General features: G+C 36.6%; 1 protein-coding gene across 1 annotated transcript; it reads left to right on the forward strand.

Moving 5' to 3' along the window:
* Positions 1–46642: 46642 nt before the first annotated feature.
* On the forward strand, positions 46643–47034 carry LOC103288752 (signal recognition particle 14 kDa protein-like). Its single transcript, XM_008144518.3, has one exon. It carries the CDS (start codon positions 46671–46673, stop codon positions 47001–47003), a length of 333 nt encoding a protein of 110 aa, XP_008142740.2. The 5' UTR covers positions 46643–46670; the 3' UTR covers positions 47004–47034.
* The last annotated feature ends 25055 nt before the right edge of the window (positions 47035–72089 follow it).

Here is a 72089-nt window from a genome sequence, read left to right on the forward strand (position 1 = left end):
CCAAGAAATCTGTACCCAGATGTGCTCCGAACTACCGTACTATATTGCCGATGATGTGGTTCCTGTTCTAAGAAAGCTTAGAGCCCAGAATCTGAAAGTACATACTTTAATTTAAATAAAATAATTAATGAGGAAATAAAGGTTTGGTGTGTAAATGAAGGATTGGGGGTTGGGATGCAGGGGTCAATGACTTTCCTGGCAATTCTGACCTCTCTGGTTCTGTGTAAGTAGTCAAGGAATTCACTGAGTTTCTTTGAATCCACACTGCACCACCCCCCACCCGCCCTGCCAATTACTTTCTATAGTGGTTCATCATAGGGCCACAATTCATCTCATAGTCAGTGAACAGTAGGCACAGAGCCTAGCTCCAGAATCCATAATGTATACATAGGAAAGCAAAGAGAAAAATTTCCAAGAGTCAGTCAAAAATTGGATCTGAAATCAAAGAAAGGAATAATAAAGAAGAGAATGCCAAAGACAAAATTTAAATTTATCTAGCTTTCCATGAGGCAACTTTTATCACACCATCCAGGTATTCATTTCAGTCTCTGCAGAGGGGTATTAATGGTTGAGTACTTATTTATATATATACTAAAGGCCTGGTGCATGAAATTCTGCACTGAGGGAAGGGGGCAGGGGGAGAGGGGTCCCCTCAGCTGGGCCTGTACCCTCTTGAGTCCAGGAGCCCTCGGGAGATGTCTGACTGATGGCTTAGGCTGCTGTGCTCGCCAGCCTTGAACCCAGCTTCTGGCTGAGCGTCGCTCCCTCTGTGGGAGCACAATGACCACCAGGGGGCAGCTCACCATTGAGCATCTGCCCCTGGTGGTCAGTGCACATCATAGTGACTGGCCATTCCGCCGTAGAGCCGAAACTGGCTCTCCGACATCCCCTGAGGGGTCCCAGATTGCGAGAGGGAACAGGCCAGGCCAAGGGACCCCACTGGTGCATAATCGGAGCTGGGGAAGGACGCAGAAGGTTGGCCAGCAGGGGAGGGACCGTGGGAAGGCTCCAGGGTGTGTCCAGCCTGTCTCTCTCAGTCCTGATTGGCCAGACCTCAGCAGCAAGCTAACCTATCAGTCTTAGTATCTGCCCCCTGGTGGGCAGTTCATTTCATAACAAGTGGTTGAGTGTCCTTAGCATATCATTAGTATATTACGCTTTGATTGGCTGAACGGATGAACGGATGACAGAACACTTAGCATATTAGGCTTTTATTATATAGGATTGGCTGAACTTTGCTATCACATTGCTACCTAAAGTTAGTTGTTTTTAACCTTTATGCTTAAAAGATAAAGTATAAGAGATAAAGTGGGAGTTTTCCATAAGAGAAGATCTAATCAACTAGTCTATTCAACAGAATTTTCTCCTTTGAGTTTTCTATTAGCTTGAGTGTGCAAATAAGGGACTGCAGGCCAATCACACTGCTGTCATCTCAACTCACCTAGTCAAAAGGATACATCTTTGCATTATATCCTGAGAGAAAGAAACGAAACCTGATTTAATGCTCTCTGCTTGACAACAATATTCAATGAAGCAATTTGTACGATTCAGAGCTATAATTTCCTCTCACAGAAATTACATATGCTTAACAATAATTTCATGATATAATGTAGTTATTTAAAAATTGGCATAGGTACCATGCTCAAACAAATTATCATTGCTTCCAGAAAGAAAAGGAATAGTTTAAGGATCATAAATATTAAAAAAACAAAATGATATTTTTTAAATCATGGAAAATAGGCTTGCTTATAAATAGAAAGCCATCTGCATTTTCACGAATATAAAATCAATCTATCCAAATTTAGATTTAAATATTTGAAATGATTATCATGCATATAGTACATAGTATAACTCATATTAATCCATATAACATTTACAATCTACTCATAACATTACAAATCAAATATATATTCATAACACTTAAATTATATATACAAATATTTCAAATAAGAATAAGACTTATTCAATTCATATCCTTCAAATGCCTAGAATTCTAAGGAGCAACCCCAGTGCAGGTGTAAGATCACAGGTAGTATATATATCATGACTGTTTGCCTTCCATGGTCCTTGTCATTTTTCTTTGCATTCATTTTACACTAACTAAAAATGCATGTCTTTCTCATTCTTTATATTTCAAATACTTAAACTTAGTATAATTATCTCTTGAATTTCATATATTATTTTTCAGAACTAAATATTTTAAATGCATAATTTACAAGAAAAATGACACTAAACTTTCAATTAAAGTCTTAATGAATTTTGCATTAGCAGCAAACAAATATACAAATTTCTGAGGCAGAAAATGGCTCTAAAAAAAGAACTTCAAAGCCTCTTCTAGTACCGAGTCTTGTGTGCAAAATACATGTGTCATATTCAAGACTACGTATTATAGGGGCCAAAATAGCAAATGCTTACAGGTTGCAGGCAAATGGTAAAAGAGTCCAGGCCATGTGAGGACTGTGGCATCCCAAAGAGAACAAGCTGTCTAAAAGGAGCAGTGCATATTACCTGGTCATATGATAAAATGGTCTCAGTGTTGCTGGATGGATTGTCTTTAAGAGAGAAATTTAGAATCATTTGTTAAATCATCTGATTATTAAATGTTGGCAACTAATTTTTCTGAATGACTAATGTTCAAGACAAATCTTGGCCGCCAATGCTTTCTGATCACTGTCTGATCCTTAAATAACTTTTACTTTCAGTGTAATCACTATGTGATCGTTGGTTAATGTGATTCCATATCAATTGATCTAAAATATTCTATGATACAAAACACTGAGATAATTTCCAAGATTCATCAGAAAAAGAAAAGAAACCTATGTGTCAGTCTTTTTAAATATGTCAGTTCAAAAACTGTTCACAGATTCTTCACAACCTGTTTCATAATTATATGTTTATTAGGTCTGGGTGTAGATGCACAAAAAGTAAGGAAATAAGAAGTTCCACGGTGAAACTGTGGGGTAAATCAACATTTCAGACTCAAAAGGCAGGAGAAGGTAGTCAAAGGTGAGAGGAAGAGGAAACAAATCCATGTAAAGAAAATAGAAGTTTGGGGGAGAGTGTCAAAAGTGTTTTGATTCCAAATTGACTCAGGTGAAGACTGTGAATAAGATATGATATAAGAAGGGAAGTAGGAGACCAGGTCAACTTTGAGAGTTGAGGTAGTGGGGTGCACACCAGACAAGGGTTTGTAGCAGCATTGAATGGGCCTTACACTCAGCCCTTGGTCTTCCATTCCATCTATGCTTTTCTCCTGGTGTAGGCGATCTCATCTATTCACATATTACATCTGGGAGCAAACCCATAAACTAAGCTTTGCTTTTTCCTTAGACCAGCTGCATTTCCGGTCCTCCCCTGGCATCTCTATCCTCCTAGACACTTATGCCAGAAACCCAGAGTGATCCTCAAAGCTGCAACTTCATCACCCCCCCATATCCAATTAGTCACCAATTCTTGTGGATTCTACCCACAAGGGGCAATTCAAATCCATCCATTTCTCCATCCCTCTGCTATCACTCTTCTCTGACTAACTTATTAGGGAGCCCATCTCGGTAGTGACATCTCCCACTGTCATCCCCAGCTTACAGAGGGCCTTACTGCAGAATTTTTAAGGATGCTGATGGTCACTTTCACTGGTCTGTTTCTTGATGTCTTAGTAAAGGAAGGGTCTTCATAGCTTTCTTGGTGGATGGGGTTAGATGTGGAGGCTGTATCTGGTAAATCCATTTTAAGATTTTTAAAAATGTGATAATACATTTTTTCCAGATACTTTTGCCAGCAGACTTCCCATTAGGTTATCTGAATAAAAGGCTATGGTGTAAGGCAGATGGGGGAGGGGGATGTTAAGTGTGAAATTCATACATTTACATAAATCATCATTCAGGATAGAAAAATATTGTGGAATGCAATTGTAACTCAAAGTTTGGGTTCACAAAATTTACTCTTTTGGCAATGGCCCCAAGAGTATATAGGGCGAAGCAAACATTTGTGAATACACAATACAGAGTTTATTCTTATATTATTATTTATTAATTATTGTATTATTTTCCATATGAACTACAAGCCTACTTTTGCTTTACCCTGTACATTGGAAGACAATTTATAATATTTTATAGTGAAATGACATTAAATCAAAATTAAGCTTAATTTAAATATTTTCAATCTAGATATGTATGTTGTGCTGTCATGCTAGCATAAGTGTGTGCTCAAAAAATAAGCCAGTATTATGGGATCTACATATTTTAAATGTAAATATTATTTGTCTCACCAATATAAAACTTCAAAAGATTTGTAATATTAATAATTTAGTTCAGCCCATATTGAATTGAGGACCTACTAGATTCTAGACTACTAAAATATGTGCCACATAAATACATACCACACAGTGTTTTATAACTGAATTTAAAAGCATAAACTTGAATTTTAAAGTCAACCAAGGTACTGAGTGTCAAAATAAGCAAATCGCTGTAGCATTCCTCCAGAGACTGATTACATACCCTCACATGATTTATCACTGCAGCATTTGGAGGGAAGCTGCAGGGTCGGCTTGTGGGACCTCTGTCCTGGGGCTAGAATGAGGCTTGGTGTTTGCCTTGTGGCGTGCAGGTGTCTGTGCAACCTACTCGGTCAGGTCCCAAGGGCACTTTTGTGAAAAACAAAGGTTAGGAAAAGATATCGTAAACACTAAGAAATAAAAGGAAGTTAATTATGCCAGGTGAAAGGCCACCGAATTCTATTTTAGCACCTCCAAAAGCATGCCAATATTTATACAACAATCTCCTGAGATTTATGGGAGATGTCAGTTTTTAAGACACTCCACCTTTCTTTTATTCTTTTCCAGCCATCTGTGGGTAATAAGTGTGGGGAGGGGATGATCTGACAAAGGATGAAACACAACAAACTGTAAGACTTTGAGCCTTGTATAACAAAATAGAAAAACAAAGATCAAAGCCACAAGCACACTGGATGATTATTTGGTTTTTTTTAAAAGAACAGCCCGAAGCAAGGAAAAACTTCCCCAACTTCTAAACAACCAGAGTATCAGCAAAACATAAACAAGAGCATGTTTATCTTATACCTCCCACAGAATCTGCTCGTGGACCTTTCTTGCTGAAACCTTTAGCCAGCTGGACATACAGTAAACTGGGCAGCCTGCTTTCATTTACTAAGGATGAGAGATTATTTTGAAGATCTGGTGGTACTTTTTATGAAGTCAAATCCAAAAACCAAACTCATGTGTGTAAATGTAGAAAAACTAGATATACAAAATGATGAAAATGAATTCCATGATCCCCACCACTGCCCCCTCCCACGAAAATTCCAAGCACTATAGATCCTAATGCTGATAAATGACTTTCAGTCTGTGAAGAGAGAAACTTCTCTCTGTTTAAAGACACTTTTATGTTGTTGGGCCTTTTTCTTCCATAAGTTAAATGTATACCAGAAATAACATATTTTTTTCTGAGTAGGAAGGTAGGATCCTCACTTCTACTTAAGACAGTTTTTCTACACTATCCTATATAGGTAAAAGAAGATAGTATTTTTGTCCTATATTCTTAGATCAAATTTACATATCTAGCTTGATAAATCCTCTTTTCTATCAATTCTATAGCAGGAGTTATTAAAGGTTGTCTTCGTATGCAGAAAAATTAGCCCAAAGTGAATAATGTAGTAAATTTATCATATTAACTATAGTGCTTAATACTGTTTCATATTGATTAATACAAAGAAAATTGAAATGAAATATACAATAAGTGACTTAAGGACAGAAAAGTAAACTAAATTTAATATATTGCTTTTAAACTCCATAATCATTGTTTTCATTGCTGGCCATGAACAAAGGGTACTTTGGAAGCCCAACTTCATCTTTAAACAAATCTGAGATGGCTTAAAATTCAGTGGTTCCCAATGTGGAGCATGTGGCAATTTGATTTTTAAGGGGGACAATTCAAGAATGAGCTATTAACAGTGAATTTTTTGCATTTCTTATGGTTCTAGGGGATTCATATACAGTATGTAAATATATATTATGTCATATTTATGCATTTCAGTTCTCTATTATGTTTGAAACTTTATTTGCTATTTTTTCATATCACTTCATATTATTATTATTTTTTAACAATTTCTTAGTGATTTCTTCCTCAGTACTTCAACTATCTTTTCGTTCTTTTATTTTTCTCTTTCATGGATGCCATGTTCTTTGGAAGCTTGTTTAGACGAAGTTAATGGCCTTTAAGGCTTCCTCCACATGAATAGGAGTTTACTTTTTGAATAATAAGAATTATATGTCACAGGCGGGCTTCAGGATTTTAAAGATGCTTAGGTGGGGCATGGCCAAAAAAAATAAAGGTTGGAAATCACTGATTAAATCATCTTACAAAGTACCTTTTAGATTCTTTTCCTTTCCATTTCAATTGCTATAATCTAACCTGGGCTTATGTCACCACAGAAATCTTAATTTTACTAGGTTTGCTCCTAACATTTGTGGGGCCTGAACCAAGAATACAAATCAAAACCCATATATCATTTGTCAAAAAATTTGAGTCACAAGTCAAGGTAACAAACTATTAAATAAAATGTGTGCTACTTACCTGCCTTGAAAAATATATTTCATATTTGTCAGATAAACAAAAGTGAATTTAGAATTTTGGGATTCCCCAAAGTTCTGCATTAGAATGTGATAGCATTAGAAGACCTTGTTCCCAACCCCTGGTCTCTAACACACAGCCTCATCCTATGGCCTACTCTCCTTCTCCACCTGTTAGCTCCAACCTGCACCATGAGGTACCTGGTGTGGACACTTCATCTTCCATGTCCCAGTTCTACGCTTTCATGCCCACAGCAAACACCTATCCATTAGCCACTCCTTGGGCATAGGTATGTGTAACAAGCCAACATGGTCCATCCTTGAGACGTGGGTTAGAATTCTTCTGAATTCCCTAACATGGCAATGAAAGAATCACAATCCAAATACTTGTTTAAACTGGAAACTTTAGATTCCGCTCAGAACTTTTTTCCAATCCTCTTTATTCTTTGGCTGAAACACATCTAACATCAGTAAACTTTTTTCCATTCAAATTGCCATTGTACTAGATAAAGCCTCATGGTTTTTCTGCATTATAGCAATAGCCTCTTAAATTGTTTTTCTGCTCATGTTATGTCCTAGCCCAGTGGTCAGCAAACTCATTAGTCAACAGAGCCAAATATCAACAGTACAACGATTGAAATTTCTTTTGAGAGCCAAATTTTTTTAAACTTAAACTTCTTCTAACGCCACTTCTTCAAAATAGACTCACCCAGGCCGTGGTATTTTGTGGAAGAGCCACATTCAAGGGGCCAAAGAGCTGCATGTGGCTCGCTAGCCGCAGTTTGCCGACCACAGTTAGCCCAATTAATTCCTTGCTCTTTTTAAAGCATAATTGTAGTCAGGTCATTGTTATCTTTAAAGAGATTTTGTTCCTGCCCACTGTCAAATGGATAAAACTAACATTTGAGTTTAGTTAGCACAGACAGCTTTCTTCAGGGTGGCCTAGCCTCGTCAGGAGCCATTCCTCCTGAGGCCCATCTTGCCTTTCTCTGTCCACATTGCTCATCATTCTCATAATATTCCATACTTTTTTCATTTCTTATTCTTTGTTCATGCTATTCCTTTGGCTGTGGATGCCGACCTCTAATTATGATGCTATGAACTCTTTCTCGTTCTCCAAACACCCTCTCCCTACAGATGTCTTTGACCCCCAAATTAATTCTTCCCTCATCTGTGTCCTGACTAAATTTTATGTCTAACTTTCTTACGGCATTTATCAAATTAGCATAATTCATATTGAGTTTAGCTGAGTGGCAGACATGATTGTTCAATTGACACTAATTTACTCTTAATTTGGATTTCTTCAGAAGCACACCCTGAAACAAGGATTTGTGTGCAGTTTATTTGAGAAGTCCAGGAATCACTGATACAAAGGAGGGAAGGAAGACAAGGTAAGGAAAACAGCCAATAAAGTTTACATCATGGAACCAGATAACACTGTGGCAACTCGAGCTTAAGATGTTTGTCCTCCCAAAGGAGAGGCAACTGAGGCAACAATGTTTAAGGGCTGAGCCTAGAAATGTCAATTCCCTGGTGCTTCTGTTCAGCTTCATACAGAGGGTGGCTTTCCCCACTTGGAGAAAAACTTTCAGGCACAGAAACAGACACTAGCACTGGAAGTGAGCTGGAGAGCACGGTGTTGAGCCCTTATCACGTATACAGAAAGTACTAGTCTAGAAGAATCCTATTGTCTCTATGGCATGGTAGCAATAAGTAAGGAGTGGAGGCTTATAGTCCTTCCATTATTACCAATCCTTTCTTACTCTCTAGCTACACTGTCTGAAGGTCAATGACACATCAATCACTGTAAAAGTTCTACTTTATTCAATCTTTACAGCATTAAGAGGTAACCTGTTGCAGTCATTTTACAGAGAAAGAAACTGATGCTCAGAGAATTTAATTCATACAATTTAAGTCAAAAAACTTGGGGCATACAGCTAAAGAGGTCCATAAAAGGCATTTGAATCCAGGTGCTTTTTAAAGAAAATTCAAATGTTTAATATAAAGATCCTAGAAGAATTAATCTGACTTTTCCAGCCTTAGTATGTCATCTATTTATATCTAATTTTAGAGTCAACATGTTTATTAAAATGAATACATTACTATTATTTTCAAAAATCAGATTAAAAGTATGATAGTGCCAAATTTAGTAAGCCAAGATACTTTATAAATTTCTTTATAAAATACTAGAAACATTTTCTAAGTGCCTAAACATATGTCAATATTAGAAATATCTCTAAAAATTTTAACTAGATTTGTGATTAATATTTTAAGAAAACATTTTTTAAATAAATGAATATATATCATGTGAAGTTTATCTATAAAAAACTATTCAAAAATTTGAAATATGTGTTTTTTCACCTATAATAAAAATTCCGGTGACTGTACATTTTAGTAGTATTTTTCATTCCTATACATTTATAATTTGCTTCCAACCTTTTAGAAGAAGGTGGATATAAAACATTAAAATAATGGTTTCAATATATACAGTACAAACGCAGTTAGTACTACCATATTATACCCCCACAAACAATCATTAGGCTAGCCTCGCTGATCAACACCCCCCAAAAAAGTGAAGGGAATTTTTCAAAGTACTTGGATATAGTATTTTGCCAATTAAATAAAATGTTTGTAAAACATTATCAAGATCTTATAGATGTTGGGAAAAATGGAAAATCACCCCAATGATATAAAAGAGCAGTAATTATTTTCTAAAAAGCTCAGTAGAAAATTAGTGTCAATATTCTTTAGATTTAAAATCATGCAAAGAGGTGAGCGTTGTATTTCTTGATGATTCCTGGGCAAGAGTTTACATTAAATTATTTTTTTTCAAAGAACTGTGTAAGATTTAACAACCTATCACTTAGTTCAACATTTGTTCATAGTTGTATATGTGTGTAATTTATATTGAGTGACTCTTCATGAATCTCAATGAAGATCTTAACCCTGATTTTTCTTAAAAAATGACTTCCTAACCAAGCAAAGATCACCAACACAGAATATTAAAGCAAAAGGTCTAGATGTTTAGAACTATCTGAAAAAGGTTAATTTGTGTTATCTTTCAAAAAAAGTAAAACACATAATTATTCTGGCCATATTCCAAACCTGGAGTTATCTATCAGAGTGCTAGCATGTTTAATGAATATATCTTAAAAACAATAAATTTTTTAAAGAAACAATGAGAGAGAGATCATATATTTGTATTTTAAAAACTTTCCCATTTTATAGCCATATAAAGCTGTGGCACGTTCTAAAACATCCATAAAATTCCTTCTACCCCATTTGTATTCTGCATTTGTAAATTCTTGTCTCAAGTAAAATAAGCAATTGAGTGCAACATTTGAAAACTTTTATAAATACTGTTTTAATTACTCTGCACTCCTGAATCCATCTGTTTGGATGGATTGAGGCAGTGATGTCAAACATTATCAGAGTGTTTATTGCTTTGGAGTGGGAAGGAACACTTACATGGCACATCTGTATAATTTAGAAGACAGCACTATGTAAGTCACACACACACAATATTATAGGTAATATCTTTTTACAGAAGATTAATAAAAAATAATTATCAATTTCTAAAAGTCTAATTCTCACAAAATTTCAGTTTAAACAAAAATAATATTTTATAATTCCAATTGGCTTCTGCATTCATTGTATTTCCAACCATGATAACAAAGCAAAAAGAAATATTAGCAATATAAATCAACCTTTTAAGAGGGAGAATTCTTAGAAGATCATAAATTGGTATTGATTAGTTTTAGTACCAGCTTTTATTTTACTCACTAATTTATTCACTTATTCAACAAATATTTATTAAGCTTCTTTTATTGGCAATCCTTGGGCTGGACACTAATAACACAAAATACAGTAGAAAATAAGTACTTCCCTTAAGAAATGGCACCTGGTGAATTTATCCTCCTTTCCTTTAAAGGAGGTCCCCTATCTAACTTGAAAAAAAAAAAGACTTAATGGATAGTCCAAGTCTTGCAAATATATTCTCTTTTAACTTTCATGGGGCCCTTCCCATTAGAAATTACAATTAATGACAATTTACAGAACTTTGACTTTATTCCATATCAGCAACCCTCCTGAATATTACATCTAGAACAGTTCCAGTTCTGGAATCATAAATTTAATTATTGTTTTCTAGCCTAAACATCCTATTAGTTCACTCTCTGGCTACCTTATTTTCATTACAAGTGTCCTTCTATATATATCATCAAAATCCTCCAGTCCCTCAATCTCCTACTATCATTTTGCCTTTTTTCATTTCCTTCCCTGAACAGCATGTAGTCCATGACCCATAATCTCCCCTTACTAACTTCTACTCTACCCTAACCCTAAATAAATTCAAAGATTTGTGTTTTCACTCCCATAGCCAGGCTCTGGGGTACTGCAGAACAAAATCACAATTTTATCAGTTTGCTTCACAACTATGTCAGGGTCTCCAAATCATCTCAGTCATGATTCAGGGATAACAAATTTTATAACTGTCCCTGATCAGACACCTCTCCCATTTTTCCTCAGATTAAAATATTTATGACTGTATTTAAGTACTGTAATGCAAGGTCTTTACCACTTATCACTTTACCATTTAAATGTTTTTTCTTAATCCCTACAGCAAGAGTGTCTTTTGCTTGTACCTCTTGTCCAACACATCTTTCTTGCTCAAGACCAAGTAAATCTTTACCATCCTCCACACAGATTATACTTCACTTAACACTTTAAGCGCCCAGTCACCAGTGACTGACACTATACTTTCCATCCAGAAGACAAAACAGGCTGGGCACTTAACATGTTAATTTCATACTCTCTCCTCCATCTTTTACTTTTTTTATTCCTTGTCTCATGTCAGATTTCTACCATATTACAAAACTTTTTCTTGACTTGATAGCTGACTCTCTTCCTCTTACTTTCTATATAGTCAAGATTTTCAGATCATTCTACCAGTAGTTTTCTCTATTTTTCCATTCTCAACCTGTGACCATCTGCTTCCAATCAATTTTCAATGGCAGTGCTTACTAATGGCCTCCTCCTTTCCAAATTAAATTGAAATCTTTTTGTCAGTACACAATTTGACAAAATATGTCAGTACATATCTGACATTGGTAATCACTGTTTGAAATTCTCTTCTTCCTTGGTTTTCATGAACACAGCTATTTACTGGGGGTTTTTTATCCTTCCTTCAGGCCACTCTTTGTAGAGTCCTTCTAGGGTCCATTTCCTTCACCCATACCTCTATAAGTTTGTGCTCACTCTGGCTCTGACATTTCTACTCTTCTTATACTAGACATTCCCATGTTGTTGATTTCAGTCATATCCTTATTCAGTCATATAAATGCTGATGATCCCCAAACTATATAACCATCTTAGATCTCTCTCTTATGCAACAGACTCATGTGATACTACTATCTGACAGCCAACCGAGCTTCAAATAGCAAATAATATTTACTAAGTACTCATCATGCTAATGCTGCTTAGAATAGTTCTAAACATTTAAATATATGGATTCATTTATTAATCACCATAATCCTAAGAGGCAACTACCACTATTCCGTCTTTATAGATGAAGAAACTGAGGCTAAGAATGTTCATTCAAGGATATACAGCTTATAAATAAAAAAGAAATCTGAACTAAGATGCTAAATTGTCATTTTAAAGGTCCTGCAAGTACTCAAATCTAAAAACACTAAGAACCCTTCCTTACTTAGCTCCACTAAGTTTGATAACCTGCTTTTACAAGGTTCCCTAGTTAGTACTCTTCTGTAATTGTTTTTTTCCCCTTTTCTATTCATCTCACTAGATTATTAGCTACTTAAGGCCTAGATAACATATTTTATTTCTGAAAACACAATACCTCATCCATTGCTTCATACATAATAGGAATTTAACTTGAATTGAATAAATTAGTTTTAAAATATTTACCATATTTTTTCTCATCATTTGTTTTGCTGACTTCTATAAGAAATATTATAATAGCCCATCAGTAGATGAGTGGATAAAAAGCTATAGTACATTTACACCATGGAATACTATGCTGTAGTAAAAAGGAAGGATCTCTTACCCTTTGAGACAGCATGAAGGAACTAGAGTATTATGCTAAGTGAAATAAGCCAGTCAGAGAAAGACAAGTGTCACATGATCTCACTCATATGTAGAATCTAATGAACAAAATAGATCTAGAGATATAGAGGCATGGGACAGACTGTGGAATCTCAGAGGGAAGGTGAGGATAGGTGGGAAGATATTAACCAAAAAACTTGTATGCATATGTGCATAACCCATGAACAGATAATAGTGTGGTGAAGACCGAGAGGCAGGGGCAGGCTAGAAGGAGTCAATGGGGGGGGGGGGGGGGCATCTATAATACTTTCAACAATACTTTCCATATGTGTTAGTACCAAAATAGTTCTTCCCTCTTTTTCCTTCTTAAGACAAATCCTTAGAAATTAATATAGATTTCATTTGTTTCTTTTGGCCATAGATTGAAAGCTAGCTTTCAGTTTAACTGATTTAAAACTTTTAATATGCCAAATTTCAAAACAATATTCTAACACTGCTATATTTCAGTAAGAAAAAATAATGCATATGTAAATACACACATATTGCATGTATAGAAACAGGTGAATGGTTAATCATCTAACTGATGATAGTAATGATTTCTGGGGAATGGGATTAAAGTAAGTCCATTTCCTACATTATAAAAATGTATGTTATTTGTATTTTCTATAAGGGACATGTATTCCTTTTATTTCAAATTTTGTATTTTTATATTAAAAAATGAATTTTAATGAAAAGCAAAACTTCCGTATGTAAAGAAAAGTATTTCGTAATGAGATTATCCTCCTAAATAAACAATTAAAATCCCTTATAGAGGGTCCAAGATGAGCCTACTTTATGTCACATTCTGAGAAAATACCACAGGTTCCAAATGCATTTATTGAATTTCTGAAGAGGTTCCTTATTTTTACCTGTTGCTTACACACACACACTAACACTCAGTAACTTCAACTAATGTATTATAATTCTTCTCTTCTTTTTCTTTTTCTTTTTTTTTTTTTTTTGGTTCATTTAAAAATTGCTAGTGAAAGGCTTCCTGAGTTTTCTTCCCAGCAATTTCCAAAGCACTTATTTTTAAAATCCAAACAGTGGTTTAGAATTCCAAATGAGTAACAATGTGTGTTTAGACTGAAAAATTAGAATACATTTCAAACTAAATATTTCAAAATCAATTTCTTTTATGTTTACTCATCAATTCTTTGGTTCCGGGCTCTCTGTTTTCCCTGAAACAGTTGACAGTTTTGCTTTTGGTATTAAATAACATAGGATTAGTCTGCCTAAGGGACCATCTGTTGTTCTATGCCCTGTCATGACAATTCTGAGGCCTTCAGACTACATCCTGTGGTTTCTCGTTAAGGGGAGAGGGCATTCTCTATCATGAGCCTAAGCCTCAGAAATGCTGTCCGTTCCAAATGAATCAACATACAGCTGTGATATGTGTCAAGCAAGACAGGATATTTTTGTTTTGTTGATGTTTTAGCAGATGGGAATGTAAGGGTTTTTTGTTTGTTTTTATTTCATTAGGCTGTGCTTTGCAATGTGGATATGTTATTAAACACCTTAAGGGGTTTTCTCCAATTTACTATATGAATTACTGCTGATATTTTTGATTGAGCTAAATAAAACCAAAATTCATATTTCTTATATGTTAGCTAGTTTTAGACAATCAGCAATATTTATATCCTTTTAAAGTCACAACTGACTAAGGTTGTCCTTTACCTCAACTTCAAGAGCTTTTAACAGAGTCTCAAAAAGCTTAAGATAATATGAATTAAGCACACACAATGAGGGTAAGTAAATTCATGGGGATTCAGTAAAGGCAGGTTAAGGAAACCTTTCCAACAGTCCAGAGTTTTATACTAGATTCCAAAAGAACCTTGTGATATGTGTGGCAGAAAAGAATGTGCTGAAAGCTATTCCTGGGTCTACCCTGGAATTCCATCTCCTTTAAGAAAAGTCAGATAAAGTTACATAGTTGTACACATTTTGTCTTTATACTTAGTTTTACCTTTATATAATTATTTAATTATTTCAAAATATAAACCAAATAGTAGCATTTTATTCATCAGATTCTAAAGTATCCATGGTGTGTAAGACACAACTCCTGGGCACGGGCTATGGGAGTATGGAAAGATAACCATGGTCGAAATACCTCAGAAAGAGTACAGCCAAGAATGACAATCACTTTCTGAACTGCAAGGAAAGACCCTAAATAAAACATATGTCCTCTCCAGAACTAGCAAACTTTAAAGATTCCCTGTAAACATGGTTACAAATGAGACCACAGTGACCCCAGATTTCCAGCAAGAAGCCCAGGCTATCTCCTGGATTCAGCACCATAACAAATATGCCTCTCAACTCCAACTTATGTCAACTGACTAAAGCAACAAGGCAGTTAACCAGCTACCAATTTTACTATAATACTAGGGGCGCTAGTGCACGAATTCATGCACCTTGAAAGGAACTGTGGGCCGCGAGGCTGCTGTGGGCATAGGGGTGGGTCTCGGCCCATCCTCCACGCCCCCGCCCAACCCCTCCCGCCGCGACCCCCAGTCCCGTCTGCGGGAAGCCCCGCTCCCACCGCCCTGCTCCCATGCACTGATGGTCCCATGCGCTGATGGCGCCGCCCTGCTCACACCGCTGATGGCACAGAGCGATTGTAGCTGGCGCCATTAGCGGGTGCAAGCGGGGCTGGGACCGTCAGCGGGTGCAAATGGGGTTGTCACCAGCAGCGGGTGTGAGAGGCAGCTGCTGGTCCCGATGGCCCCTCAGGAGCAGGGGGAGGTGGAGAAGCACTGAGGGGCCATTGGGGTTGGCAGCTGCCACTCGCACCTGCTGACAGCGCCGAGCGATTGGGACCGGCGCCAGGCACCGGCAGCAGGTGCGGGTGCTGGCAGCAGGTGCAAATGCCTGGCAGGACTGCAGTGCATGTAAGCAAAGAATTTTCAGTAACCACCAGAGGCTCACCCCAATGACAGTGACCAGCACCCCGCCTTGGTCTGGCACCCCCACTCACCTGCTCCACCAACCTGCCGCGGCCAATGCCCACCATGTTCCATGCTCTGCCACCTGCTACTGACACCCACCATATTCCGCATGTGCCCCCTGGTGGTCAGCGCACGTCATAGCAACTGGTTGTTTGGTTTTTCCGCCATTTGGTCTATTTGCATATTAGGGTTTTATATATATAGATGTCTGAGATAACTAGATATAATTTTAAAAATATATAAATTTCTTATTTAATTAGAAAAATTAAATTAAAAAGAATTCCAGAATTCAGGAAATAGATGGGAAAAGAGGAAAAGTTTGTGTCTTTCATGGTCCACATACCTGAGAGATACAGACCTTGCTTCTGGCAGAAAATCTGTTCAGATACTAGATAGCTATATTTTATATCACAGCAAATCACTTCAAGATTTCACCGAGGCTGAATGAAATATCTTTCAAAACTATCACAAACCCTTTGTTTCTATTTCATAGAGAAACCTTCTGGTTACTAATATTGTTGTCCAATTTCCTTTACATCTAGAAGGTGATATCCCAGATATATAACATAAGGATATCTCCATAAAAATTAATAAGTTAGCCCTGTAACTTATAAAACCTTCTATGATGAGTTCAGGTAGTATGAATTGACTGATTCAGTGCCATGAGAAAAGAAACAAAATAACTTTCTAAACCTGAAATCTCACATCATGAAAGGTAGTCCCTGCCTCTAACCTGTCTCCACCCAGGAGCTGTGTGTACATACCATCTCTTAATGCCACTGTGCCTTTAAAGGTCAGCCCAGCCTGAGTGCTGGTTGAGTGCTGTCCTGTGCACTGGAAAGTTGCTGGTTTGATTCCAGTCAGAGCACATACCTGGGTTTCAGGTTCAGTCCCAGGTTGGGGCGGCGGGGGCGGGGGAGTTAGGGGGGATCAGGGCATGTACTATCTCACTATCTCTCTCTCTCTCTCTCTCTCTCTCTCTCTCTCTCTCTCTCTCTCTCTCTTTTTCTCTCCCTCTGAATTCCTCAAGTGAGGATTTTTTTAAGTCATCAACACAAAAGTCAGTTCCCAGGAAACTCAAGCCTAGTGGAGGAATTAAATGTGTATAATTAGTCATAATATAACAGAATGATTAGCCTTGAAATCAAAGATATTCAAGCACCATGAAAACACAAATGAGGAAAAGATACACTTTACTGAAGGAATGAGAGAAGCTTTAATATAGGAACCAGCCAGCCAAAAAATACTTTTCAAGTGCTGTGGCACTGAGCTGGGATTTGAATTCTGACAGAGTGGAAGGAAAGGAAATGTAAAGCTAAATTTAAAAGGATACCATGAGTGAAGTGTTGTACATGCTTAAGTAATTCAGAAAATCTAATTTGGCTGATTTAACTACACATAACAGGAGAAGAGTCTGTGAAGGTAACTTGGGTTTGGATTCTTATCCAGACCTAGCTTTCTTTGTATACCAAAGCTAAGGCGTATAAACTTTATTTTATAAGCACCTTGAAGAGGAATGTTTTCGAGCACAGATTCTGTTTGCTGGAGCTTGTCTATGCTCACATTACTCTGGCAATCAAAATGACAGATTTTTGTATGGAAGAGTCAGGAGGAAGTGGAATCAATGGAGGAGCTTTAATGATGGTTGAGGTGAGAGTTAACAAGAACCTGGACTAGCAGAGTGGCAATAGAATAAAAAGAAGGCAGGAGATAGGTTATTATTAAATTTAGTTACCACACAATTATTTTATTGATGTGCCTTTTGTACTCAAATATTGATATTAAACATAGAAGCCTTCAGTTACAATGAACTAAAAGATAATACCAATCTAAACTAATTTGATAATGTATATGTCTATAAACCATTTATTGTGAAACTCAGAAGTAAAAAAAAAAAAAAAAACCTGATATTGTGGGTACAATTATGCACCAGATCAGTAATATTACCTGTTTTATAGAGATATAACTTTAATCAAATTGCTTTGATCCTTTCTCTAAACTGAGAAAGTTACTGACGGATAAAAATTCCTAGTCATTTGGAACTGAGGAATAGAAAAAGATAAATAAGTGTGATTAATATAAAGATGGTGCTTCTGGTCACACTGTTTCACCATCACCCTGAGTAGCTTTTCCAGGATTGTTGACGAATCTTTCTTTTAAAAAAAATATATTTCTACTAGTGACGTGGTGCGCAAAATCACGCGGGCCCGCCTTGACACCCTAACCTCTCCACCCAGAGCTCGAGCGCACCTGGCCCCACCCCTGACCCCTCCAGCCTTCTCTGGCCGCTTCAAGCCCTGCCCTCAGTCCTGCAAGTCACCTCGGGCTGATCCGGCCTCCTTTGGGCACCTCCCCACTTCCACCCCGTCTCCGGAGCAATGCGGCGGCTCTGCCCCATCATGGCACCAGAGGAAAGCGTGGAAGCCTCCCTCCTGCTGTGGAGTTTCGAGCACTGCTTCCTGGCGGCATGCGCATGCACTCTGTTCCCTGGCAGGTGGGTGGCGGATGCGCTGAGTGTGAGCGGTGGGTGGCGAAGGACTGGTGAGGGGGCTGCTACAGACTCTCACCCCTGCTCTCCCCACCACGGGATGATCCCGTCTCCTCCAGGCACCTCCCCACTTCCGTCCCATCTCCGGAGCAACGCAGCGGCTCCACCCCACCGCGCACGTGCACACAGCCTCCTGCTGATTGGTCGTTATGGCGTGAGGGTGTCATGACCATTTGCATATTAGCTCTTTATTATATAGGATTGATTTCAGAGAGGAAGGGAGAGGGAGAGAGAGATGAGAGAGAATCATTGATTGGCTGCCTCCTGCATGCCACACACCAGGGATAGAGCCCACAACCCAGGTATGTGCCCTGACCAAGAACTGAATTGTGACCTCCTGGTTTATAGGTCAATGATCAACCACTGAGCCATACCAGCCGGGCAAAGAATCTTTCTTTACCAAAGAAGGCAATATGAGGACATATTAAGATCCATTCATTCACTCAGTTGGCCAAGATTTATTGAGCACTCACTGAGTGTCAGATAGAATATTAGGCTCTGAGTAAATAGAGATAAAAGAAGACAAAGTTGCTTCCTACAAGGAATTCATATTCTACTAAGGGCAGTGGCCAAGCAAGCCCAAAGCACCTGGGTATTCTGTTACAACATAATATAGGGCACATTAAGGTAGTGGGCCTGGATATCAAAAATGGAAGGAAGGGATAGGATGGCCAGAAAGTCTGCCTAGTAAAAGGAATGCATAAGTACTAATGAGTGAAAAATAATAGTTATTCAAACCAAGAAGGGAGAGAAGAAGGGTGTTCAGGGAAAGAAAGTAGCATATGCAGAAGCAAGGGGGAAGAAGGTCTAGCCAGGAAACTGTGTTTCAGAAAGGCTAGTGTAGGTGGCAGATGTTAGGAAAGAAAAGGAAAATAAAACTATCGAGGTACAAAGGGATGGCTGAAGTGAGAGACCTCTCATATGGCACAGGGTTAGAACTTTAGTACTAGATGAAGAGCCTTTAAGCAAGAGGTGATGCAATTTTAGCAACTTCAAAATTTAAAAAACACTATCAAACTTTATGCTCCCCAAATTTGGCTCCACTTCAATAGTATATATGTCTTACCAAAATTTACAAAGGAAATCCTCACATTCCAAAAGCCTTCAAGTTTTATTAAAGAACAGTAAAATATATTCATATTTAAGTATTAGTACTTTATATTTATGCTAACACTTTGCACTGATTTCTCTAAGAGTTTAATACAGATATGTATTTAACGGTATTTTAATTTTTCTTTTAATGTTATTGTAAGAAATTTGTCTAGTTATCATATCTAGATTTTTAAAGTTATTGTTTTAATTAAAATTTGGTAAAATTAAGCATTATCAAAACATTGCATTCTTAAAGGATAAATATGAAACCATCATAATTCTCTACAGTATATTGATAAGTTAAAAATTGTGCTTTAACCCAGTAAAAGAAAAGGCTACCCTACAGAGAGCCATATAGTGCTTTGCCCTCTCGTCTTAGTTCCTAAAATTTAACATTGGTCATTGTTTTCTGAATGATTATTTAGGCGCAAAGATATATTTTACTGAGACAATTGATGTGGGAATTTTCTGTAATCAAAATTCTAGAGTTAAAATATTTCTATTGATCATGTAGTTCAACCTCCTATCTTTGGCAGTTAAAGGTAAATTGAGGCCCAAAGCATTTAAATGGCTTACAGTCCTGTGCATTCAGCTGTTTTGAGAAGTAGGGATAAAATCTGGGTCTCCTCAAATACGGTGTTTTTTTCCATATTTGTAATTTACTGACGAGTTAGTTGCTGCTTTATGAATGATACAAGTGCTTGACAAACTTGGCATGGCTCGGCTACTGTCCATCCTTTTGTAGATCCCACCTAGAGTAAGACTACTATCTACTTTGTAAAATACCTGTAAATCATTCCACAATCCTCTACTCCACAAATCCAATTGGTCACCAGATCCTGTTGGCTCTACTTCCAGGTAAGTTTCAAATCTATGTGCTCCTCATTATCTTTCCCACTATTGATCTAATTTGGGCAATTTTCATATCCAACTTTGATTGCTTTAATAATTTTCCTACCTTCAGTCTCTCCTCCAGTCTAACCTCCCACTTGCTCTAGAACGAACTTTTAAGACTACAATTCTGATCATTGTCCACCAGATTACAATGCTCAATGGCAGACCACTACCTTAAGGACAAGGGTCCACGAGTACCAGATACTACATTATTTGGCCCCTGATCATTTCTCCCATCATAACTCCACTGGCAGCATGCAAGCAGTTTCCTGAACATGACATGCTGTTTCTTGCCTCTCTGCAAGTTGTTATCTCTCCTTAGAATATCCTTCTCCTCCTTATCTTCTAGCTAACTTATTATCACCTTTCAAGATACCCTCCAGTGAAACTGTCTCTGGAGAGTTTTCACTGGCATGCCTCCAACACCTGAAGGTGTTAGGTGCCTCGCTTTTAAGTTCCCAAAACACGTTGGAAACAAATCAATCACAGCACTTACCCAACTACAATCTAATTAAATTTACAGGACTATCTCTTCCAATAATCTTGAACATCTTAAAGGTAGGGGACCATTTTCATATCTGCATTACTAGGACCAAGCACAATAACTAAAACATAATTTGTACACAATAAATATTTGTAGAATAAGTGAATGAACAATTAAAGATGAATAAAAGAATGAGTAAATTAATGAACATCTATAATGCAAATAAAACAGAAGTGCATATATAAAAGCACAACTACTACAAGAACAGGCACCAGATAAATGATTTTGTTACACAAGCCTAATAGAGAAATATGTAAAGTTTTGAGTCTATGTATTACCCACTGCAAAATGGAAATGTACTTATGTATGATAATTTTACAGGAGTATATTTGGTAGTAGAACCTCATTTTAGCTGCTTTGCTCTTTAAACTACGAGGCAGTTTGAGGGTGCATAAATTGTTCAGTTTTTAAACTCCTGGCCATAAGATCCCACTTCAGCTTTTTAAATTAACTAATGAGCTACCCACTAGAGTCAGGCAGCTCATGAATAGACATTGTGGGAGCCTATCTTTTGTAATGGCTGCTGTAAGCTATCATCAGTGCAAGTGCTGTAAAACTTGGTTGCAGAGATATGAACTAATTCTAAATAATATTAAGAGTAAAAATGCTATGGACAAGAGTATCAACAACAACAAAAAATGTTGTGTCCCTCACCATTTCATCCTCTGACTAAATGCCACAAGTCTTCCTCTGATCTATGCTGTGGCCTTTTCAAGTACTAATCATTTTTAAGTGTTCTATGGATACAAATCTATGTTTGTCATTGCCCTTCCTATGATGCATTGTAAGACCTTTAACAAAACAAAATGAATCTGACATTGAAGGTTTTAATTGCACAGCTTTTGCATACATTTTGGTAGGCAATGTAAAACCTTCTCAGCAGGTACACCGTGAGATGGAGTAATTTTTCATGAATAATTCATTTAAAAATATACTTCTGCTAAGATACAATTTTCAATAGTTTTTTTTTGAAGAGCCATCAGTGAAAGTCTGAAGCTGTCATTGCCAATTTGTTTTAGTTCAGATTCAAAGGTCACCAACTTGACACAATTAAGACTAGAAGTGGCTTTTCTTTCTCCATGTCAACATGTTGCACTCCATATTTTCTATCTAAAATACTTTTGAGACCTAAAAGAAATGTTGTGCTGTGCAATAAAACTTACTTAGAAAAAGATAAATTTTATTAAAATTCCCAATAAATTAATTTCAATAGAATTCCCTAAGAGAGCAGAAATCATCTCAGAACCCCTTACTGTAAAATGTCTGGGAGAATTTATATTAAAATGCTATCTTATCCTATCATGGACTGGGAAGTCTGCAGTTCAAATCAAGGCCTTGTATAGACTATCATTAAAAATGGCACTTAAAAATATTCTTTCAGAAATAGATATAAAAGCCTCCCATGAGGCTTTTTACTTACATTATATCATTTTACACCTAATGTTACTGTATAAAGAGAGACGATAATAACTTCATCTTAAAGTTAAAAAAACTGAGGTTAAAAGTCATAAAACTAAGAGATAAGCCCGGGATTCTCTAAAAGACCCTTATCAGTGCTACAAACTGCCCAGGACTCTAGAACCATTATTCCCAATGGGACTTTTCTTCATACAAAGCACTCCTAAATTACACATAATAGATATCATGCTGTATGCAATAAGGAATATAGTCTATTGCATTTTAGATTTAAAAGGCAAAATAAGTTAGAATATGACATATTATAAATACATATATTCTGAACTAACCCCTAAAAAATAAAATTTAGATAAATGTTAGTCTTTATCTAATAATATACTATATTTCTTACATAATATAAGAATATTTTTCTTAAAGAATACTTTATATCAGTGTCTTTTACCTATACCATTACTTAAAAATATTTTTTTAAATATCTGAGTCCTCATGGTTTTTGGCTAAGCATAACAGTTATTACAGGTTAGAGACCTACAAAGATGAAGAGTCCTTTCTAGGTTAGAGAGAGAGAAAGAACTGACCTTTATTTTTGTCAGGATTTAAAATAAGTATGTGTTAGCCATAAAAGGAAAACAATCTTACCATTTGCAACAACATGGTGGACTTTGATAGCATTATGCTGAGTGAAATAAGACAGAGAAAAACAAATACCATATGATCTTACTTACATGGGAATCAAGAGAAAAGCAGCTCACAGATTCATAGAACAGATTGGTGGTTGCTAGAGTCAGGGGGCAGGGAGAGGGGAGGAGGTGGATCAAGTGAAAGGGGTTAAAAAAGTACAAACTTCCAGCTATAAAATAAATATGTCATGGGGATGTATGCTATATTAATAATACTGTATTTTACATTTAAAAGTTGCTACGAGGGTAGATCTTAAAAGATTTCATCACAAAAAAAATTATAACTACAATAGTGATGGATGTTAACTAGAGTTATTGTGGTGATCATTTCACAATATATACAAATATGGAATCATTATGTTGTACATCTGAAACTAATAAAATGTTATTTGTCAATTATATCTAAATTTAGAAAAAGCTAAACATAATATTACTGTACAATCCAGCAAATTACACTCCTGGGTATTTATCCAACTGATTTAAAAACACTTGCATATAAAAATGTGCACACAAATGTTTATACCAGTTTAATTCATAATCACCAACCAAGATGTACGTGACCAAGATGTTTTTCAGTAAGTGAATAAAACTCTGAAACATATCTATAATGGAATATTATTGAGTGATTAAAAAAAGATTAGCTAAGCCTGGCCAGGTGGCTCAGATGGTTGGAACATCATCCCTTACATCAAAAAGTTGTAGGTTCACTTGCCAATCAGGGCACTTGCCTAGGTTTCGGGTTCGATCCCCAGTTGGGACATGTATGGGAGGCAACTGATCAAGGATTCTCTCTCACATTGATGTTTCTCTTTCTCTTTATCTCTCTCTCCCTTCCTCTCCTAAAAATCAATAAAAACATGCTCTCGGGTGAGGATTTAAAAACAAAAGATGAGTTAATAATCCATGGAAAGTCATAGATGAATCTTAGATGTGTAATGCTATTTGAGAAAAGCTAGTTTGAAAAGGCTGCCTACATTATGTTTCTATTCATATAACAACCTGGAAAAGACAACACTACAGAGATAATAATCATATCAGTGGTTTCCAGAGGTTCAAGTAGATGAAAAGGTTTAAATAGGTGAAATTATTATGTATACTATTATAATGGTGAATGCAAAACCCATTTGAACTTTTCATCACAAATAGTGAACTTTAATATGTGCAAATATTTTGAAAAATCATTTAGGAAGTCAGGTGATTCCCAAGATATAATGTAGATTGTGACAAAATAACTATACTACAAGGTGTGCAACAACCTCACTGAAGAATGTGTGTGTGGGGGAGGAGGGTGTGAAGGTACTGAGCTAAGTAACTTTGGAAATAAGTGCAGTCTGTAAAATTAAAGGCAAAAGAAACTGTATATAACCATTTGTTCTCTGGTTAATAAAGTGATAGCCCAATAGGGTTTTGGATAATATCTCTACTACTACTATGCATGTGAACTGGAAAATAATAATTAAGTGAACGGACAGTGGATAGCAGGGGCCAGGCTTCTTGTTAAGAGTGATAGGTTATGGATAAGCAAGAAGAGTCTATGCTTTCATGTGGAAATGGATTACAGTCTGAGACATCAGCATGAACTGGTGTTAAGCTAAATATAGATATAGATGGTTATACAAAGAAACATTTTATAGATATATGTACATACACAGGTTGTTATACACACATATATATCCTTACTCTGTCAGTTGAGAGTGCTTACAAGAAGTGACACTCCAGTCACAATGGTATTCCACACCCCAGACCTTGTTTTCTAATACCATCCTATATAATAAAGAGGTAATATGCAAATTGACCCTTGTGCCATCACAAGATGGCTGCACCCACAGCAGAGGCAGGGTTCCCATAATACAAGATGGCTGCGCCCACAGCAGAGTCGGGGTTCCCATAACAAGCAATCAGCAGGGACCTCAGGCCGTGTCCCCCGCCCAGTAGGGCTTGACAGGGGACCTCAGGCCGTGCCCCCTGCCCCGGCGCCAGGCCAGGGGACCTGAGGGTGTGCCGGGGGACCTGAGGCTGTGTCCCTCACCCATCAAGGCTTGACGGGGGCCCTGAGGCTGCACGCCCCACCCGGCGGGGCTTGACGGGGGACCTGAGGCTACACCCCCTGCCCGGCACCAGGCCAGGGGACCGAAGCTATGCCCCCTGCCCAGTGGGGCTTGGTGGGGTAGGGCCAACTGGGTCTGGATCGCGCCCAATGGGGGTGGAGCCGGCCAGGTCTGGGTCTCGTGCAATTTCGAGGTGCAAGCGGATGGATGGGAACTTGACTCTGGGTCCCACAGCATGCCCCAGACTCTGACAGGAGGAAAATTTTCAGATACATTTTACTAATTTTCTTTCATCTCTGACACTTCCATTATAAAGAAAGGGCAAATAGCAATATTAAAATATTTCCTCTAATTAATTCCCTTAATGTACACAAATTTCATGCCCCGGGCCATTAGTTCTCCAATAAAAAGAAGCAGGACTCCTAGAAGTCATGGCTGGTTCTAGGATTGGGGTGGACTATCCAAGATGAGTCTGCAGTATCTTGTACTTCCAGAAGGTAAGTAAGTACCCACCCCCACCCCCACCACACACACACACAAACACTTACAAGAACACACAAAATTATGTAACTACATCAAAAGACACAGGAATCAACTTGAAGAGCTCCCAATGACCAAAGCTGGAACAATTTGAGTGATAAAATAAAGTAGTATTGCATTACAACCAAAGCACGGATCTATGTAAATTAGTGAATAAATAAATAAGTGGGGATGTATAGACAAATCAGCCATTCAGAATTCCAACTTTTTTTTATGTAGCTAACTCCACCTTCCAGGATTATTGTCATCCCAAATCAAAATGGGAGGAGAGAGCCAGTCCCTTAAAGGAAAGGGGTGGTTACCAGAGAAGAAAGAAAAGAGTTGTGTGACAGATTTCCAAAAGCAGAGTTTCATCATAATCTTTCACTTTAAATCTAAATCATTATCAAATTACTATGTAAGCCATACCTAAAAGATATTAAGAAACCAACATTTGGATTTCAGGTAACTTTACCTGAGCCAAGACTTCCTGCTCTTGAAAATTAATAATCTTTATTGTCATTCATTTTCATTATATAGTACATATAAACTTTCAATATGTCAGTATTTAACATCCCACACCTTGAAAAATGTATGTACTTGGTTTTTACCTGAGCAAAGCTTTACAATATATTAGTCTGAGTACATTTGTGCTATACATTAATGTTAAAGTAGTTTTTAGGTATGACTCAATTTAAAAGTTATCCAGTATAACTCTTCTAATAAAAACATGGTACATATATACAAACACAGCATGTTTTAAAAGCAATCTACCTCCTATAAGAAGGTGATACTATTAACACATTGTTGACATGTTATTTGTTTTTAATTTGAATTTTCAACATTTTTATTTTAAAACTAGAGGCGTGTTGCACAAACAGGCCTTCCCCTGGCTGCTGGCACCGGTTTTTCTCCGGCACCTGGGACTCAGGCCTTCGCACCTGCCGCAGTGGAGAAGCCAAGCCTCAAAGGCCTCTCCACTCCAGCCACAGCAAGGCTAGGCTTCTCTGCTTGGCTGCAGCGGAGAAGCCAAGCCTCTTCAGTCTTCAGTCTTCACTCAGGCTGGAGCCTTCAGTCTTTGCTCCACACCTGCATATGCAAATTAACCCATCTTTGTTGGGTTAATTTGCATATTCACTCCTGATTGGCTGGTGGGCGTCACAGAGGTATGGTCAATTTGTATCTTTCTCTTTTATTAGTGTAGATAAAACATAGATTTGAAAAAACTGAGTTATTTTAACGTGAACTCACATATAACTACCACCCATATCATAAAATAGAATTGTGCAAGCTACTCAGAAGCCCTTGCATATAACCCACCACACCTGCCATTTATAGCAAACACTTCCTTCTGTTTCATTACAGTTTTATCGCCTAGTATAATTAAATTAATTAAACATTAGACTAAAGTGACTCTTGTGCTGTGGCTTATATAAGCAAACCAAATCTAAGCTTCTAAATGCCTCAAGGTTACAAAATTGAAACGTAAGAGCAACCAATCACAAATAGCCAGCTAGGCTTTAAGATATAGCCAATCAATAATTTCCTTACTTTGCTTCTGCCGTTTCTCTTTTAAAATCTACCCCCAAGCTCTTGTCAGTGGAGTGCTCTTTACTTTCGATTGGTGCTGGCCAATTGAAGTGTATTTCTGCTCAAATAAACTTAAAATGTGTGACAGGCCTCAGTCCATGTTGTAACAGTACCTAGACACCACAGTTTAATTCTGCCCTTCTTAAAAAAAAAAAAAAATCTGCTGTGTCTTTTAAGTCTCTTTTATCTCTAGGCTCCTTCTCCTTCTCTATATAACTCATCTGTCACAGAGCCAGGGCATTTCACCTATAAATATCCAAGCAGGGTTCCTTAGCAATTTAGTTCTTTGAATCTGTTCCTTCAAATTTCCCAATGATCCTGTGAATACCTTTTCTGTTTAAACCAGTTAAAGTGAATCCCCATGCCTGCAACTAAGAATCCTGATTACAAAATTAAAATAACTTGCTTATTACAAAGCTAATTTCTTATATATGTGTATATATGTATATATATAATTTTATACATATATAATGGATTGTAGGATAAGGATAAAAGTTCTCTGTGATAGAATTCTTATTGAATTTTTATTACCCTGGGCAAAAAACACCAACCCATATCACATAAAATAGCGTTGCAGGCTAGTTTCTTAAAATCATACAGACATTAAGATGAGAAATCTTTCTAAAGGTATTTCTTACTTATTACAGATTCATATAGAGATCACTGCCAACAGGATTACAGTAGGTAAAGACATGGATTGATGTGGATTAAAATCTACATGAAGAGAAACATATAATGAGAGAACTGCGGCAAAATTTCGGTTTATAATATTTCAAAAAGAAACACAAATTAGCTGTAGAATTTGAAAATAAAATATGATTTAGCCTTTAATAAGCATAAGTAATGTACACAACACTGCCATAAAAACAGAGGCAATCATTTATCTTTATATTCAGGTCAAAATTGTCAGACAATTTTTAAGAAACCGAGGACTCAAAACATGGACAACCTCCTTAGCAAAAGGCAAAGTGTGAAGTGAGTTTAAGTGTACTACTGTTAGCTTTAGTGCAGGAAAATCAAAGAAGATGCAGAAATGTTACTCAAAAGAAGCCAGGAAACAGCAAGTTAGATTATTGACAAACAGAAGGTCTTCATTGAAATCTAGTACCTTATTGACTACCTTACTCTGTAGATACAAAAAAAGAAACCTAAGGAAAAGACTGGATAATAATTTAATAAACTTACCACATATATTATGTTTTCCTGTTGGCCAGGCAAAGGTACAAAAGTATAATTACTGTTTTAGTGAAATGTATCCTCGACATCACCCAGAGTGGTTGAAAGCTCTTTGATAATAATAGCACCTAATAAAAAAGATAAGAAAACAGTTCCAAGATTTATAATATAGAATAGGAATGTATAGATCATAATATCATGAAAGCAGAGACATAAACAAAGATAATGCAAAAATATCTACACATCATATATATTATAAGGTATTATAAAGAGTGGCCTATTCCAAAATAGCTTGGTGTTAAAGGGAGGCCTATACTTCTCAATATAGACCTCAAATAGATACCTTCTGAACTCAGCTTTCAATTCTGCATAAAAACATTATCAAAACTGTGTTCATATATCCAGTGATTATATTTCTTACACTGTTCAATGCTGATAGCTATGGGGATTGTTATCTCAGCTATGACAAAAGCTTAGAAGCCAAAGCTTTTTTTAAAAACCATTTGCTTTTGATATTTCTGCCAAAAGTTGACAGATGAAAATGTAGTTTGTGTATCATTACTTTTCTTTCTAAATGATGTCAACAAACAAAAACCCCCTTGCCTCCCAGAAGTATGGGGAGTTCAGTACCCCTGGTGGTTATGCTGATTGTCTGTCTTGCACTCCTAGATATTAGGATCCATGCAGGCAGGTATCATCTTCTCTTCATCCATGTACCAAGAACCGTGCCGGACACATACCAGGCACTCAAAAATTATTTGTTGAATAAATGTGTTAAGTAATAAGTTATCCCCTCACTTTCACATAAGATACATTTCTTCCCTGGATTACTCCCATCTACAAACTAAAATGGCAAGGAATTTGAACTTTTACTCTCTATGTGATGGGACATCATTGAAGTGTTTTAAATAGAGGTGTGACATGAGCTGACCTAAGTTTTAAATAGATTGCTCTTACTCCTTTATGGAAGACGCCTGGAATAGGAATAGAAGATTAAGTTCAGAGACCATTTTTCAAAAAGTATCAGAATTACATTCATAAAACCAAATAATCATGTAGAAATATACTGATATAAGATATGGCACAACAAAGGTAAGTAGTTGCTTTATTGGTACTTAGTACTATACCAAGTCTTTAACCATCTTTAACAATGATAATAATACTTGCAGTTGGCCATTGCTCTTTGTAAATGAACATGTGACCTCATATGCACTCCTCTCTATATTTCTCACCAAAAAGCAAATGATATAACTAAAAATGGGGTACCTGTTACCTCATAGTTACTTATGACAAAATGTTTTCTAATGCTAATATTAGAGGTATATTACATGCTCATATGCCATACTCCATCTCAGCAGAAAAATAATTAGCCATTCAATTAAATCATCACCTAAAATTTTCCAGCTTTTAAAATGCTCAAAATATGGGAAAAAGCCAAATCACATTACACTTTATTTCACAATAATTCATAAATCTACTCCCTTAAAAGGAATGAGTTAATATTTAATACAGTTACTTTAATGCTGCTTTATAAGTCAGTCCTAATACTAAAAATTAAAGCTTTAATGTGAAAATAATATTTTAAAAATATATAGTACCATGTTTTCCAAAAGCTTGTATTTTTAAAAAATATATATTAAAATCTGGAAACAAAAGATTATGAAATTAATGCATTTTTCAGTATTTTCCTTCTTTTAACCTTTGTTCAGACTGCAGGCTTGAACAGGTTATTTTACATTTTTAATTATTTTAGCAAAAAATGATCAGTATAATTTCTTTCACAATTACTAACTGTAAAATGGTGGTAAGGAATACACAGGAAATTTGAATTATTATTCTACTGTTTCAGTATTAAAATATTTCCATGGAGTGAGAGAGAGAGAAGAAGAGTTTTACATGCTATTGTGCATTTTTTCTCATTCATTTACTTCACTGACCTATACTCAAAACTAAAGGCAAGAGAAAACAGAGGTGGAAACTGCTCTAGGGACATATGCAGTCTGAAAATAAAACCCCTGTGTGATCTTCAGATATGCAAGAAACTTTCAAATTGCAAACACAGGAGAATAATAAAGTACTCCCTGTGCCCACTATATCTCTCTCTGGCAGACACACACATGCCTAATTCACCTGAGCAAAGCCAGCAGAGCACTTGGAAGGAGCAGGTGATAGGAACCTATGGTAAAGGAAGCACTCCACAGAAGAGAGAAACATCAATGTGAGAGAGACACATCAATTGGCTGCTTTCTCGACTAGGGATCGAGTCTGCCGCCGAGGTATGTGCCCTTGACCAGAATTGAACCTGAGACCCTTCAGTCAGCAGGTTGACGAACCAAACAGGCTAGGGTAAGAGTCTACTTTCTATTTGATTATTTGCTTTCCAAGTATAGTATGATGTACATTTACCCATGTATATCTAAACTTTACCCAGTAATTACTTCAATATTTATTTCCATTCAGGAAGAAGGACTAAATTACAAATCCCATCTTATCTATGATCCTAAATGAAATGAAATAATTTAATGTGGGTATTTCCCTCTTTCCTGATCATAAAGTCATTTCAAAGATAATGTTGGAGAAAATAAAAATAGTTTATGAGGTACACAAGAAAATTTCAATGTTTTATTCTTGTTAGAATTAATTTATTTATAGTGCTACTAAAGTGTTTTTATAGTCTTTAACCATCAAGCTAAGTAGGCATTTTTCCACCCAAAAAGCAGAGGATTATTTTTTAATGAACTGGTTCTTACTGAATCTGATTCCAATCATTACCTGTCCAAGAAAACTTATGTCTCTTCTCCATTTACTAATGAAGTACCTACATTCAATATTTCTCAGTTGAGATCCTGTAATAACCCCTCAACTCTCTTCATTGAAATCTCTCTCCTTTCTAATACACTTCACCACTGAGGTTTAATTAAAGATCTAGAATGCCTTGTATTAAACATGCTTATTTCAACCATTCCTTCTTCTTCCCTTTTAAAAATGCTTTCAGTAAGGGTAATGTTGTCTGTCCATGAAACTAGAGCAGACCCCTTGAGTTCTCACCTTATTCTTTAGTAAGAACAGTGGCAAACAGTCTCAACGAGTCTCAATTCCACAACAGAAGGTCAATTCCAAAGTTTTAATCAACTGTACCCAAGATCTCCCCTTCCCTGGCCCTGCTCTGTTTCAGAACCAGAAGCCAGAAGGGGATGGTCCTTCTCTCATTTTATTCCTAGTCTGCCTTCTTAGCTGGGCAACGACTTTCGCAGTTCCTCTCTGGCTGGCAGTGGCAGTGGAAACTAACACCGTTTTAGGCTGGCTTTCCACTCCCTGAGACTGGTGGACATTAACCTCTTTGTGTTGCGTGTTACATTCATAAGTTCGTTTGAGGTGTCTTGCAGGACCCCTCTCTCCTATATCACCTGCAACCAGGCAAATGCACCTCTATTCCAGGTGGTCACTTGCCATGCCTTCCTCAGCCTCTAGGTCCAGCTCTTCCCTGTGGAAGTGGTCCTTCTATCCTCCAGAGGCCCTGTTTAATAAGACCCCAGATTGCTGCATGCCTGCTCTCCAACTTGATTCAGGTCAGACCCCTAGGAAGCATTCCTGTATATCTTGACTAGCCAAACTCTCATCATAGGGGCTGATCCCACATAGCAGCATTCTCCAGGCTCAGCTGTCAAAGCAGCTTCTCATCCCAAATCTCATCTTCCCGGTTTCCAGGCAGAGCCAAACCTCAGCATACCAACTATAGGACTGATATCTTGACCTCTCCATCTAGCCCTGCAGAAAGGAACTTTTCTTAGAAGTTAAAGGTGTTCAAAGGTGATTTTGTCTGAAGTAGGTCAATAATCATGAAAACTTTCCTTTAATATTATGTATTGCTTCATCTCATTTTTTAATTTCACATTAATTATAACTTAATATCCAGTTGAAACTTTCGTTTTTATTTTTAAAATTTAAATATTTTGTCATTACATACACACATGCATATAAATACACACACGCACACACATACAAAAATAACTACAAATGGAGTCGTCATTTGCTTACATCATCCAGAGAAGACCATAATTCATTTGGTTGAAGGAAAACTATTGGAGAATGTTAAATTGTGGTATAATTCAGTTACTGATAGAAAGTTCCTTGAAAGATAGAGAATTCCATGATTAACTGAAATGGATTCCAGCCATATTTAGTAATTATTAATGTTTCTGTATAATCTATTATGGCAATTTAAGATAACTTAATGAATAATATTTACATTGGCTGAGTACCATCAGCATATTAGCTTTTAGGGTGAACATACAGAAGACTAAGTCCCAGTGTTGTGTCTATCTAATAAATATTGACTTCTTGTTTAGGCATCTAGCAAGATTTATTGACATGGCAATTCAATATTTTCTGAGAAGGATTACAATTTTTATTAGGCCCCCAAACGAGAAGACAATGTCAATACTACCTTGATTACATGCATTTATCATGAAATTCATTCAAACAGCAGCATTAAGGTTTTCGTAAAACTGTTAGCCTTGTTTCATTTTCATATAAATCGGAGAAACTGAGCCATTCAAACATCCCTTTTCAAGTCAGGAGTGAACAAAGGACTAGTCTCGATGCAATAATAGTGCCCTTGAAACCACCAGACCTCTCAAAAGAGCAAGGGCAAGAAGGGGAAGGCACACCAGCAGCGCAGTCACTGGGCTGGCCAAGGAGAACAGGACCATCACTCTCTGTCACTGTCACACAGTTGAGGAGGAAAACACTAAATTGGTTTGCACACATGAAGATCGTCTCTGGACCTGCATGCAATTATCATCTAAAGGATAATGAAAAACAATATCGGGGGACTTTATTCATTTTTAATCTCCCTCTTAACATACAACAAAAGGAAAAAATATAAGAAGGCTTTAAAGTATAACCTCAAACAATAACCAACAAATAAATTGCTAAGAGACAATAAGGGTCCACAGACGAATGCACCTGAACACATCAGAGCCACCTTGGACTTATGTTTATTTGCTTATTTGTTTGCAATGACAAATGCAAAGCTTTACATGTTGCCCAGCCCATATGAAGGACTTAATAACTATTATTATCATTTATATTGTTATAAAAAAATTTTAGCAAGGAATATCTGCAAAGCAAATACCCTTGATAAAGGCACTACTACGAGCAAGAAGAGCTCTCAAACAAGAAATGACTGTTCCTTACTGAAACACGTGAGAGTGTTCTCTTGCTGAAAGGAGAGGGAAAATGGGAACAGATAGTAAGACTAGAATAATACAATATGTATATATTAAAAAATAGGTTCAAACTAGAAATAATTTGGCAATTTTTACTATTTAATAATTATAGACTTTTACCTAAGCCAGATATCAGATACCAGTTATTAAGTAATATATACATGTAATATATATATAAATTCATATATATGCATATGCATGTAACATATATAAAATTTATTTGGTATGCTCAAGATTTATATATTATTCAACCGATAAACTAAAAATAAAAATATTATGTTCAGCAATTCTGTCAAGGCATTAATCTCAAAAAAAGGTAAGTCTTACAGACATTCTGAAAGCAGCAGTTTGAATTACCAAAGCAATGAGTACTTTTATGTTACTCTAACAAAATAATGACCTGCCTAGGGCAAGTAACTGATAGGTAAATGTTTGTTAAATTAATTAATGAACCAGGAGAAAAACATACAGTATAATTGCATTTCCCAATGTTCAATAAATATATCCTTTTTTGATAGGAATAAATCTATTTAAAAATGACAGTTGTAAAACAAGTCAAATGAAGGTCCTAATATCATTTCTAAGAAGGCACTAACCTTGAGGAATCAGATGGTATTTAGCTCCGATTTCTTTTGTGATATTAGCAGAAGGATCAAAACAGCTTTACAAAACTATATAAGAGAACACCCTTGGCTCACTTCCCTCTCTCACCAAATCAAGTCTTAATTCATGCTGTCACTAAGTTCACTTTTTTGTATTGTGGAAACTTTTACATAAATACTTGCAGGAAAGGTGACATGGTTAAATAATTAATCCTGAAAATTACTTCTCAAACAAGACACCACCCTAAAAAAAAACATAACTAGTGAAAAAGATTGCTTACATTCAGTTCACTAACTCTGTGTTCCCCAAGGAAAATACAGATTTTGCTGTTTGGAGGGAAATAGTATTTGCTTACCAGGTGTTTTTCAGAAGATAAGGTATATGTTAAAATTTAAAGTGTTATTCCAAAGTCTATTATTTACTCACTTGGAAAATCCATTTGAAATCTAGGTTGATGTCTTCTACAAATAAAATAAGGCTTCCATTTGCCTATGTCAGTGTGACATATCAAAGTTTAGTAATCCTCAGAATATGACAGTATAAGTATATATAATTTAACTGCAAAAAATACATTAACAAGTAATTGAGAGCAATTTAAAATCTAAATGGAGGTTTTAGTTTTAGATAAATGGGAAGAATCAAGTTGTTGTTTTTTCAAAAAAATATCTTCAATGTATTTAGTCAAGTCAGATCTATTTCATATCGATAATGTATCAAAATACAGTAAGAATTTTGAAAAATATAAATTTTGAATTTGAAAATTATATCCCTTTTCTGCAACCACTGCTGCTATGTCTATTGCAAGAGAAAGACCAATCAAGATCAGATCATCTCAAGGTCATCATACAACAACCCCCATCCAAAATTATTAACTCTTACTAGTAGGAGAGTTAAAAACTAAGGTACAGAAATAAAATTTATCACACTTAAATTTCACCTAGGAGAAAATGTATCAGAATCTCCAGAGGAGGGAAAGGAGGATGTGTTTAAGATACATTCCATGTGATGCCGGGAACCTTCACTGACTGGAATAACCTCATGATCCTGGAGAGCCCAACACAATACTGACCATAATCTTTTCATAGTTCATCTGGGTGCCACGTATTTCCACATCAGTGTCTTGCCATAGTCTTTAAACCTTAATATATGCATACTAAACTTACTTTCTTCCTTTCTCATCTTTATTCTATTTCTCCTCATCTAATGTCTATCAGAGTTAACTGCAGTCTTCCTCAGACACTTTTCCTCTCAAGCCTCTCATGAATTGGCATGTCTGTTCAAGTATATAAAATTCTCTCAACTCTGGCTGAGCTTCTCACCTCTATATTTACTAAAGATTCTTCATTATCTTTCAACTAGACACATTCAATGGTCTCCTAACTGCTGCCACTGCCCCCACCTATTCCACTCTTGTCCACTCTCTAAAATGCTCCCAGAATTACCTTCATTAGAAAGCATTTATTATATAATCATGTCTCTTATCTTAAAGAGTTCTTTCAGATCACTATCATTTTTAAGAAAAAGCTTCAAAATCTTTAGCATGTCACATATTGTTCTTCAAAATTTGGTCATACACTACAGCATCAATTTCTACATCCCCAAACTGTTATACCTAATAAAGCTATTAAATTTCTCACTGATCCACTTACACATTTTTTTATTTTTGCATCATCAGACATACACTTTTCTCTGCATGGAAAAGTTTTTTTCTGGAAAATTCCTACACAGTCTTCAAATCCAACTCAATTTTCATTTCCTTTGAGAAATCTTCCCCAGTTCATCCAGAGTGGAACACTCTTCACAGAGTTTCCATTGAAACAAGGAAATTCACCATGAAAAAAGAAATATGGGATTCTGGAGACAGGAGATTTAAAGCAAGAAAGGAAATTCCTAGGGAAGATGATGAAAGGAATTTCCTGGAAGACAGCTGTGCAACAAGCCATGAGAACAACCAACAACCTAGACAGCAGGAAGATGGAATTGCCAAAAGGGAAAAGAAAAATCTTAGAAACTGATCAATTTCCACGTGTTGTGACCTAGTGAGGAGAATTTTACTTTTTTTTTTTCCAGAGAATTTGCATGAGAACTAGTGATAGAAATCTATAAATTTCCCCCCCCAAAAAATGAGGCTACAACTATGTCCAGGATAAATTAAAATCTGTGTAAGAAAGGGAATGTGATCAATTTCTTTCTGACTGAGTTCTGAACAATAATTACAAATGACAGTAATATAACCTCTGAATATTGACTAAACCAAACTTTGTGATGTAATTAAATTGGGGCCCTCGCTGGTTTGGCTCAGTGGATAGAGTATAAACATATACTATATTATTCACATTTAGCTAAATAAAGGTGAAGTCCAGATGAAATTGCAAAAGTGATGAAATTGCTTTCTCTGAGGATAAACAACTACTGGGACATCGTTCACATCATACTCTGTGAGTGGTGCCCAAGGCACTGGCAGGGGAAAGAAGCAGGGACTGGACTCCCAATGGTTAAATCCAACTGAAGGTAGTATGAACAAAGTGGAGTGCATAGATCCAGAGATTAGAGATACCATATAGCAAAATTAAATAAATAAATTAGAATCAAAAGATGGAAATAGCTACTTTTTAAATTTTATTCATATTAGCAAGACAGTAGAATGAAAATAACCTGATAGAAAGCTTTTAAACAAAGAACAGAAATTATAAATTAAATTTATTCTAAAATCAATTAAAATGTTTATAATATACACAGGACAGAGTTAATATGACAAAATAAGTTATCCCTCTCTAATGCTTATTTTATTTAGTCATTTTAATACAATGAGGTTAGAAGTTTAAAGTCAGAATTTTAATTTTTATTTTAACAAATATGCTATAATTTAAGGGAATTTCCATAGCATTAAAGAGGAATTTTCAGAAATCCACTACACTATTATCTTGTTCTGAAAGAGAATTTATACATATGAATATTTCTAAATTATAATATGTGGCTAAATATATATAACTATATATATTAACTATGAGTAAACCTTTGATAAATAATACCTAAATTTTAATAAATAATAGTATATAAATGATAAAATAAGCTGGCTTCATACGTTTTAATTTCTTCATATAAAATCCAAGAGAATCAATGGATAAAGTATTATAACTATAATATGAGTTCATCCAAATTGGTACAAAAATCATTTACACTATTATAAAGCAGAAATAATACATTATAAAGTGATGTATTAGTTTATTCAGCACATGTTAAGAGCATACTATGTATCATATTCTATTCTGGGTACTAAGATACAGCACTGCTTCTTGAACCTTACATTCTACTTGAAAAAATAGAAATAATGATAGTAATAGAAAAAAGATCTAATTCACTATAGCAATAAAAGCTATGAAGTATCTAGCTATAAACCAAACAAAAAAATTGTGAAAACTCTATGGAGAAAATTGTAAAACCTTAATGAAAAATATAACATGTAAATATAAGGGGAAAACACCATGTTCGTGGATTGAAACTGCACAATAAAGTTGTAAATTTCTCTGTTGTATAACCCATAGACACAGATAATAGTGTGGTGATGGCTAGAGGGAAGAGGTGGTAGGAGCTGGGTGAAGGTTGGCAAAGTATGGGGGAGCAGGAATGGGGATACCTGTAATAACGGCAACAACAAAAATAAACAAGTAAATAAATGTCATATAACATAATATATAAAATAAATACTATTTCATTCAAAATACAATAATTATTTGGGGGGAGAAGATTTTAAATTTATGTGGAAGATCTGAAATGGCCAAGAATAAACAAAACTATCTTTTAAGTACAAGAGGGGCCTGGTAGGTGTGACTCAGTGGTTGTGCATCTACACATGTACCAAGAGGTCACTGGTTGGATTTGAGTCAGAGCACATGCCCACATTGCAGCTCAGTCCCCAGCAGGGGGCGTGCAGGAGGCAGCTGATAGATGTTTCTCATCGATGTTTCTAACTCTCCCTCTCCCTTCTTCTCTCTCTAAAAAGCAATAAAACATATTTTTTTAAAAGAACAAGAGGGGAGGTCCAGCCTTCACATATCAAAATTTTATAGTCACAAAGATATAAAGTGTTGCATTGGTCCAGGACAGAAAAAAATAAACCAATGTAGAATAGAAAGCCCAGAAATATTTTCATGCATACTTAATATATGACTGAGGGTATATAAAAATCAATGGCAGAATGATTCACTATCTAATAAATGGATCTGGGTGAAACAGATTTACTATATGGGCGGGATGGGGGAAAGAACCTGTAAGGGTCAAATTTTTATGATCTTGGTATAGGAAAGGAATTCTTACACAAGATATGAAATAAGCACAGACAATAAAAGGAAGTGCTTTATGCTTTTCGCTTTGTTAAAATTACAAACTGTGCACAACAACAGACATTATAAAATGGTTTTAAAAAATTACCCACAAGTGTACTTGTTGAAGGAAACCATTTAAAAATCACACAACCTTTAAGTCAATAACATACAGGATACTTAAAGTACTCCCACAAATCAACATAATAAACAATCCTATGGGGAAATGAGCAAATGATATAAACAGGCAATTCCCAGAAGAAACAACATGAATGTCCAATAAACAAAAGAAAAAATGTTCATATCCCCTAATAGTTAGAAGAATACAAAAGGAAACAAAGCAGATTGGCAACAACAACAAAAAACTAAATATCTCTCAATACCAAGTGCTGTTGAAGATATAAAGCAACAGGAACTTCCACAGTCTATTGGTAGGAACCTTTAAATTGGTTACCTAGTCAAGTTAAAAATGCTCATTAACCACAACCCATGAATTCTAATTCAAGGTTTAGAAATTAGGAAAGCTGCCACCGAGGATACAAGGAAACATGTATAAGAATAATCATTTTAGCACTAGAGGCCCAGTGCACAAAATTCATGCATGGGGTGGGGGGTGTCCCTCAACCCATCCTGCACCCTCTCCAATCTGGGACCCCTCGAGGGATGTCCGACTGCCCTCTCACAATCCAGGACTGCTGGCTCCCAACTGCTCACTTGACTGCCTGCCTGATTGCCCCTAACCGCTTCTGCCTGCCAGCCTGACCACCCCCTAACCACTCCCCTGCTAGCATGATCAACGCCTAACTGCTCCCCTACTGGCCTGATTGCCCCTAAATGCCCTCCCCTGCCTGATCCCCCCCCCAACTGCCCTCCCCTGCAGGCCTGGGTCCCCTCCAACTGTCCTCCCTTGAAGGCCTGGTCCCCCACAACTGCCCTCCTCTGCCAGCCTGGTCCCCCCCAACTGACCTCCCCTGCTGGCCTGATCACCCACAATTGCCCTCCCCTGCTGGCCATCTTGTGGCGACCATCTTGTGTCCACATGGGGGCAGCCATCTTTGACCACATGGGGGTGGCCATCTTGTGTGGAGTCAATTTGCATATTACTCTTTTATTAGACAGGATTGTTCATTCAAATTGTATATACAATAGTTCTCTTGAAAACTTTAAATCTAGATATCCCAATCCAATAAATGGCTGATATTCAGTAAGATGAAACTTTCAAACTTCTGTATATGTATGGTTTCCCCTTTGAGATACAGTATGAGATTTTTGTTATGAAATATACAAGATAAAAAATGAATTCTACATATTTTATCATTAGTGAAATTATAATTTAGCTACTACTTCTATCTTAGTGTGTATCTTCCAATAATAATAAATTCTTATAAACTTTTTATATCATAAAATTATTAATGGTGGAAAAATTGAGTAAAGACAATGAAATTTCCAGCTAATTTTTAAAAAATAAATCTTAATTGCATAAAAATATGTTTATCTCTCTTATTTTTAGTTAACAGAGGCATGGCCTTTGTTTTAATTGTTTTTATTGTTAACATATACAGTAAATTTTAGATTAAATGTTATTGAGAACAATAAATCCTGTATCTTTATAATAATCACAATATATATTCCCAGAAAAAGATATGTATTTAACCTTAGCAATTAAAATAAAATTAACTTAGAGCAATATGTAACTATAGAAATATATGCCATGAGAGCAGAAAAATGTGTCACTGAAAATGGCATACGTAATGATAAAGTATGGGGAAGGATTTAAGATTTAGAGTTAAATTGAGAAAGGAATTCATTTTACATTAGATTGACATATTTTCCTTCAGAGTTTATGCTATGAAATTATTTTTGGCTCTCAAGTAAATATGCACTTATCAGAAAGAAACAAGCACAAGAAGTAATATTACAAGTTCTAGGGCACTGAACTGATGTTTTCATACATTTACAATGTTAAAATATTAAGTGGAATATTCTTTTACTCACAAAATTAAATTTGAGCCTGGCTGGCATAGTTCAGTGGTTGAGCATCAGCCTATGAACCAGGAGATCATGGTTCAATTCTAAGTCAGGGCACATGCCTGGGTTTTGGGCTCCATCGCCAGTGTGGGGCCTGCAGGAGACAGCCAAACAATAATTCTCTGTCATCATTGATGTTTCTATCTCTCTCCCTCTCCCTTCCTCTCTGAAATCAATAAAAATATATTTTTAAAAATTAAATTTGAAAATTCATATATTATTTAAAACTAAAATTATAAATTATCTACTTTCAGCAATTTAATTCAACTGTCAAGCTCCATGTAAAGAAACTGTTTCAATATTTTAAAGCCAATATCAAAAAGTTCCCTAAAATGTGGTTCCAAGAATATAAAATAACCTACTTGATGCCAATAGTGATGTTTAGAAAAATATTAACAGTCATAAATAATAAAGAATTTTAACATAGTTCTGATAATTAAATTTTAATTTAAAATAAATGAAGTTCTCAAAATAAAATTGATCTGTACTTTAATCACTGAAGCCACCAAGTGGAAAAAGCTTAGTATTGCATCATAAACACAAAATTACTCTAGTGCTCAATTACTGTATGCATGGCTAAATGATGCATAACTCTTGGAAACTAGATAATTAAATAATATATCCTATGTAATCAATTGATACAGCTTCATTGCAAAATTTTTTTTGCAAATTAGTAGAAAATAGTTACAAATTGTATTCCACTAGGACAGCGGTCGGCAAACTCATTAGTCAACAGAGCCAAATATCAATAGTACAATGAATGAAATTTCTTTTGAGAGCCAAATGTTTTAAACTTAAACTTCTTCTAAAGCCACTTCTTCAAAATAGACTCGCCCAGGCCATGATATTTTGTGGAAGAGCCACACTCAAGGGGCCAAAGAGCCTCATGTGGCTCGCGAGCCGCAGTTTGCTGACCATGGCACTAGGGTTTAGGACCTACATAAATGAATACTATGGCATTATAAAATATACTAGAGGCCCAATGCATGAAATTCGTGCAAAAGTAGGCCTTCCTTAAGCATAAACAATGGACGCAAAACTCTGGGGGGTGAGGGCATGTATGGGGGTGTGGTGGGGGGGGCAATGGTAAGATATGTACACATATAATACCTCAATAAAAAAAATGTCAAAAATAAATAAATAAAAAGTAGGCCTTCCTTGCCCCGGCTGCTGGCACCGGCTTCCCTCTGGCACCCAGGACCCGGGCTTCCCTCGCATCTCCGGCTTTGTCCAGAATGTCGTCTGGAAGGATGTTCGGTCTAATTAGCATATTATGCTTTTATTATTATAGATATACCTTAAAGCAATTGAATAAATATAAAATCAATTTAAATATAAGCACAAATGTCAGGCCTTCCCACATGAAGTCAGTAGCAGTATTCATAAATGTTAAATGGTTAAATATTGAGCTACAATGTCTGAGATGACAAACTTCATGAAGATTAAGAATCCATAAATTAAGGAGAATGCTCAGGCAACAGACTTATATACATACTACTAAAGAGGGTAAATATTTGCTCACTCCTGTTTTACCTATGGCAGCTGGGCTTAATGGGAGTCTTGTTGCCCAAGGGAGCAAGAATCTGTCTATACCATGGATAGTAAAATATGTAGTGGTTCCATGGCCCAAAAAGAATGATAACAACAACAATAATGAAACTCAGTACCTAATAGCATGTTCTAAACACTTACATGTATTCATTAATATTCATAATAATGAGTAAGTTATTGTAGTGAACTGAGTAATGGCACCCAAAAACATCAGGTCCTAATGGGACATGCATATGATACCTTATAAGGAAAAAAGTTTTTACCTTACCTCTAGACTTTTGGAAACATGAGCCATTAAATTTTCTTCATTGTTTAAGTTATGTTTTCTTTAACTTGCAATATAAAAGATCTAACTGATAGAAACACTATTTTAAAATCTTCTCTGATTATATTATATATGTGAGTCTTGGTTACCAAAATAGGTGATATTTTTACAAGTAATTTTTTATTTTTCACTTTATATAACTTCTTTTTCTTTTATTTTTTACATCATCACTTATCCCTGATAACGAGTATTATTATTTTTTAAGTGGGGAAGTATTTTAATTTAAAAAGCCAAATTTCTAATAGTTGCATCAGAGTTACTCTATATCAGGAGTCCTCAAACTTTTTAAACAGGGGGCCAGTTCACTGTCCCTCAGACCATTGGAGGACCAGACTATAGTTTAAAAAAAACTATGAACAAATTCCTATGCACACTGCACATATCTTATTTTGAAGTAAAAAAAAACAAAACGGCAAAAACACCCACATGTGGCCTGCGGGCCGTAGTTTGAGGACGCCTGCTCTATATATCTGGAGTCACAAATGCAGTTGATAAGGGTCCAGGATGGTTCCACAAATAAGTGAAGCTAGCAAAATATAAGAAAACAGAATCAGTCTCACTGTCAGCAAACTAGGTAGGTTGGTAATAGTGGAGCTTATGAACAAAAGAAGAACATACACTCCATTTCAAGAGAGCAATTCATCCATTTGTGGCCAAACAACTAAGTCCAAAATTTAAGACACTATGCAGGCCAAGCAAAATATGTCTGTGGGTAGGATCTGGCCAGTAGGTCCTGAATTCATTACCTCTCTTTAAAAGTCACTTTAGGAATATAAGGCATATTTGTGGATATATTCAAAGTAGTGAAAACACAGTGGAGTCAGGAATTATGAAAATTAGAATTGGGAATCTTGGGTTGTAGTCTCATTAATGTTATTAGGCAAAACTCCAAACATGCCAAGTCCTGGTACTAGCTTCTAATTTCACGAAAAAATATAAATATTCTGATAAGTTTTAATGAGAGCAAGAGTAAGGTGAGCAAGAGTCTACACTATAAAGGACACTAACAAATTAGTGGTGAATGAAAGTCAGAATCCTTGGAAGAGAAGAATACAAACCTCTTCATAGGTGATAAGTTCCTCAAAGACAAAGCCTAGGATGTGTCACCTTTGACTAGCATGCCTCCTTAATTACACATGAAAAGCACACACCAAATATTTATCCAATGAGTAGACAAAAGACAGATAAAAGGTTTTCCAAGAGGAGTATTTCTAAAATGTGTAAAAGAGATCAATTTTTCTTGATATGTCCACTTATGGACAGGCAATGGAAAATGGATTCAAAATAGAGAAGTTTTTATGACATTTTGATGGATTTATTAAGAAAATGAAACAGGTTGGAAAACTCATCTCTATATTAGAGAATGTATTTTGATAATATTTGGAAGATAATATTTAGGAAAACATTACATGAAGAGGAATGGCAGCATGAGAGATCCCTTTGGTCTCTCCCCTTGAAGTTTCAATAATTTGAACAACTGTAATTCAACAAAAGATTCCCTGCTCAATGCACAAACACGTCTGAGAGATCCATGCATTAAAACATCTGAAGGTGGGCAAGTGGGAGCAAACCCAGGAACCAAAATGGGAGAAAAGCTGAGTTGAGCCACAGATGCAGCCCTGTATCTGGGAGTTCACAGAGGGGCTCAGCCTGGAGAAGGGGGAAATCAAGAGTAGCTGGCACTCCCTTTAGCCGAGAGGAGCAGAGAGAATTAGTGAACATTCCTGCAGGAGTGGGAGGTATGAGCTCCAGCTGAGCCCAGGGACCTGAGCAGGGACAAAGCACAGAGGTGCAGCCTCCGTGGTCTGGCAATTGGAAACAAAGCCACAGTGCCTGGCCACACCTTAACCGCCCACAGCTCACCTCCCATCATCCTATTTGTCGGGTTGCAGAGTACTAGTACATTATCTGCAAGCCCTAGAACTGGTACTACAGATTCACTTTTTCCCTAAGCTACAGGCTAATCTCAGTTTCCCGTGAAGGCGCAGGGGAGAACACCACAGAGGTCAACTAGTCACCATTGCTGGGAGGGCAAAGCAACAAAAGCAATAACCCATGACTGGGATCCCCCAGTTCACCCCGCCCGCTGCAATCAAGGCTACACTGTGGTGGTGTCTGACTGTGGAGGACATTACTGGGATTTCATGAATTTGGAACTACATCACCCACTGCATTCCCCTGCGGGGTTGGTCCCCTGAGACCAGAGTGACAGAATCACAGAGGAGGCATCCACCTTTCCATGGAGCACAGGTTATTTCCTACCCCACTATCCCCCATCACCCCCCTCCCTCCCCAGAGATCTACAAAGCCAGAGAAATACAAGAGAGCTAAAAAAACACTTGGGATTCAGCACCACCAACTGGAAAACAATAGAAAGACTTATCAATCTACATGCCACTTGTACATAAATGCCTAGACAGAGAAGGAATCCATCAAATGCCATGAATAACCAAAGTAATTACTATTATTATTTTTTGTAAATCAATAAAATTATGCCTATTTTTTGGTATGCCACAGAATTCAGTAATTAGTTTATGTGTGCCATGAGATTAAAAAGGTTGAAAATTGTTGTCCTATACAATTTAATCATTATGGAATTCAAATGTATTGTCTACAAAACAGGATGATAGAAATTCTCCCATATTTTTGTGAGAATTAAATGAGATAACGCACATAATTCACTTAGCATAGTGTTTAGTAACAGTAAATAGCAATCGGTGTTAGCTCATAATAATTTAAAATATAAGGTGAAGGAATTAAGAAGTACAAATTCGTAGTCACAAAATAGTCACGAGGATGTAGAGTACAGCATAGGGAATATAATGAATAATATTGTAATAACTATGTACAGTGCCAGATGTGTATGTATCTGAAATAGCAAGAGGACCACTTTGTAGAGTATATGATTGTCAAACCACTATGCTGTACACCTGAAACCACTACAAAATAATATTGAATGTAAATTGTAATTTAAAAATGCTAAAACTTAATTATAATTATATCCTTACAATTGAATCCATAATAAAGACCACTTCTTTCATAATTTTATTACGAAAGCATGACACACAAAAAAGCATGACAAACTATACTTCATATTATTAATTACACAATTTATTGATATGTTCACATCCTCACAGCAGCACTTACCCCTCTGGTTGTATCAGTCAGGAAAGGCTTTACAAAGAAAGAATAATTTGATCTGGGAATTGAGAGCTAAGAAGAGAGGAAACCAGCCAAGTAAGATGAATCATGTGAGTAAAGGTAGGAATGAGGCAGGCCCATCACATGGAATAGTGAAAAGACCAATATAACTGGAACAATTGGTATACTGTGGAGTCTGGTGAAAATAATGTTGAATAAGTTGCAATAATAGTAGATATGGTGAAAATAATGTGGGATGCGTGAAAGGAATTTATGGAGGTCCTTGAATCAAATCAAAGAAGTCAGGACTTTCCATTGAACCCAAATGAAAGTAGCCAGAGAGTATTTTCTTCTTCGTGTTTGCAATGATAATTGTGCTGAATGGTAATTGCTTTGATGGTGGGATGCAGATTCCATTGAAAAAAGTAAAAATTTGGAGTCAAGGAAATCAGCTAAGCTTTGCGCTGTCCAATAACTAGCCATTAGTTATATATAGCTATTGAGCACTGGAAATGTGCTAGTCTGACCTGAGATGTGCCCCAAGTATAAAATACAAATTAGATTTCAAAGACAAGAAAGAATATATATCAAATATCACATTAATAATTTTTGTTAATTACATTTTGAAATGCTAATATTTTGGATATATTGGAATAAATAAGATATATATAAATGAATTTCATCTTTAAATGTTGCACCTAGACAATTTAAAATTACATGTGATCACATTACATTTCTATTAGACAAATAGAAGTTTATTGTAAGCATGTATCAATGAAATGATAAAATTGTTGTCTAGTGTAGTAACTACAAATGGAGTAAAATGGAAGGAAATATTACAAAAGAAGAAATCAAACAGTTCAATGGTAAGGAGAGGGATGATAACATCAAGAATCTGAGATTGGCCGAAACCAGTTTGGCTCAGTGGATAGAGCGTCGGCCTGCGGACTGAAAGGTCCCAGGTTCGATTCCGGTCAAGGGCATGTACATTGGTTGCGGGCACATCCCCGGTAGGAGGTGTGCAAGAGGCAACTGGTCGATGTTTCCCTCTCATCAATGTTTCTAACTCTCTATCCCTCTCCCTTCCTCTCTGTAAAAAATCAATAAAATATATTTTTTTAAAAAAAGAATCTGAGATTGGGTGACTAGTTCTACAACTGGTAGAAAGAAGTTCATAGGTTGAGAATTGATGTGAAGTGAATATTAAAATATTTAGTTTTAGACATGCTGAGTTTGAAATGATGGTAGGATATGCAAAAAAAGAGAAGGTAAGGAGAATATAAAAGATAAAGTCACTGATGTGGCCTGAGTGGGGCCAGCGGAGCCGGGATGGTTCTGCTGGAGAGTGAGCAGTTCCTGACGGAGCTGACCAGGCTCTTCCAGAAGTGCCGGTTGTCGGGCAGTGTGTTCATCTCCCTGAAGAAGTATGATGGCCGAACTAAACCCATTCCAAGGAAAGGTTCAGTGGAGGGCTTTGAGCCCTCAGACAATAAATGTCTGTTAAGAGCTACTGATGGGAAAAAGAAGATTAGCACAGTGGTGAGCTCCAAAGAAGTGAGTAAGTTTCAGATGGCTTACTCAAACCTATTGAGAGCAAACATGGATGGGCTGAAGAAGAGGGACAAAAAGAGCAAGAGTAAGAAGAGCAAAGCAGCACAGTGAAGGGCTCCAGATTCCCTGCTTTCACCAACTAACCACCAAAATGCTATCTTTCTTTTGGTTTTTACTTTTGGCCACAAAACTTTTGGCCCTACATTAACTGTTTTCATGTGAGATTATGTTAATTTTGGACAGAAGAAGAGCTGTGATGTTTACAGGGTAGTTATAAGAAGCCAATTTATTTTAGATCTGGCTACATGGTCTACGTTGCCTATTTGCATATTCCTGGATTTTAGTTAAAGATTCCGCAGGCATCTGTGTGAAGAACAATGCATCATTAAACCTGTCTATTTATTAAAAAAAAAAAAGATAAAGTTACTGAACATGGCAAAAGGGATACATGCATATGCTAAGTAATAATATCAGTAAAATTATGAGGACAAAAGCCATATTGTAAAGGGTTAAGGAATAATAGTAAATAAATACACGCATTGGAGTATAGATCATTCTTTTGAGAAGTTGTCACTGAATGAAAAAAAAAAATAGCGTACGGGCAAAGAATAAGCATGAGGAAAGGGTTTTGGTTTTGCTTTTAGTTTTGGTTTCCAAGAGGGAATGAAATCTACATGCTTATCTTTTCATTCATTAATTTAGTAAATCAGTCAGTCTTTCAAAAACCAGGTGATTACATAGTTCCTATGCCTCAGACATCTAAGTCATTCAAGCTCTATATGAAAGTTGGAACAAGCATAAAGAAAAAATAGTAATAAGAAAAAGAGGATCAAATAAGTGGAATGAACATAGACATAGACACACACACACACACACACACACACACACACACACACATCTTTTAAGGGGAAGTGCAAGCACCTGGGGTAGCTGAATAAAGGAGTAAGAGTATATAAGGAGATAGAGAAGCAGGGACCAGACCAAGGAGTGACTCAGCCACAATAAAAACATTTGCACTTCATCCTCAGGATCAAGGTGAGCCATTAAATAGTTTTAAATAAGGACCTGTACTTTTTTAATGGTTTTGCCAACAGACTGTAGGATAGACTGGAGAAGACCAAAGGAGAAATACCAGTTAGGAAACTACTGTAATCATCCTCATGCAGGATAATGAAGGCCAAGCATGTCAAACTCAAACACGGGTCAAATAAATGAGGCATGTGGCCTGCGGGCCGCGAGTTTGACATGCTTGATGAAGGCCTTAATTTGACTTTGGAGGATTTTCTTCCCTGTCAGAGCTTTATCAGTTTTCTGTGGTTCCAGCAAATTATGTTCACTCCATTGCAATCCATGAATCAAAAGGATGCAGAAAAGTTTGGGATACATAAAGAAACTGGAACATGGAACGATCACAGCCATACCAAATCAGCCTCCATGGACCAGTTCTGATGAAACACACAGAGGAATGAACAAACACAAGTCATTTTGGAAACTGTTTTAGGTAGATCTGTAAGCCTATCCATGCATTTCAATTCAATTCAATAATTACATAATATATTATCGAAGGCTGTAACTTAGAGTATAAAATGGGGAAGGGGTAGCAAAAGATGAGTGAGAGATGGAACAGATGTTTGTAATGAATGCCAAGGAGTTTGGACTTCAGCCTTAAGGGAAATGGGAGCCACTAATGGGTTTTAAGAAGGATGACCCAGTCAAATTTTCATTTTACTCTATAGCAAATTGATTGAAACTGGAAAACCTTAAGACAGAGACCAATTGGAATATTTTTGGTATAAACTGGGAGATAGATGGCAGCTCTCTAGCCTAAACTGGTAGCAATGGGGATAAAAGAATATGCATATTCTAGAAAATATTTAAGGTAGAATGATCAGGTCTTTGTGACTGATGGGAAGAGGAGGGAAGGGGAGAAAAGAGGGAGGAAAATAGGAAGAAAGGAGGAAATGAGTAAGTAAGCATAGCAGGCTCAAAAATTCTTTTAAAAAGTAGTACCTTTCTGTGATTAAGTATAGAGATTTTGAATATTAAATAATATTTTAAAACCTTTTCCTTTATAGTACTTTTTAGCCATCTAGCACTTGACTCTCTCAGACAAGCACCTAGCTCACTGCAACAAGAGCTGGAACGCTGGACATGCACTTGCAATGGCATGTGCTTTTAAGCCCAGGAGAGAGGGTCAAAGGCAACATCCAAAATCAGAGAGTTGGGCAAGGGTAAGAAGGGTAGCAGACACAATCTAAGCACACATACAAGTTGACTGAGTGAGCTGGAAAAAGAGCCAAAATGGAAACCAAACCCAAAGCTGGGCTCTCAAGTCAGAATGAGGGCCCACTTAAGAGGAAGGAGGTGTAGACTAAGGACTTATGGATCATATGGGTGGGCCTGGGCTTCCCTCCTCCCTTTCTGAGAAGGAATGATCTTTTCCCCTCTTCATAGACAAGTACAGCTTGGGCGCACATATGGGTTAGTTAGATATTATCAACCTAGAATCTAGTTGCTGGCCAACCTACTTTAGAAAGACAATTCAAATCTTCTACCATAAATTATATAGTTATATTTACGTATATCTTCATTTTAAGGAAAAGATATCAAAACTATTAAAATGCTGAGTTGCTCTCCAAAAGCATAATATGAGTCAAACTTGAACCAGAATATAAGATTCATTTCCTCACTCCTAGCATCATTACATCTGCCCGTTATGCTGCTTCCCATCAAAATGATTTAAAGTTATTCTTTTTTCCCCTAATGCTATGACTCAATGATACCACATAAATCTCAAGGTAATATTAGAGTTATATTTCCTTTCAGAATGCAAAGGGAATTTCTAGTTGATAGCAAAAAGAAAAACAATACTAAATGATGTTTTTTTCTAAATTTAAAGAGTTCAGTTCTACATATTACTCTTATATAAAAAAAATTTTTAATATAAGTTCATTCTTAGCAACAATATAGCCTGTCTCCCTGTATACACACAAACTTAACTATGGGGATCACAGCATAAAGGTTAACACTGTGGGCTTTAAAATCAAACATACTAATGTTTTTCATCACAATTCTGACAAACCATGTGATTTTTGGGCAAGTGACTTAACTTCTTTTTTTTTAATATATTTTATTGATTTTTTTACAGAGAGGAAGAGAGAGGGATAGAGAGCTAGAAACATCGATGAGAGAGAAACATCTATCAGCTGCCTCCTGCACACCCCCCACTGGGGATGTGCCCGCAACCAAGGTACATGCCCCTGACCAGAATCAAACCCGGGACCCTTGAGTCCGCAGGCCGACGCTCTATCCACTGAGCCAAACCAGTTTCGGCTGACTTAACTTCTTAAGTCACAGCTTCTTCATCCATAAAGTGGGGGTAATAATAGCAACTCCTTTCAGGGACCGTGGTGAGGATTAAATGAAAAATGCACTTAAAGGCTTATCACAATTCCTAGCTCTGGAGTTACTGCTCCATTAATGTGCACTATTAACAGTAGTAATAGTCCCCCTCAGATTCATGGCAGAAAGCTCAGAAGATGGAGCTAAGCCTCTCCTGTGGGCCCTTCTGTTTTGCTGGTGCCCGTGACATGGAATTATGTCATATTTGAGAGCATGGCAGGGAGAATGGCAGGCCTCTTCGTGTTTTCCAGGAGCACTGGGGCTACACCACACACACACAGCTCTAAAATCTAAGCAGATTTCAAAGTTGCTTAAATAGTTCTTTTTGGCCAAGAGTCATGTACACTGCCAAATGGCAATGGAATGATTTTCCACTCAAACTTGGCAACAGCAGGATTTAAACAGAAAACTCAGAGGAAGGGAAGGGAAATGATATGCTTCCTTCCTCGGGGCAGTTTTGGACTCTTTAGCACCACAGATAAAAATTATAAAGGAGAGAGAACATTTGGGTATTATAGTATTTATTATAATGTATCAAAAATAAATTGAAAATGAATTGCCAGCTACCATCAGAACCCCCTTTCTGCCACTTTTTCATATTTGTGAAGTCTTTTTCAGAAGAAATTGGAATTTCTTCATTTGGGTGCTCTCACTCGAGTAGTGAAGATAGATATTTTGAGTCAAATGGGAGACATTTGACTTCAGTGATCCTGCAAAAGTTCTTCTATTCTTTTAAAATATAAAATAGAACCCAATAGCAAAATAATTTTTTGCATATTTCCATTATTCTTGAGAGTAAGAGGAATCAGGGGAAATGTCAATGGATGTTTAAATCTTCTCTAAACTGAATTCCAATCCAAAGTATCCTGATGGCATTCTAACTAAATTTAAAAACTTGCAAGGATAAAGGTTCTATATGCTTCCTCAGAAAACCCTACTGCAAAGTACTAACAGGAAATGTGTTCTTATTTATGTATACATGGCTTACTTCCAAAAAAGATTTGAGGCAAGGCATAAAGATATATACAGTACATTGAGATGGAAGGAAAACATAAATGAGGAAACCAGGAGAAAAATAAAAGCAATTGTAAGAAAAAAAAATAAAGATATTAATGCTAAATGTGGGTCACAAACTTGCTCTAAGCATCCTAGCAGTCAGTACAAAGAGGTCAATTATATTACTTACTACCTATAAAAATAACAAAAACAATAATTTGCTCAAGCAAACATTGTTATCTAATACATTCTTCCTGCTAGGGTTTGTAACAACTTTCCTGTAAAAAGCAAGACTGTTATTTAGGCTATAGAGGACAATTTTCACATATTTCAGAGATTTCTACTGTTATATTTAGGTGGAAGATGTCATGACATCAGCAAAAATAAATAAATATTCCTAGTTAAGACAAAGAGAGAACATCTAATAAACATATTCTAAATAATATTCCCCTGTGTAAGATTTAGCAGTTGATGCTCCTTTAAAAAATCTGTAAGAAATATTGTTTGATTTCCAATGATGAAATTAATTTACTATAAAATGCTATAGATTAGAGACTAATAGTTTTATATTTCATGGAACTATATGTCTGTGGTAGACAGAATAATGGCCCTCATAAGATGTTCATGTCCTAATCCTGGAAACCTGTGAATGTTACCTTACATAGCAAAAGGAACTTTGTAGATGTAATTAAGTTAAGAACTTTGAGATGGTGAAATTATTCTGGATTATCTGGATTGGCTCAATCCTATATAATAAAAGCCTAATATGCTAAGTGTCTAGTCGACCAGTTGGCCGTTCAACCAATCAAAGCATAATATGCTAATGATGTGCTAAGGCCACTCAACCACTTGCTATGATATGCACTGACCACCAGGGGCAGATAGTCAACTGGTCGACCAGTCACTATGATGTGCACTGACCACCAGGGGGCAGACGCTCCAACCAGTAGGTTAGCTTGCTGCTGGGGTCTGGCTGATTGGGACTGAGAGAGATGAGCTACACACGCCCTGGAGCCCTCCCATGTCCCCTCCCCAGCTGGCCAACATCCCACGTCCCTCCCCAGACCCCAATCGTGCACTGGTGGGGCCCCTCAGCCTGGCCTGCACCCTTTCGCAATCCAGGACCCCTAGGGGGATGTTGGAGAGCTGGTTTCAGGCCGATCCCGCAGGCCAGGCCGAGGGACCCCACTGGTGCACAAATTCATGCACCGGGCCTCTAGTATAATCATAAGAGTCCTTTTAAGAGGGAGGTAAAAGGGTCAGCATCTGAGAGGAGAAGGACGATGACAGATGCAGAAGTTGGAGTGATATAGGAAGGGGACATGAGCCAAAAATGCAGGTGACATCTAGAAGCTAAAAAAAAAAAAAAAAAATCAAGGAAATGGATTCTTCCCCAGAACTTCTAGAAGGAATGCAGCCCTGGTGACACCTTGATTTTTGGATTTCTGACCTACAGAATTAATAAGATGATAATTTTGTGTTGTTTTAACTACTAAATCTATGATAATTTTTAGAGCAATAGTAGCAAACTAATTCAATGACTATGAATTAAATATATTACTTACTAATCTCATGAATTTCTACTCAGGTTTCAAAAATAAGCAAATATATGTGATTTTTAAAAATAATGTTTAATTGAAAACATATCTCCTATATTTTAGCTAAATCACAAAATGAGCCCCAGGTATATTTAGATACTTTTAATATAACAGTTCTCAAAGCATGCTTGATAGTACACTGGTTCTGTGGGTAATAATAGGTATTAAGCACTAAAAGAATTCTAAGATCAAACAACTTGGCAAAACTGTACTATTTCATTGTAGCATAATTGAAATAATTTTTTTTTCAATTACCCCAGGAGTTTAGATTTACTAAGAAATTTCTGTTATACCAAAGGTCCAAATAAAATCAACTCCACTATAAGTAACAGGTATAAGATGAAGGCACTGTAGTAAAATAAATGAACTAAATGATAGTATGAAAATGTCATGCCAGCCCTATAAAGTCTTGCTTATCAACGCTCATCACAATTTCACACTCCTCAGCCCATACCCATGTAGGCACCCCTGTAGTCCCTGCTCACCAAGCATGAGGCCTGCTCAGCAAATAGACTCTCAGATAACATAGCTGCTCCTTCACATCTCTGCCACTTGCCACTGACCTTGACCAAGGAAGCTTGCCTGGGCTTTTATTTAGAGAAATGGCACCAGGGCTACTCACTAATCAAAGTGAAAAAAGCAAGCCATCTATCTCATTTATTTAACCAGCCTCTTATAATTCACTCACCCAACGTATATCACCATCCCTCATCCAATTTTCTCCAGAGGGAAAGAAATTTGCCAAGAGTATCGGTTTAGTGGACCACAAACTTCAAACATGGACATTGCTGAAGCTTCAGGTCTACTCCTAAAGAAGAGGATTTCAATAGTTTCAAAGTTCCTGGGCACAGAAAAAATGTCTTCAAAGCTTGTCAACAAGAGCCAAAGCTTGGTCTCTCATAAACTTAGTGCTATGCTAAAAATTTTATCAAATGCCTTCATTGTGAAACAAATGAGTACCATGAATCTTTAAGAGAAGAGGAAAATTATATAGTGTTTTTCACACATTTATGACCCAGGAACTTTCTTCTCCGGAGCCTGTATAGAACAACATTTGGAAAACAATTTGCTAGTTATATATGAAATTTTCTACACATCAGTCAACATTTTGAAGGACTATTGTGAGAAAAGAAGAAAAAAAAAGCCAATATGAAAAAATTTCTACAGGGGCAGTTTGAAAACTCATTTTGGCCAAATGACAAGGTAAATTAAAGAAGCTTGTTTCTAGATATTAGGGAGGAGGTTTGAGCCCTTACTGCTGAACAACTAACCAGGTTAATGGAAGTTAAAATAGACTAAGAATGCCCAAGTGTCAGGCATGCGATTAAATCAGAAATTGAGGTCTTGAGGCCAAGATAGGATAAGAATCAAAGAGGTCAACCTCTGGCATGAAATCAACACGGTTAATAGGAAGCCAGGTCACCCAATGTCCCCCTACCTACCAACTCAAACACTAAGTGCAGAAACCAAGATAACATGACTCAAAATTAGTACCTCAGCATCAACCCAACCACTAAAAGTTAAAATTAGGGGGGGGGGGGGAGGATATTTCAAACAAAATAAATGGTGTCCTGAGAAATAACTGTCATTATTTTTCAAAATCATAGAAAATAGCCATATATATCTGGCAAGCGAACACTCACTCATCTGGGAATTCCATAGGCCTTATGCACAGAATAATTTCCTCAGTTATAATCCTCTTGTTTATCCTAAGAACTGGAAAAAAAATGCTACTTTTGAGAACTTTCAAAAAAAGGCATAAGAATCAATCATTAACATTTTTCCATAGAAAGTTATCAACCAAACTTCCCCATTCCAAAATACTTCTAAAAGAAATTTTATTCACCAAATTTTTATATTCCAGGAAGAAAAACATAATTATAAACACCGTTTTTTTAACCTGGAAAAGCCTATAAACATCCACAACTACATACACTAACACACAAAACCCAAATTAGTGTAACACAGTATAGACTGTTGGGGAAAAAAACTTAATACCAGATAGCAGCCACTATGAATTTATTGTCTTAGGTGAGCTGGTCTTTTGTTAATCGAGATGATGTAATTAATTTTTAAAAAACAAAAGAGGTATATCAAGCTTATATCACTTATATTTTCACAAAACAAACTTGAAATATGATCACAATAATTAACATATTTTACCATTAAAACTCATTCATTCAACAGATACTTATTGAATACTTTCTCTAAACACTAAAAATGGTGAGTACTAATGTATCTGTGTGTCTATCACATAATTACATTCATTTAATTCCAAACTGCACAAATATAAAATTACTTGTGACCAAAAAAAATAATAATGTTTTATAGTCATGTATCTTTTGTTATTTATTGAGGTCCATAAAGGAAAGATAACTTTCTAAATCCTAAAGTGACACAGTCCTTTTAAATTGTGCATTCTGGGAGTTTTACTATATTTTCTTAAAGTGTTGGATGGTATGCTTTCTTAAGAATATTAAATTAGTTTTACCTTTTACCTCATGTTTATAGATAGCACATAATTTGGTCTGGTGTTTTGTGACTAAAGTAAATAAGTAATTTCAAAGGGAAAAAGCATTTTAATGCATGCTTTTCTAGTTAAAAACTCAATTTTTAAAAGTTAGGCATTTGTTTTCAAAAAATCCAACTAAATCTGCAGAGGTTTTATTTTATTTAAAAGTGTGCTTATTTTCAAAATAGAGACAGACTCATAGATAAAGAGCAGGCACACAGCTCTGGTACGGGGATGCCTGGGGAGAAGATTGAGCAAAAAAGAAAAAAAAAAAGACAGAGAGAACTCATGGACATAGACAACAGTGCGGTGATGGTGGGATTGGGGTTTGCGGGGAGGTGAAAGAGGGCATAGAGGGAATAAATGGTGATGGGAAATATTAAATTACATTTAAAAGTATGCTTATTTTCATTAACTATTAAAGTTTGATAGCATTTCCACTTGCTATTTTAGCAGAAACACATCATAAAAGCAGCCATGAAAACAGAAATGATACACTGCAACCTAGAATATTTTAAAAGAAAATTGCCAAAACAAAAGATTTTTCAGTATCTAGACAGCAGCTATAGGAACGAACCCTAACTTATTACAAATAGTTTTCTCAGAAGTGTGTGGTCTGGACCCTAATATGATGATTAGGCTCGCTATTTCTTTGAAAATATTATAACTGTTGATTTAATAAAACCATGTATCTCACAACTAGTTATCTCTTTGATGCACTGTCTTACATTACATTAGTAATATAACATAAGTAATCTGAGTACACAAGGAAGGAGCATTGCCACTGTTTGTAAGAGCAGTTAAAAGATAATATTATGTAACTTAAGCATCATTTTCAGGCAAATCCATTAACAACCAGCACAGCTATTTCTCACTATGTGATTGGCATTGTATTAGAGATGAAAATATTATCCCTATTTCTGTGATTTCTATGTACCAAGGAGGTAAAGCTAGCAGGTTTTCTCTGTTTTTAAAGAAATGTCCATTTGAAGGAAGCTTTATTTTTTTAGTTTTAGCTAAGTAAAATTATCTTAATTCCAAAATCACTCATTGCAAAAAACTGGATACATTGAGTAATTTCCATAAAAATAGTCATTTGGACATGAAATGTGTGTGGAGAAACTGGATTATCTCTATAGCTCATCAACCTAGTAATCTGCAAGCAGCGTAATATGCTATGGGAAAAGAACATAATTTTTCTCAACATTATTATTTATATCATACTCATGAGTAGATTGAGATTGAGAGATGTTAAGTAATAACCTAAGATCATGTGTTTGTGAACAACAGCAGAACTGGGCCTCAACCACAATCGATAGCTAAGATCACTACCCAACTTTCCTGTTTCACCCCATACTAAACTTCCAATTCCAATGTACTCTGAAAATAAATAAAAACACAGAATGCATTCTATAATCCAACTACATTCCATCTTGCAAGTCATTATCAGAAATGTTTTTGTTTTCTCAGGCCAGAAAAATAGTCTATAGTTCAATTTCTATTTTTATGAACTATTTTATGCATAAGTATTCTTTCAGGAAAAAAAAAAATATATATATATATATCCTAATTCTTATACATGGGAAAGACAATTACAGAGCTTACTGTGCATCCCCCAAAATTCCCCAAGGATAGAATCTGTAGTCCCATGTGTAAGCCTCCCCTCAGGTCCAAGGCTCATGCCCAGCCATGGTTCCCTGCCCATTGAGTGATGTCTTCCCCTGATCAGACCTCTTGTTGTCCTGCCTCGGTCATGGAAGCAAGCCCAAGGACACCACAGGTGAGAAAACCCTCTTTAATAATATTCCTCACTGATTTTTTTTTTTATTATAAAGAAACAGCAAGGAATTCTCTACATAATAGCTTCCCTTTCCTTTTTATTCGGAGGTTTGCCATGCTTACTCCAAGCATAAATTAAGCATTCCCATTATAAAATATTTAGGGCTTCATTTTAAATTCTTCTCAGTGGTTGCAGTAATTCATATTCAGGCACTTTCCAGGCCCTCGAAGCAGCATGATTCCATTTTTAAACCAACTTCCTTGTTTTGCAGAGAGGCAGAGACAGCCCAAAATGCTCATGTAATGAGATTTTTCTTACTAATAAAGGCTTTTTAAATAAATTAAATCTACTTGTGTTTTCCTAGTAATCCTAACACTTTTAATATGATGCTTACTTAAATTTCTAAAATATCTGATGTAAATGTTAGTGTGGATGCTACTCTGGCTACTTCCTCTCTGCTAAAATAGGTGTCCTTCCAACCTGCCACCCCGCCCCCACCCTGGGGAAAGCTCTGTTAGCACACTCTAGGTCAGATCTTCACATGTCTGTTCCCACTTCCAGAATGTAAGCAGGCACCTTACTTTATTGGCTTTTTAACTGCATTTAATAAATATATTTGGGAGAAAGGAAGATATGAAAACCAAATACAGCTTTTTCCTACCTCTTTTTTCTTCTTCTCTTCTTTTCTGAACAATTCAACCACTACTGTATGGGCAGAATAAGGCAGGCATCTAGGTGCAAAACCAACGCAGGGTGAGAAAGGTGTTCAAGGAGGGCCGCCTAGCATGTGTCAGTACTTTAGTGGGGTGAGGAGGGCATTCATGTGATGGGGCAACCTGGAGCAGGAAGTCAGAAGCCAAGTAGGGTGACACAGGGATCCCCCAGAAGGAACAACCCAGAGCAGGTAGCAGAGCCAGAGCAGGGTGAAGAAGGAGTCCATCAACTGTGAGAGCCCAGCATAGGGAGTCAGAGCCCAGAGAGTGAAGAGAGCATTGACAGATGGAGTGGACTGAGCTCACAGTGACAGAGCCCAACTGGGGAAGGAGAGTATCCACAGGGCAGGCACCCGGGCAGGAGGTGTCAGAGCCCGGGCAGAGTGAGGAGGGTATTCCAAATGGAGTGATGAGGCATCTCCATTCTGGGCATGTGTGGGTATCTGAGCCTAGGCCAGTGAGAGGGCAAGGGGGTGACAGTCAGGCATGGGGTGGGCTGTATGTAGGGGGAAGTGTCTGGGCCTGAGCAGAAGGAAGAAGGGCATGATGTGAGGTGCTACCTGAGCACTGATGATGCCTCAGTGCTGGATGCCACTGTGACTGGCCTGGGGTGTTGGAACATGGTCATGGTGAGCAGGCATCCACACAGGGAGCAGTGGCATTGCTGACGTCCAGGGGATGGACTAACAAGTGACCTGAACAAAGGCCTTGTAATAATAATGGGAGCCAAGTTTCTCACCTTCAGGTAAGAGTAGCAAATATGGAAGGGGCCAAAACCCTGGGAAATTTTGTTTGGGAATCTAAATTCACCTGAGAGAACAAATTGGCAAGTGTAGCTTAAAACTGTTAGAATTTTTTAAAATAAACATAAGAACTGATTATTCCTTAAAATATTACTATATTTTACATATACTAAATATATTATGCTTTATATAATATAAAATTTTATATATTATGTGGTATTTTAATCTTAATATATTTTAAATTCTGATATAAAGCTTCAAAAATATGAGGGGGGATAGAGGATGTTTCACTGAAAGTGGTAGATCCTGACCCTGGGAGATCTAGGGCAGCTCCACCTTCTTCCAGCTCCCCTTCTTCCAGCTCCCCTTCTTCCAGCCCCCTTCCTCCCTGGGTCACTCCCTACCCCGTGGTACAGGGTAAGTTTCTCAGGTGGGTACCTCACCACCTTTTGTTGCAAAGCTTTCCTCACCCAGAAAACTGCCCTCTGATGATACACCGGCAGGATGGCTTACCCCTTACCTGCCATGGAGTCGAGTTGCCCCACAGGACACTCACACATCTCTGCCACTCCAAATCAAATAGAACGCGCCTTCTCCTGCAGCTTCTGTCTCTCCCAGGTCTCCTGCTCAAATAGGCACAGGAGGTAGAACAGCCAGTCAGCTGCAACCAACTATTCTTACAAACAATTCACTTGGAAGCCAAATATTCTCATTCTCTTTCTCCTCTCTCTCCTGTCCTTCCTCCCTCTCTTTCCCCCTCTCTCCCTCCCTCAAATTCCCTGATACGCCCTGGAGGGGGCCTATAGTAGAAGGGAGAGGCTGCATGTGGTTGGGAATTGCCGACAACCCCTAGAGAGATTGCCGCCCTCCAGCTCCCTTTAGAATATGAGATACTGGCTGTCCTTAGTTTTGTCCCCTAGTCCAGACCTACAGGAAAAGTCCACTCAAAAGCCTAATACATACATTAATGCAAAGAAAATGTCAGGAAAGTGACACGCAAAACTGGTGACCACGATTAAAATTCAGTAGGAAACTAGGAAAAAAGAAAACTAACACAAGTACTGTCTGAACATTTTCCAAGAATATATTCATGCATTATTTATATAATTTAAAATAAATCAAAAGCAATAAAAAATTTAAAAACTAATTACTAACATTCAAAAGGAACATAGTGACTATAAATCACAGAATGGGCTTTGTCACCATAAAAATCAATGAAGAAATTAAAAAATGAATAAAGTTTCCCATATAAGTAAATATATGTAAGCATATCTCATACAAACAGAATTTTTAAAACATCAAAATCCTAATATTTAAATGAGCTAGAAACTTCAATTAACTATTAAAAGAAGAAAAACAACTGTCTAAAATTAATCAATATCTATGGGTTGCCTCAGGGTATTGGATTACTGGTGGGTTTTTTTCCTTTTCTTTCTTTATGGAATTTCTAAAATGAACATGTATCACTTTAAATTTTTTAAAAATACTTAAAAAGAAACCCCTCCAAAGTATGCATGTGTATAAATATCAAATATACATTTTTTGTAAAACTTAAAATTTCAATACTACAGAAATAAAGAAACTTAGAGCCCCCAGCAAAAAACCTAATTTTCCCAAAGAAACAAGTATCTGTATATATATGTATAAAAGCCCAGCAACCAAACAGCGGAATGACCAGAACGACCAGTCGACCAGTCACTATGACACACACTGACCACCAGCTCAATACAGGAGCTGCCCCCTGGTGGTCAGTGTGGAGCGCTGCTCAGCTGACCAGGATAAGCAGTGCTCCCACAGTGAGAGCAGCCACTCAGAGGGCAGGTCCACAGCCGCTCAGCTGACTGGGAGGAGCAGCTGCAGGCCACGTCCCCCACCAGTGCACGAATCCATGCACCAGGCCTCTAGTTTAATAATAATTTTCATCCATCTGATGGTTTATAGTTAATTTTATACTTTAAAATAGTTGCTGACTCTTTAATACAGCTCTCTTTCAAGAATTAGCAACATGACAAAGACATTTAAAAATTCTTAAGTTAACAAGAAAGCGTGTTACTTTTTTTTATAATTTTAGAATTTTCTATGAACAATTTTCTCTGCTTCCTGGATTTTTGCTTTTCTTTTCTTTTCAGAAGTTATTATTCTAAAAATCCTTTTTCAGAAAAACAATTATTTCCTTTGGCCTTCAATAATTCTGACATTTAACTCTTTTTTTACTTTGAAACTTTATCTGCTCTTTGTTCCTTCGCTTAATTTTTATATGAGTGGATGGGATACTAAAACCAAAGATAACATAAATTTTAAAATTAATATGTCAATGTATTTATAGAATAAGTATAATGAAATCTCAACATATTCATTAAATCATGAAATATAAATAACCTTACACAGCATACTGCCCAAGAATAAGTGAACTGTAATCTTTTAAAAACTTTTATAATGTACTTTCTTTCAAAAAGAAGGATGCACTAAGCTTGTAGAGCTAGTCTTGTGTCTAAAATTAACGTGTGAATGAACTAGCCAAATACAAGATCATGGTCTATATCCATGGTACAGAATTTTCTTCAAGAAGCTAACCCATAATGAAAGCAAACACCAAGGTACTTGCATCATTTAGGCCAGATCCCCACTCTAACCAAGAAAGCTGGAAATGGGAGAAAGAAGCAATGATGAAACAGAAGACAAGGGAGCACTTCTGAAAATAGGAATATCAAAGCCTGACTGACTCCCAAAAGCACTGTTTGACAATTCAAAGGCATGAATCCCGCCAGTTCATTCAATCCTTCTATCTGTGATTCAGTCTCTCTATCGTGCACCTGATAAAACACTATCAACTAAAAAAGGAACCATAAATTATGTATTTCCTGAAACAAAGATAAATCAAGGGGAATATTGTAGTTAGGGCAGGGGAGGGCGGGTGGGAAGAGATCAACCAATGAACATGTATGCATATATGCATAACCCATGGACACAGACAATGGGGTGGTGAGGTCCTGGGCCAGGGGAAGATGGGAGTGGGCCGGAAGTGGTTTATGGGAGAAAAAGGAAGACCTATGTAATAATTTCAACAATAAACATTTAGAGAAAAAAATAAATAATATCATTTTAATAATGTAAACCAATATTGGGTTATCCTTATTAATTAAATCATAAAAAACCAAGGTCTTTTTTAACTTAACATGAAGTTAAATACCATTAACAAATACTCATTTTTTTAAAGAGTGGGAAGTGTTACTTTTTTCCACATTTGAAAGTATTGCTTTCCTTATTCTTGTGTAGACACTAAAATAGAAGAGGACAAACAGGGTAGTATTAAGCAAACTCTTCTCGGTGAATTGGTGAGTAGCTCATCCAATCCTACTTAGAGCCTGTTAAAGAAGAGCTTGAATTTTAGAGAGCTAAAAAGTGTCCTGTAGGAAACAGCAGGCAGTCCTCCCCAGAAAGCTGCAGGTTCTGGACACCTATGTGAGCTAGCAGTGAGCCCCTGATCACAGCGGGAGGCTCGCAGACATGACAGGTTCAGTGCCAAAGCAAGGGCTCTAATTAGCGAAGGATTCCAGTCTGATAGTAAAGGGCCTAACCTTCTTTGGGAAATAATGAGCCATATAATGTTTGAAGCTCCCATGTAAGTTTTAGAGAAGAATGGGGGTGCTGAGAACTGCCTTCAATGTGTTAAATTGACAGACACAGATGACCAAACAATGAACTGTACACTTGGCAAAGAACGAGAAAATATTCGGTATATGCTAGCGTCCTCCAGATCAGCATTCCTCTTTTGTCCCTGAATTAAGATGAAACAATTTGATAGGCCACACAGTGGTTGAGTTGATAAAATGTATTTTCTGAAAATTTGGCTAGATACTTACTTCTACATAAGTCAACACCTGGGAACTTCTCTGAAGATCAGAGACAAATCTCAGTTTAAGGCTGAAAGTTCATTATCAAACATAAACATTCAGTAGTTAGAATTACCTAACATGATGTCCACACCCAGGGCCCGAATGCTAAATAAATGAGAACAAATTCTCTTGTCTTCTAATCTAAAAAAGAATTACTACTCCCAAAAGTTGCTTGCATACATGAGTTTTTACTTTTTTTAACTATACAAGCTCTAAGAGTAAGAGTACTTTGACTTTTATTTCATGTAACTGCATAGGGGAAAAATACTTACTGTTCACCAAAATGATATATATGCATTCTTTAATAAAGCAGGTAGATAACTATTAAATTAATCTTTGTGTTTTCCTATTTCACCCACTCAACTGGTTACACCTAAAATAGCTAAGCCTTCTAGGATAAACTAAAGTATATATACTGTATATGAAAATGCTGATGTTTTACACATTTTGGTAATGCTGAATTTTCTTCCAGTATTTGTTTAGAAGGTTTAAAAACTCTTGGCTTAATATTAAAATGTTAAATGTGTTTCTAAAGATTCATCTTAAGAATTATAAACCTCAAGTAAGTAAACTTAACAAATCACTAATAGTCATCCTAAAGTCCAAGAACTGGGATTAGAAATTTTGAGTGAAGAACATTGCAAAACAAATATCTAGTATAGTTACTGTATTAACTTGCTAAAAGCCAAAAAATTCTGAATCCTGAAATACATCTATCCCCAAGGATTTCATTTCAGCTTAATGGAATTGAGGGATTGCGAATGATACATTTGTTTTCCCAACCAGAATACTGAGAATCAGGGTTTTTGTCTCTAATAGAAATACTTTGAAATAGCATGAATATATAGACTCCAGAAAGAAAAAGGATTATATGCTTTACATAGAACTATCCTCATTTCCTTTTCCTTCCCTTTTTGCAATGGGCAACCATTTTCTCCTGGGAAAGAATAGTAAAGGCTCTGTTGCACCATGACCCCAGGAAAAGCAAAGGCACTTCATCTGCCTCATCCCTTGCCAGGAAAAGGGAGAACTATATCTTGGTGGATATGCAGAAGCACCTAAGTCTTCCAGTAGGCCTCAATGTTCAAAGGCCTCATGGAACACAAGTTAGGCAAGTTAACCAGAAAGTTGGGCAAATGACTTGGTGATTTAAAAATACAAGCTAACAGAAATGTAAGCTACATTATTTTGAAGAAAGTTACTGAATTTGAAAACCAATTGCTTGTAGGGGTAAGTATAAACACTGAAGAGCATCAAAGGTTTTAATTGCTCATAGTTGTAAAATTGGCTGTTATAACTTTACTAAAGGCCCGATGCATGAAATTCATGCAAGAGTAGGCCTTCCTTCCCCCAGATGCCTACCTGATCTCCCCTAACTGCTGGTCTGCCTATCTGATCACCCCTAATCACTCTGCCTGCCTGCCTGCCTGATTGCCCCTAACTGCTTGCTTAGGGGCAGGACCAGCCCGGCGAGGTGCCATCTGCCTACCTGATGTCCCCTAACCACTTGCCTGCCTACTTGATCACCCCTAACCACTGGCCTGCCTATCTGATCTCCCCTAACCACTTGCCTGCCTGCCTGATTGCCCCTTACCACTTGCTTGGGGGCGGGGCCAGCACTGACTTCTGGTTGGTCAGCCTCCGGTCATTACTGGTCATTATGACCCAGGGCTTTTATATATTAGGATAATATAATTACATTAATATAATATTATTATAAAATATGATTACATTCTATTAATATAATATTGTTATATTATTGATTATTTGTCTCCCTTGCTAGAACATAAGCTCCACTCTGGTAGTGATTTTCATAGTTGTTCACTGAGCACATAGACAGTGCCCAGCACATACCACAAAAATTGTGGAATAAAATATAAAAGTAAAAATTAAAAGAAGGAAAACATTGAATACTTTATATAATATAACAGAATCAGATATTAATTTTTTAAAATAATCTCCAGGAAGAGTTATTCTGTTCTCATTACAGGAAAGGTGCCATACAACCTGGCCCTCCAGCGTCATCCTCAGCTGGAGAAAGCCCTGTCCATGGTGGACAAGTCTTAGCACATGGGTCTTCCCACCACATAGACCTTGGCCCTAGTTCACCACTCTCAGGACAATAATCTCATACCAGGCATTGGTATTTCCCATCTGAACTAATTCTACCATAATATTTATATTGCCACTTATTCAAGGGAATAGACATGGATTAAATGTTCAGTCCCAAGGTCCTAGAAACAAATTTGAATAAGGCTTGGAGCCAAAAAAAAAAAAAAGACTTGGCTTGAGGCTATAAAGATTTATGTCTGCTTATCCAAGCACTGAATTTTGAGGTAACAATTGAAAAATACAACTGCAATTTTGGGTTTAATCACAATTTTAGTGTTAGGAATTTTTTAAAATATAAGCTGTATCTTACTGAAATACAATAGTTCAAAGTATTTGATAAGCTTTAAATAACAAATGAGTGTATTAATGGCCCATGGACAGACAATAGTGTGGGGAAGGCCTAGAAAGGGGGCAGGGGTGGGGTGTAAGGGGTTAATAGGAGGGGGAGATGAGGGAACATCTGTAATACTTTAAACAATAAAGATAAATTTATTGTTGAGTGTGTTAAGCAACTAAGAAAAAACAGTGATGAGTTTTGTGAAGGGTAAATTTGAACCTCCTCTCCCTAATTATAATACCTCTCCTTCTCAACGTACAGTGACTGTGACCCCCTCACCCCACTCTCACCACACAAGAAGATACTGCCTTGAGGACATCAATGACCTCCTTCTTGCCAAATACTCTTCTCAATCATTCTTTGGACAGCATTTCATGATTTCTACTCTCTTAGTTTAGGTGATACTCCACAATCCTAGATATGTTCCTGCTTTTGCAAACAGATCTAAGACAGGTCACACCACTCCTCCTCACTGAAGTCATCCCATGGAGCTAAGTTTTATCTTTAGTTCGTATTGACAACTCACATGTTCTTATCATTTTACCTACCAGAGTGTGTGTTTTCTTGGAACGGGTACCATTTGACCTCAGTGAGTGTTTGTTGGATGAATGATTCCAATTCTGGCCTATCATCAAGCGTATCATGAGTGTCCAATGGGTTATGAGATAACCATTGATTAAAAATACACCAATAGACAAAGTTATAAAACATTTAATTGACAAAGACTATGGAAATGTACAGAGGTAGTTACACAAAGCAAGAAACAACACAACACATATTAAGATAAAGGAATAGGCTTCCCATTCCCCCGATTCCCAATAAAAACAAATAGTGCAAGGAAGGATTTTACCAAAGGTGAATGGTTCAGCCTTTCCAGCCTCAACAGTGCCTCACCTGACTCCGCTCTGTGCTTACTTGTTCATTCAGGGTAGTGGCTGGTGTTAAACAACCCCAGCACATTCCTGAATGTTCACTGTGAAAGTAGAAAAAAAACAAAGGTATGGCATTCCTCAGAAGGCCCTGGGTTTAGACCTGTCCTAGATCCATTTCCACAGGCACTCCAATACCATTTACCTATAGAACATCTTCCAGTCCTTCCATTCCCTCAAAAGTAACAGGTTCAAATACATCTTTCTAGTCAAAACAGGGTTTCCCTTTTAAGGGTTTAAATAAAAACAAGTTTTTAAAATGCATTTATCCTGCATTCTAAATGATCCATCATAATGATTCTTCTTTTTACTGGCTAGACTATTTTCTTGTATTCACACAGTGAACATATTAGGGTAAATTCATATCAAACTTGAAGTGAACATTTCTGTTCTGGGCTGAATTGTATCCCCCTCACCCTGAAAATTCATATGTTGAAGTCCTCACCCCCAGAACCTAAGAATGTGACTGTATTAGGAGTACTGCCTTTAAAGAAATTGTCGAGGTAAAATGAAGTCGTATAGCTGGTGTCCTTAGATCAGCGGTTCTCAACCTGGGGGTCGCAACCCCTTTGGGGGGTCGAACGACCCTTTCACAGGGGTCGCCTAAGACCATCGGAAAACACAGATATTCACATTAAAATTCATAACAGTAGCAAAATTACAGTTATGAAGTAGCAACAAAAATAATTTTATGGTTGGGGGTCACCACAACATGAGGAACTGTATTAAAGGGTTGCGGCATTAGAAAGGTTGAGAACCACTGCCGTAGTTGAAGAGGAGATTAGGACACAGACACACACAGAGGGAAGACCAGGAGAAGACAGTGGAAGAAGATGGTCAAAGAGAGAGGCCCTCAGAAGAAGTCAACCTCGCCAACACCTCAATCTCATACTTCTAGTCTCCAGAACTGTGAGGAGATACATTTTTGTGGTTTAAGGTAAACAGTCTGTGGTACTCCATTATGGCAGCTCTAGATAACTAATACAATGCCCATCTTATTATGTAATTGCTTAACTTGGTCGATGACCCCTTATTCTCTGAATAGTAAATATTTAACATGTCTTTCTCTTGGATTTGAGTATCTATCTCTGTGCAAAGTTTCCTGATCTGAAAGACACACATTAGGTGTAATTCCTTCTGCTCCTCTGCCCTTCCTTTCCATGTCTTCAATCATAACCATAACTTCAGGCAGGGATCTTTGTTACAAATGTCCCCACCTCAGTCATGCCACTCCAAATCAATTCAACCTAGATTCCTTCATTAAATTAAAGCTTCCTATATAAATCCATCCTTGCAACTTTTTAAAGTATATTTTTATTGATTTCACAGAGGAAGGGAGAGGGATAGAGGGATAGAAACATCAATGAGAGAGAAGCATTGATTAGCTGCCTCCTGCACGCCCCCTACTGGGAGGGATTGAGCCCGCAACCCAGGCATGTGCCCTTGGCCAGAATCAAACCTGGGACCATTCAGTCCGCAGGCCAATGCTCTATCCACTGAGCCAAACCAGCTAGGGCCATCCTTGTAATTTAAAGTACAAAACTATTGGCTCCTTCTGATTCCTACATCAAGAATTGATTCTTATTCCAGATCTTAAAGGAAAAGCTTTCGGTTTTTCACCATTGAGTATGATATTAGCTGAGGGTTTATCATATATGGCCTGTATTATGTTTAAGTACTTTACTTCTACACCCATTTTAGTGAGTGTTTTAATCATAAATCTATGTTGTATCTTATCAAATGCTTTTTCTGCATCTATTGATATGATCATAGGGTTTTTATCCTTTATTAATGTGCTATATCACATTGATCATTTTGTGTATGTTGAACTATCTTTGTGCCTGTGGAATGAACCCCACTTGATAGTGATTCCATTTGCTAGTTTAGGATTTTTCAGTATTTAATCATCAGAGATATTGGTCTGTATTTTTTTATGTTATCCTTGAGAGATATTGCCTCTTCTTCAGTTTTTTTTTAGAAGAGTTTGAGAAGGATTTGTACTAATCTTCTTTGAATGTTTGTTAGAATTCCCAAAATTACTTTTAAGTATTTATAGAAATAGAAGTATTTTTTGCTATTTTCTATTTGCATCAACTCCAACCTGCTAAAACACTAACATGTAAGAAACCTTCAAAGGAAGATTAGCTCAGCTAGGAAAAGCTTAAGATCAGTGAGATCTGTTATCACAACTACATTCTGCGAAATCAATGTTTGCAAGTAAAAGACCTTAAAGCATTAAAAGGAAGTAAACAATTAAACAAAAATACACACACACACACACACACACACACTTAAAAAACACACATTTCAAAGGTACTTTAAATTATTAAAGAAAAACTCTCATGCTTGCAATATCACATTCTCCATGGCAGAGTCTCTTCATTTCTGCTAGTAAGGTTGCTATTATGAGGAGGCACTGAATACTAATTTTAGCAACACAAACTAATTGTTATCACCTTTACTTAGCACAAACATTTTTTTCATGTGCGACAATCTCCAATATGTTTCTGTCAAAAGAATAATAAGCAATTATAATGGCAATTGAGAAAGTATGGTTTACATTCTCACTAGCAAGCAACAAAACCTTTAAACAAAACGGGTTCTAATTTATTGATATAATTTCTAAAATGAAACACTTTTAAACAAAGCCAATAATAAGTTGATACTCTTAAAATATATCTTCTGATAGAAATATTATGGAAGGCACAAACCTATTTTCCTAAATTGTTTGATCATATCATAATATAAAAAACAATAATTTAAATCATTTTATTGTATATTTTCCACCAATTTCCATCTCTATACCAAAAAGACAAAGACAAAATAAAATATGTCCAGATTACAAAAGTTTACTAGTCTAGAACATATTCTATGGAAAGACAGAGAAAGGTATCTTATTTCTTGCAACTGAAAAAAAATTTGAATTTCTGCTTTTGTTTTGTTTTGTCTTTTTAGCAAGTCCACTGACAGATCTGGAACCTTAAATCAAAATGTTTTCTAAGAGGAAAATAATGTTTCTCTTTCAAAAACAGAGAACTCAATTATAACTAAATTTAGAACATAGGTCAAGCTCTTTCATGCTTTCTTAGAAAATAAAGAAGGAAAGCCAAAGAAATCTTCCCTAAAAATACAAATCAAATATTAGTTTATGGAAGTTCTAATTATTTTGGATATTTTCTGGTTAAAAACATGTCTTGTTAAATGTCTTAGCTATACAATATATTTTGAGAGAGAGAGAAAAGGAGTAGAATGAACCATTTCTAGTCTCTTGAGAAAGGCTGTTAACGTTTTCTCTGGATTCGTGATGTAAAGGGAAGCACTGCCCTCTAGAGGAACAAAAGCTTTATAGAGCATGCAACTAGTTCACCGTTATGTAATGTTGCTGTACACATAACTGTCCTACTAATTTTAAGTTTATGTTCTATAGGGCATAAAAAAAGAAATAGTTTCAGTGTAGACAATACTAAAAATGTTTTAAGTAAATATAGGCTTTTTCAAGAGTTTGGTAAACACTTCAATTTATGGTACATTAATTTACAAACCTTCAAATAATATATTTGCATTGCACTTGTGCAATAAAGGTTTGTCTCAGAAAATAGAAAGTTTTTAGTTTTTCTTAAACTATGTAGATGTAAATCTAACAGACTTTTCCCCAAGTCACTACAACCATAGAACCATGTATACCATACATATGAACTTATATTAAATTAAAAAGAAAAATGGGTAACAAAATTGACCCATAATTTTGCTACCATATTCAAACTTAACTTTTAGAGGGTTTAAAAGCAAGTAAAAAATAGATGAAAATTTAAAACTTCAACAGCTAGTTGTGGCAATTCGTGTCAAGAATTTCCCCATTTCCAGAAGAGTTTTCAGCATGTTCACATTGTCCCAGGAATCAAAACCAGAACCCAAAGCAAATGATTTAAACATCTGGGTCTCTGATTTTAATATAATTAACCAGTTTTGTTCATATTATTCTCCCCAGAACCACAGCTAGGAAGAGGTAGAGGCACTGCCTCATCCATTCTTCCACAAGAGCAGCCTTTGTCTTGTCTTTCTGTTAGGATTCCATATAAACTTAAATGGTCCCAGGCTTTAGGAGAGAGTGAGGGAAGGAGTAAGTAAGGCAGGTAGGAAGAAAAGAGAGAAGGGACGTGGAGAATAAAAAAGCAGCTTGAGAACTATTGGAGTAGAAGGGTCTCTAAATTCACTTCTTGGATTATGTAAATCTATTCTCTCTCTCTCTCTCTCTCTCTCTCTCTCTCTCTCTCTCTCTGGCAACAGCAAAGGTCAGGTTGACTTAAATGAGTTCCTAAAATGAGAGATCATACCAAGTACAAACCCAAGCCTGAAGCAAAGAAATAAAAACAGGGTAGCGCATTACATGTTCTTAGCATAGATTCTGCACTGTAGAATACTCTTGCAAAAGATACAGAATAGAAAAGCATTTTACAATGGGAATCGAAGCACATTAGCTGATGCAGGAGATCACTTCGCATGATGTGGCATTCCTCTTCCTCAATGTATACCTGCCAGCCATCTCACACTGACTTTCATAATTAGACATGTCCCTTTTCCTTCCTGCCTCACTCCTAAGTGCCACGGTATATTTACAGAACCATAAATATGTCACACAATACCAGGATGAAAGGTTTCAATGAACTATTAATGGAAGTTGCCAATGGAAGTTTCCATTAATGGAAGTTTCTGGTTTGCCTCTGTTGTTTCCCACAAGCAAAGGATTAAACTATAATTTAGAATAGGATCTGGAAGCCAAAGTCTTTTTTGCATCTTGAGATTCAACCATATTGTGAAATTCTCAGCCACTTGTTTTAAATGCAAAGATTCTTTGACCAGGGCATAAGAAATTTTATGACAAAAACTACATGTACTCATTTAGTGATGGAATCCAAATTGGCCAGGCTTACCACACAATCCTGGCTTGTTTTCATCCCTCTCCACAAGGGAGCTACCTCACGTGGCAATACCACCCCAGAAGAAATGAAACTCTTCTTGAATACGTTCAGAACATCTCTTCCTCTTTTTCCTGACACTCACAGAGGTTGCTTCCTACCATGGGCTTGTGATCAGCAGGCATTTCAGAAGCCCCTCTATTCTCTTGCCCATCCAGTTTAGCCAAATTCCATCACTGCTCCATCTCGAGCCTCCCCTGTTCTCTCCTCCAAACCCACTTGGTAGGTCCTAAATCCTTTCTTCCCCCAACCCTGTCACCTTGTCTTTGTCTAATGCCAAATAATTCATCTTCATATAATGGGGTTTAAAAACAAATCTCTTACTTAAGAAAATGTCTGATATAACTAAGCAGAAATATATTTAGCAGAGAAAGAAAATTAAAGAACAAGATTTATCCCAGAAATGTCTATATAAAAAAATTTCAAAGCAGAAATGTTTAAAATTATTTGATAATAGTGAACCCAGCTCTCAATCCAAATCCTATACATGATTTTCTTTCACACAAGCTGAGAAGATGTAATAATATTATAAATTTCTTTAGTAAGTCATATTCATAGTGTAATTATGTTTTTTAAAGGTCTCCATAAATACGATCAAATCTTTTATGTCTGTCTGACTGCATGAGAGGTGAAACAATGTACAGAACGGATACTGAAGTTCTGAAAATAATTAAAGCTTTCTGGAGAGAAATGAGGCCTGGTACTCCCTCTTATTGAGAACCAAAGGTCCCCAAATTAAATATTATTCATGCACCTTTATGATAATCACATATACTGTGTAGTTACTATTTGTCACACACTATAAAACACTTTTTTGTAAATTAACCAATCTTAAGAGTATAATCATTATTGGCATTTTATAGACGCAGATAAGAGGCACAGACAAATTAGATGATCTGCCTAAAATTCGCTAGCTACTGAGTGGCAGAGCTGAGAGTTAGACCCCCACAGTCTGCTTACAGGCCCCAACTCCCCTGAAATGCCTCCAAAAGTCTAGTGAGGAAATGTGGTATGGATACAATAGGGATAACCCCCTCCTAAATTTTCAGTTTTAGTGGAAGACTGAAATAACTTACTTATGCCTAGATGCCTATCAAATGCATACTTCTCACTCCTTTCAATCTGTCCCTACCCAAAAAATGTAAAAAACATTCAAAAAGGGAAAAATAACCCTGACATAAGTGCCACTTAACTAAAGCTCAA

The sequence above is a fragment of the Eptesicus fuscus genome, chromosome 4 (assembly GCF_027574615.1).
Source record: "Eptesicus fuscus isolate TK198812 chromosome 4, DD_ASM_mEF_20220401, whole genome shotgun sequence".
Taxonomy (NCBI): Eukaryota; Metazoa; Chordata; class Mammalia; order Chiroptera; family Vespertilionidae; genus Eptesicus; species Eptesicus fuscus.

Bases quoted from the DNA above. Each gene is read 5' to 3' on its own strand.
- LOC103288752 (XM_008144518.3), top strand. From the start codon at position 46,671: ATGGTTCTGCTGGAGAGTGAGCAGTTCCTGACGGAGCTGACCAGGCTC.